The sequence below is a fragment of the Miscanthus floridulus genome, chromosome 13 (assembly GCF_019320115.1).
Source record: "Miscanthus floridulus cultivar M001 chromosome 13, ASM1932011v1, whole genome shotgun sequence".
In the NCBI taxonomy this organism is placed as follows: domain Eukaryota; kingdom Viridiplantae; phylum Streptophyta; class Magnoliopsida; order Poales; family Poaceae; genus Miscanthus; species Miscanthus floridulus.
The window spans coordinates 53,577,862-53,649,950 of record NC_089592.1 but is presented as its reverse complement, the minus strand read 5'-3'; the positions used below and the strand labels follow the sequence as shown (position 1 = coordinate 53,649,950).

The following is a 72,089-nucleotide window of genomic DNA, read 5'->3' as shown; positions in this document are numbered from 1 at the left end:
AAAGGAACATAGTAACACAAGTTAGGGGAGGATATAGGGCAAGAAACTCAGTAGCATGACGGTTATAATAAAGAATTTAAGAAAAAGATTTATTATTCCTAAAAATATTCCATGTTTCCACTTCCTAACCAAAAGTGCAATTTTTGAGATAAAAATGGCCAATATCTTAGCAAGCCGAAACAAAACTGGAAGCACATCCCATTCATTTTTAATCCATCGAGTCCATATCACGAATGGAATAGATAATTAATTAAAATACCTGAAGCAATTCCAGCAGCTGATCCAGCAGCAACAAGAGCAATTCTCCGTTCCCTATTGTTCTCCATCATTTCAGCACACCCATTTGCACACGATTTACCAATATCAACACTGGGTCCTTCTGGCCCCAGTGAACACCCTGTCCCTAAAGTAATTGCGGCTTGGATGGCTTTGATTGTGGGAAAAATCGCAGACATGAAATCAATACCCTCCCTTTGATATGATAACGATTGCTTTATCTGCTCAAAAATCTCCAATAATCCATGCATCATACCCACAACTACTCCACCAGTCACTGGAATTAACAATATCCTATGCCAAGTATCAGCAAGCCTCTGCAGACGAAGCCAAGCAGCACCCTCAGTGGGAGTGCCTGCCCATGCCCATTCATGTATGACATGTACCTGAAAAAGCCAGGCAGGCACTTCTGATTCAGTAACAGACATTTGGGAAGGTTGAAATAAGAACTTTGTGTAAATAAAAAAATGCACATCCAAACACAATTGAATAGCCCTCATACGATGACTATATGTTCTTCCAAAGTAAGATATTCTCCTTTTGATTTGAATAGCTGGCTTAAGTACACAGCACAACTGACGTGCAATGGATTTAGATCTAACCCTGTATTGGAAATTGATTGCCGATTGCCAGTGGTTCAAGATCACAGTAAGAGAGCAAACAGGTGAGTAAAATCACCTTGATTGTATAGAACAATAAATCCACACCAAATGGTATGGAATCACCAAGATATTACTCCAAAGAACAGTGACTCACAAAATTGAGAATCGTGTTAATTAATTCACTGGTAGCACTAATAACTAGTAAAACAACAAATTGAGCCATCTCTAAATTCTGTGTCTGTGAGTGCCTTTTTTTTGCGCATTCTGAGGAAAATAAAATAGTCATCCACCTAATAAATTGATTGAGCCATCTCTAAATTCTGTGTCTGTGTCTTTTTTTTTTGCGCATTTTGAGGAAAGTAAAATAGTCATCCACCTAATAAATTGACTATTACCAAACGCTATCTGATCAATTCACAGCATAAAACAGAAAACAGGAAACCAAGCCGTTCACAAAAACCACCACCAAGAAGACACCAGGCAGTCAGTAGAGCTAAAATTCAACATAATACACTGCCTGCAAACCCTTAGCATCGAACAGCAGAGTCGAAATCGAAATACTGTGAAACATGCTACCATCCCCACGCCATGAAATTACACATTTAGGAGGCACAAAAAAAATACATTGATGTCTCTTAACATATAGCATCCTAAACAGCAAATCACGATCGTAACGGGTAATAAACTAATTAACACTAGCATACCGGTAGAAAATAAAAAAGATGCTACAGATTATTCCGTAAGAAACAACGCGATTCCCCACGAGGAGAGATCTCGGCACTCACCCCGCGATTGAACGCGGCGACGCAGATGCCGGTGGCGAGCCCGAGGAGGCAGCCGACGAGCAGCATCGCCCACTCGGGAGGCGCGCCGTCGCCGAGCTCGTCGCTGTCCTCCTCGCCCCTCCTCCGCGACGCCCCTGCCTCCCCGCCGCCGTGCCCCGCAGCGGCGGCCGCGACCGCGCCCTCGCCGCCGCGGCTCCGGTTGGAGAGCCTGCGGTCCAGGTTGCGCAGCAGGTCCCGCACCCGGCTCCGGCGCGGGGTCGCGGCGGGCGAGTCCGGGTCCGACGAGGACGGCAGCGCCGCCGCGCCCGTGCGCAGCGGCTCGAGGTCGCTCCCCGCCATGGCGACAGCAGCGGCGGGAGGAGGAGGCCCGGGCTTAACGGGATCCCATGAGAGTGCGTACGGCCTCTCCCGGGCCCCGAGATCTCGCCGCCAGATCTGGGGCTCGTTTTCCCGCGCCGGATCTCGTCGGCGGTTGGCGATGGGCGACGCGGGGCGGGGAGGGGCGGAGGCGGAGGAGGGAGGGGAAGCGGACGAGGAAAGCAAAGCTGGGTGGGTGTGGGTGTGGCCGTGTGGGTCGGGCTGGGTGCGCGCGTGTTTTGCAAATAGCCCCCCGTGCGAGCTCGTATTCGCAAGCATACGCCCTCCTCGGCTGATCGTCGTCGGGTGGGTTGGGTTGGGCCGACAACGACAGGCATAGGCCCATTGATCACCAGAGTTGGTTTGGTAGGCCTCCACTCCACTACAGCCCACGCGGAACTGGGAGTGCATCTGTCACTCACCACGGGAATTTTTTATTATTTTTAACACTTTGTGTACACTAATTTTAAATCTAACACTGTTTAATTTTTTTTTTCAAAACTAACGCTTTGGGCCGCGTCTATTTTCCTAGCGCGGCGAAACACCTGTGCCGCATCATGCATAGTGGCGCGGCGAGAGGGATGACGTGGCGACGACCGAGACGCTGAATAGTGACATGGCAGGGTTTGCCGCGCCACCGATCTTGGCGCGGCAATGACGCGCCCTGATCGGTGGCGCGGCAGAGTCGGTTAAAGGCCCGTGGCCCATTCCTCGATCAGGCTGCGACTGCGACTCTGCCGCTCTGCGAGTCGCCAACGGGCAGCGGGTAGTCAGGCAGGCACGGCCGCACGTGAACGAGTGAGACTGAACGTGAATACGTGATCCGCATAGGTACGAATTGCCTTAAAACACGCACCAGCTAGGACTACTACCAGCTTGTTAAGTCAAGTCTATTCATGCAAAAAGACTAGCGTCCTATAGATGAGATGACTATTCTAGCAAGTTGCACCCCACCAGTATATGGATGTGCATGCTCTAGATAAATTTAGTAAAGGAATCTTGATTAATTTATATAACTAGCATGAATCAACAGCCCTAGTTCTTGACGACATCACTATTAATAGTAAAAGATGATGTGTATAAAGAAAAGGGTAACTAATCAAGTAAGTGATATTTAATGGAATAATATTAATTCTCTCATGCATGGTATATATAACGTGAATGGTGCCTAATTAACGTAGTTCTTGTCATCTGTTGTTGAGTAGTAGTAAACCAAAGAGTAGAACATATCACATCCCTAGTTTGCTTGAACGACTATCTCTCTGTATGCATGAACAGTTAGTGCAGCATGAACAGCTACATATATGTGCATGAACAGCTAGTTGAGCCTAGGGTGACAGGTTAGTATGAGAGCTACAAGTACTAGCAGATGGGATATTATCTGCTCCTATCAGTCGTCCGGCTTTCACTTCAGCGAGCCCTGAGAACGAGTACACTATTGCTCAATGTGTGTGTTGCAGGTTCGATCAATGTGTATGTGTGCTGGTTCGCTTGAGATGATTGAGCAAGATTATTTTAAGGCCATGTAACACTCAAAATTTATAACCACATGGTTAAGATCTAATGATCAGAATTAATTCAAAAATAGAACATAAAAAATACTGCACCATGAGTCCATGACTAATAAGTTCAAGTGAATAACGTTGTCCCTTGTCACGATGGATCACTGATAGCATTTGCTCGACGAGACGACGACAACGACGGCGATCGACAGCGGCACCCAAAAAATTAGAGAGTTTCAGATGTTGAAACCAAACTTCATTACCAGATAGCAACGAAATTAGAGAGTTTCAGATGTTCGCAACATCCACCGCATACATGCCACAAAACTTCCACACTCCTGAACAGAGTTCAGAAAGCTGGATAAATTTCAGCGTACCTCCCATCAGAAAAACGACCAGCTATTGAACTTTAACAGAAATCTGGTGCATATATAGAAGTTACCATACTTAAGTAGGCACAACAAGATTTTTTAAGGATAATCATAAGCAGATCACAACATTATTGTTCATAGTAATTACACCAGTCAATAAGCACACGTCTGGTGATCATAAACTAATTGACGGTGTCAAGGACTAAATAAGATACACCTAGTAGCCACAGCTAGTCCTCCTTATCATCCTGATGAACTCCTTATAGGATCTACAGAAAGATAAAGGAGGCCTACAGGGGGGGTGAATAGGTGTAAGAGTCGAGATGGTGGACTAGAGGGGGGGTGAATAGTCATTTCTAAAATTAATTGTGTTGGCTAACCGAAACAAGTGCGAAATTAAGACTATCGGTCTAGCCAAGACTGTACCCCTCTATCTATGTTCTCTAGCACCTTCCAAAGATACTAATTAAGCAACAAAAGTGTCAGACTAACTAGAGCTCACCTAACCAATTCTAGGAGCAAGGTCACACAAACCTATGCCACTAGTATTTCAAGCAAAGAGGGAGCTCCTATATATGCAAGTAAGCAAAAGCACAAAGACAACTAAGCTCACTAGCAATGCTTAATAACAAGGCAACCAATGCCAAATTAGAGAGCGCAAATACTTAGCTACACAAACTAAGCAAAGTGACTAACAAGGTTACACAAACCAAATTAGCCACGCAAGGGAGCTACTTCTATGCTACACAAGCAAGAAGGTAACTAGTGAGCTTACACAAGACAACTAATTACAAGAGCAACTACACAAGCACAATGTATATAAAAGTAATCACAAGCTTGTGTAAGGGGATTGCAAACCAACGGGAAGAACTAGGTTGACACAGTGATTTTCTTCCGAGGTTTACGTGCTTGCCAACACGCTACGTCCCCGTTGTGTCGACCGCTCACTTGGTGATTCGATGGCTAATTGGCATCACCCGCCAAGCCCGCACGTCGGGCACCGCAAGAACCTACCCTGAAGTGAAGGTAGCTCAATGACACGCTCAACTAGAGTTGCTCTTCGTGGCTCCCGCGGGGCGAGCACAATGCCCCTCACAAAGCTCTTCTCCGGAGCACCGCACAAGCTTCTTGCAGGCTTCGACGGAGACCACCACCAAGCCGTCTAGGAGGTGGCAACCTCTAAGAGTAACAAGCACCACTGGCTTGCAACTCGATCACCTAGTGTCACTCGATGCAACCTCATAATGCAATCGCACTAGAATCGCTCTCTCACACAATCGAATGATCACTATCAAGTATATGTGAGATGGAGGGCTCCCAAGCACTACTACACAAGCCACCAAGGCTCTAGTGTGCTCCTCTACCGGGCCAAGGCCGACCATGGCTTCTATTTATAACCCCATGAACAAATAGAGCCGTTACTCCTTCACTGGGCAAAAGTCAGGACGACCGGACGCTCCGGTCTGATCGACCGGACGCTGGACCTCAGCGTCCGGTCGTGCGATGCATACCACGTGTCCCCTACTTCAAATACTGTTCACCTGATCTCAACGGTCATCTGTCGACCAGACGCAGCAGCTTAAACTGACTAGACACAGCAACCCCAATGTTCGATCATTTCTAGTAAGGTACCAGACATGACCGGACGCGTCCGGTCGGTCGCGATCGGACGTAGCACCAGCGTCCGGTCACTTCCAGCTTCTCTGCTCTGCCTGCATCATCACACGTCACCCTGACCGGACACACACAGTCAGCGTCCAGTCGATGACCGACGCCTGCTCACTGACAGCCACTATTGACTGAATGCTGGAACCCAGCGTCTGGTCACTACGTGACCAGTGTTCGGTCTACTCTGTGAGACCCTATCTTTTTGGAATAGGGTGCCGGTGGCACCGTCGGACTATCCACACTTTACGGGTGGACACTCCGCCGGTGGAGTTTTGAATCCTTCTCACCTCTGTTCCATCGCCGAGTTGATCCACATCAACTCCAACTTTATCTCCTTTGTAAATGTGCCAACACCACCAAGTGTACACCACCATGTGTAAGTGTGTTAGCATTTTCACAATCATTTTTCAAAGGATTAGTCACTCAACTTGCCACGCCACTCAATCCTAGCGATGATGTAAAGTTAGATCACTCGAGTGGCACTTAAATGACCGATATGCAAATAAGTTTGCCCCTCTTGATAGTACGACCATCTATCCTAAACCCGGTCATCAACTTCTCTACACACCTATGACCGGTGAAATGAAATACCCTAGGTTATACCTTTGCCTTGCGTATTCCATTCCATCTTCTCCAATGTTGATGCAACACATGCACCATCATGATCAACAATGATATGATCCACTTCATATCATCACGTGATCATATTGGTTCATCGATCTTGACATCACTTGCTTTTCACCGTTGCCTTCGTCCATCGGCGCCAAGTCTTGCTTAAGCTTCACCGCCACGCGGTCCATCGCTCCAAAGTCTCTGACTTGCCCTTCACGCTTACAACCAGTCCATCAAGCCAAGTCATGTCTTGATCTTCTCCACCTTGATCACATGACTCAATGTCATGTCTCATGTGCAATGAGCTCCTTCATCATCACATGTGTGAGCTTTGTAACATCTCCAAGCTATTTTCACCTTCATGGCATATGTTGCTCACACATATGTACCTGTGGACTAATCACCTGTGTATCTCACATAAACACAATTAGTCCACCTAGGTTGTCACTCAATTACCAAAACCACACAAGGACCTTTCAATGGGCCTGTAAAAATTCAACTCAAAACTCTAATGAACCTGACACCATTAGCTGCTTAATCCTGCAATAGAAAGATAAGATCCACTTCAAAGACTGAATACCACAGAAACTCCACACAAGAGTGGATCGAGCAACCAAACCCTAACACCAGCTACGAAAGAGCTAAACCAGCAAGTATACAAGATGAAGCACGCGAGACACAAGATTTATCCCGTGGTTCAGCTCACCACAAAAGTTTGCCTAAGTCCATGTTGTTGAGGAAGCCACAAAATGCTTACCTTACCCTCATTCTCAAATTAAGAGGATGAACTCTTAAAGTGAGAGGTGATTTCTTAGCTTTTTGAATGAGGTTACAAACCTCCCAAGACTTCCACACGAGTTGTCAAGCTCAAGGGCGACGCCTAGCCAGCTAAGAGCAAGCTCCAAGAGTAACAAACTCTAGAACCGCTGGCCAAACGTGAACCAAATGCTCTTAGACTTTGGGAATCAGTGGATCTTCTCTCCAATCGAGTTTTGCTGCCTTTTCTCTTAAGTTTTGATGGTTGAAATTAAGGATTTGCTTGAGGGATGAAGGAGCAACAATGGAGGAGAGAGGTGAGTTTTGGTTCTGTTCTGTTTCGAGCAGAATGACTGAGTGAAGAAGATGACCATTGTGGGCTAGGCCTGAAGGGTATAAATACCCCTTGGGTCCAACGGTTAGTTAAGGGCGACACTGTCGCTCTTAATAGGGCGGCACTGCCGCTCTAGCCAAAATAGGTAAGTTGAGGTGAAATTTGGCTGGCTGTTTTGACTAGGTGAGAGGATGTAAATATGAGAATTTGAGCATCTGGTTCAACAGTTGACTAACTGTCCTAAAATTCCTCTTAATAGTATAGCTCAATTTCAAAACATAAAAGAATTTTAACCTCCTTTGAGCTAGGTCTAGCCACCTTTTGTAATTAGGACACCTGCAACCTGTACATCATCCTCATTTTTCGATTTCCTGCTTGTCATCTCGATAAATCTCATTAGTCCTCTAATTTAGTGGTCATCAATGCCAAAACCCATAATAGGACTTGATTGCACTTATAATCTCTCCTTTTTTGTGATTGATGACAACCCAATTAGAGCTTACAAAAGATATAAAATCTAAACTGAGATTTTTGAACTATGGATGTAGGAGCCTCCCCCTAAATATGTGAATAGAGATTTGAATTCTCAATTTGGCATGAAAGACCATGATTCACATTTTAGGTGTGATGGGAACCTCCCCCTACATTTATGCCTGCTGTGGGGGTGCTGAACAAAGTGTCACAGGAATAAACGTGATGCATGTGACAGGTTATATCAGTTCAAGCACACAAGACCCTGGCTAATACAGCACAGGGCGGCACTACCGGCCTCAGAGGGCGGCACTGCCAGCCTCAGAGGGCGGCACTGCCGGCCTGACTATATCGGTCAGGTAGCAATCAGGTTCCTACAACAGATCATATAAATATAAAACAATCTAAACTTAGAATATGACAAGCTAAAACAGTAACCATGAATACATATCCATATCCAAAGCAAATTAAGTCACAAAGTAGCTAATTTCATAAAATAGAGTTTTGAACGACTTTCAAACTCACAACCTACTCTCAAAGGATCTGGACATAAAGCGCAGCTACAGAGAACTCTTGGCGTCGAAAATCTGTTGACCCCTCTAATTTTCTCCCCCTTTGGCTTCAAGTACCAAAAAGAGAAGAAAAAAGAAGAAAAGTCACTCGTCACTGTCGGAGTCAACACGGGCACGTCCAACGACGTGGGTGTGTGAAGTGAAGCGTGCTAAACATCGTGGAGGAGATGCCCCAGCAGAGGTAGAAGGACCTGGTTGATCCGTCGAAGGACGTGGTCTCCTGGAATATGTGCGAAACAAAGCTGCCTGAACCTGTGGATCGACCTCTGTGGAGTGAATCTCTGCACCAAGGTCCTACTGCCTTGGGGCTGCTAAAAATGCCCCCCTATGGGTACCCGTAGTACTGACTAAATGGCTCATATGAGTGCCCATACTGCTAATCATCTGGCTGTTCATAATGGTGCTCATGTGGCTGATCCTGCTCTTCGTCAGAAGAAGAAAGGCGAGGTAAGTTAGAAAACTACGGTGGTGACTGCACTGGTGGAAGAGGTGGTAGCCTTGCCATCTCCCTAGCATGCCTCACTGCTTCCCTGTTTTCCATTCTATCCTAACAAGCAGTCTGTGAAGCATATGCACAATGAGCAAAGATTGCCTTCATCCATGCACTCATCTTCCCCCACTTTGACTTCTTCTTTTGTTCCTTAGCCCTGGACGGCTCAGGAATATCTCTGTGTAGCTCTAGAAGAGTGAAAGCCTGCTGCCCCACTATCTCCATGTCCTCTAGAACAAGTGCGCTGAGTAGCTGACCCAAGTCCTCCTAAGCCACCATGGGTCTTTTTGATCTTGTAAACAGTGTGCTCACAATCCTTAGGGAACCACATGCCAACCACTCTCTCAATCATAAACACGAGGTAAGGAGCATAGGGAAAAGATCTCCTCCCATCATCCATGGCATATGCTAGCTCAACCCAAATAAACCTTGGAACATTAAACTTTTCACTACTGGGAAACCTTGACAACACATTGAAAGTGCATCTAGCCCTTTAGTGGGTTTTGGATGATTGAATGACAACGTGATTAAAGAACTAACATGCTTGCTAAGTGTTAGACAGGAAATTGATTTTCTCACAGATGCTTGATGAAATTGTATAAAGCCAAAATGATGTATTGTTGTATAAATAATCTAGTTCAAGCACAAGACAACAATGCAAATGGAATTCATGCAAAGGCTTATTTATTGTGGGATTTCAATGATCTATGTGAAAGCAAGCACGATAAGAGTTAATTAATGGGACATGAGGGATTGCATATGGAATGGTCTCATATTTGAAGCTTGCTAAATTAAAATGAAAAAGATGACAATATATGAATGGATGATTCAACACAAGATGTGACCTGATGGCTTGAGATGGTGAAGATAGCAAGGAAAGGCTTCGAGGTACTAAGCAAGGGTGAAGGGCAAGCGATGGCTTGGCGGCCGAAGAACCTAGCTAGGGTGAAGAAGGAAGTACTTGCATTTAGTTGAGGTACTAATCAAGCTATGATGGCCACATTTTTGTGGAGGATCAAATCACTATTGGAGTGTTTGATGGAAGTGACTTGATGCATTTGGAGTTATTCATATTTGATGAATGGAATCAAGTCACGTGCTCAAGATGGCTATGCTCAAGTGACAAGATCAATATTGACATGTTGGCACCCTCACTTGATGAAGATTGAAAGACACAGCATCAATTTTAAAGAAGATCAACTCAAAAGGTTTAATTTCGTTTTTCTTTTGATCTTGAGTTAATCGGTATGCCGTACTATTAAGAGGGATGCAAGTTTAGGTGGTCTGAGGAAGATAGAGTGCTCAAGCATAATAATTAAATCAAAAGAGAGACACTCTAGCACTTCACGAGCACATAGAATAATTTTCTTTGACTATCGGTGTCGGAAGTCCCAACGTAAGCCGGAACTCCCGACAGTCGGAAGTCATGACTCTTGCCGGAAGTGCTGACTCCCAGTCATAGCCTGCGTGGCGACTGTGGACGTCGGAAGTCCCGACGTGAGTCGGAACTCCCGACAGTCGGAAGTCCCGACCCAAGCCGGAAGTCCCGGCATCGATGATTCTACTGACCTACTGACTGTGCCCGTCGAAAGTCCCGACGTTTGTCGGAAGTTCCAACCGTCGGAAGTCCCGACGTTCATCGGAAGTTCCAACGTTGGCTGTCTCGAGTGGACTTTGACCTCGCATGAATAGTGTTTTCTTCATACGTCGGAAGTCCCGAGATCTGCGTCGGAACTCCCGACGTAGATCTGAACAGTTAGATTTTACCTTGGAGTATATATACCCGTCTCCTCCATTCTAACCGTTGCCCACTCATTTTATTGCAACAAACACTCGGCCAAAACAGCCCCCAAGCATTCTAGACTCGCCACTCTTCTCTCCTTTGCCTCCAACTTCAATTCCTAAAGGGTTTGAGTGATTGGAGAGTGGATTGAGTGAGAAAAACACTTTGAGCAAGCTTGAGCACTTGATTTCTTCGTCAAGCCAGTTTGATTTGCATTTGTTACTCTTGGGGATTTTCCCCTAGCCGGCGAGGCGTCACCCAAGAGCTTCCATCTTGTGGAAGAGCCTTAGGAAGTTTGTATTACCCTTGTTTTCTAGTGAAGAAACTCAAGTGACCTTTGTGGTATCCTTGAGTGAGGCAAGGAGGTGGAAGAGACTCCGACCAAAGTGGTCACCTCAACAACGAGGACGTAGGAGCTCCTTTGTGGGGCTGCCGAACCTCGAGATAAATTCTTGTCTCCCGTGTGCTTGTTGTTGTTGTGATTTGCTCGAATTTACATGTATTTGGTTATCTTCCTCTCTCTAGCTATTTCTTAGGGTTTGGGCCTCGATCTACGGAGTGGTGGCTTATCAACATCAAGAGAGTGACCCAACACCTTACCTTACCACTAGGAAGTGGGTTTGTAAGTCATCGGCATCACAAAGTTCATTTTAGCACTTGTAGTTCATTTCCCGTAGGGGTCGGAAGTGCTGACAGTTTGCGTTGGAAGTTCTGACCCAAACTGTCGGGACTTCTGACACGTCAGAAGTTCTGACCCAAACGTCGGGACTTCTGACACGTCGAAAGTTCTGACCCAAACTATCGGGGCTTCCGACATTAACTGACTAGTGCATTTTGATTCAACTCTTTGGTTGCCGCTGTTTGGCTCCCTAGGTTTATCTAGTATCTTTTATATACTTTGTGGCTAACTTGTGAGGGGTGGTATTACTTTGGTTTGGAGTTTCCATTTTGGAAACTCCTATTTCTAATCGTTTCCGCTTTTAAAGGTGTTGATTTTTCAGAAACGCCTATTCACCCCCCTCTAGGCGGCATCCTAGGTCCTTTCACACATTAGTGATATAGCCATTCAAATCTGTTGCATTGTCTTTGGGGTTAAGAGTGATCCTGAAAAGATTGTTCATGATGTAATAGAAGCTCTTGAGCTTGGTCCTTGACCAATTAGGAACTGCAAGATTTTGATTCTCCCACATGAAGCTTACTTCCATTGGCTCAAGACGATGTTCATTATGAATCCTCTCGTATCCCCTGTGGATGTGTCCAAAGCCAAGAATACGACAGAAGGTGACAAAATCAATGCGATAATGTCACCCATCAGTCATCCAATGAAGCTCATCCACTTCCCTATTCTAATAGTAAGTGGCATGGAATTGTGCAAGAATCTCCCTGTTCTAATCATGCCTGAAACTCATGATATCTGTCATCTCAAAGCGGTCATAGGTCTTGATGGATGCAGCAAACTCATGACCATCCCTGCTCTCCAAGTCACCAAAATCAATGTACTGCATCTTGCTTATCTTGCCCTTTGGCTTAGATAGGATGGCTGTGGCATAAAAATCAGATTAAAAAGCATTCCAAAATCTATAATCAATGCCACTGGACTTGTTAGAGGAGTAGGGATAAATCTCTCTAGCTTCACCTATCTTCTTCCAACTCATGGAATAATCATGAACTATATGATCGTCACTGTTTTGGGGAGGAATGAGGTTGAACCCATCAGTGTTTTCTCTCATGTAGCTGCTATCAGACTCTGAAATGTGCAGAGGAGAATCAGGCCACACATGAATGGTCATTCCCATCTTCTGAATTCTTTCTTCTTCAGCAAGGTCTTCATCAAGATTTCTGTCACTGGGAATATAGCTTGCCTATCCCCTGCCTCTCTTGACCTTTTGCTTAGTTGACATCACCTTCCTTTTTCCTCGGTCCATCTATTCAATTAAATAAGACTTGATAAGAAACTGCATAAGATAATAAGTTAGAAACTCTGCAAGCAGGTTTTAACAAGAAAAAGAATTTTGAAAATGACACAGGAAGCTTTGCTGGATTTGGAATCAGCATGGTAGGGCGGCACTGCCGCCCCCTGAGGCCGGCACTGCCGCCCTCAGTTGCTTCTCTAGTTCATTTTCAACTTTCTCGTTCTGGTTAAATTCTACTTCCAACAATGTCTAGCCATCATCACAATTTTATAATCACAGTCTAAACAAAAAATATATGAAACCCTAGCCATGGATTTGAAAGATTGAGTATGAAAAACTTTAGAAACAATTTTTGATAAATGAATCCAATCCATTCTAAACTTCATCAGATTAATGAGATTGAGTATAGCAGTTAGAATCTGCTAGGGGTGCCATTAATGGTCCCATGGGCAGTATTGCCGCTCTCCCCAAAATCATCCAACCGGTGAAATTCAAAATCATTTTGATTTACTCATCAAAAACCTTTCTAAACCCTTCATACTCCCCCTAGAAACAGAAATCCATGACTAAAACTTTCACATTGCATAGATCGAATGGGGTTAGGGTTTCACCTTGCTTCCAAAACGATGGAGTGGAGGGAGAAGAGGAGAAAGGGCTTGGCTAGGAGCTTCCTGTGGGGGGCCAGCGATGAGAAGACTTGGCCGGCTGTAGGGGCGGCACTGCCAGGGTGGCAGACTGCAAGGAATGGCGATGAAGCGTGCTTGAGAGAGAGAGAGAGGAGCACGGGCATTGGCGTCGATTGAGAGAGAAGGAAAGAGTTGGGTCAGGGGCCAGAGAATGGAATAGATAGAAGAAAACGAGGCCCACAACCTAGTCAAAATTGGTAGAAAACGGCCTAGTTTTCAGAGGGCGGCACTGCCGGCCATTATGAGCAGCACTACCGCCCTGCCAATTTTATAGGGATTACACTAAAACTTTATGACCTCCTTTACCTCAGATATGGACATATATTATCTAAATATCATGACCAGTAAGCAATCAACAATACAGACAATGGTCATGACACTTAGTTGGCCTTTTGAAATGGTTTTGAAACACAATATAATATCCTTTTAAATCATTTTCCTATGTCACTAGGTTGTCAAACTGAGGTGTGCCATATTTCAAACCATGTTACGAGAATCAAGTATATTTAGCTCACTACGTAAAGCACAAAACCTTGACTCATCAAGAGGCTTAGTGAAGATATCGGCTAGTTGTTTTTCGGTGCTCACATGACGAATTTCGATATCTCCTTTGATTTCGTGGTCTCTCAGAAAGTGATGTCGGATGTCTATATGTTTGGTTCTTGAGTGGCTTACGGGATTGTTTGCAAGTTTTATGGCACTTTCATTGTCACACAAGAGTGGGATTTTGGTGAATTGACATCCAAAATCATGAAGGGTTTGCCTCGTCCAAAGTAGTTGAGCACAACATGCACTGGCTACAACATACTTGGCCTCGGCCGTGGAAAGGGCTACACAATTTTGCTTCTTTGAACTCCAAGACACTAGGGACCGTCCAAGGAATTAACATGTCCTAGAAGTGTTTTTTCTATCTACCTTGCAACCGGCATAATCGAAATCCGAATAGCCAAGTAGATTGAACTTGGAGCCCTTGTGATACCACAAGCCAAGGTTAGGAGTGTGTACTAAATATCTCAAGATTGTTTTAATAGCCACTAAATGACACTCTTTCGGGTTGGCTTGAAATCTAGCCCACATGCACACACTAAGCATTATGTCCGGCCTAGATGCACATAAGTAAAGTAGAGAGCTGATCATGGAGCAATATACCTTGATGTCCATGGCCTTCCCTTCTTCATTTAGATCAAGATATCCATTGGTTGGCATGGGAGTTTTGATAGGCTTGGCATTCACCATGTCGAACTTTTTAAGCATATCATGGGTGTACTTGGTTTGGCTAATGAACGTCCCTTCCTTCATTTGCTTGATTTGAAATCCAAGGAAGTATGCCTACAACACAAGTTTAGTTCCTAGTTTTAGGTCCCTAAATATTCTTGGGGCCTTGCATGTTAGTCACAAGAACTTTAGGAACCCAAATGAAAGCATTATTATAAACATTTCGACCATTGCCAACAAACTTGGCAAACACTTCCCCCTTGCTGTTGTGCTGTAAAACAAAGTTAGAATTCAAACATTGTTGAGACGTTTTTGCCTTTGGTTGATAAGCATATCTATTTAGAGTGACCCAGATAGATTTCTTTGGTTTTTGGACAACCTGCTCAGGATGAGACACCTTCTTCTTGGGCTTGACATGAGCAGATGAGGAGGAGGTGGTCTTCCCTTTTCTATGGGGAGCGACACTGCCGCCCATAGGCTGTGGTGCTGCTTTGGGCTGGCCTTGTGCCACCATTTGTGCAGACCTATCTATACTTTCCTGCCCTTTGCTCATGAACTGAACACACTCATATCCATTGATTACCTTTCTCCCATTGGTTTTACCTCCATGAGTGTGCCCAAGCCCATCCTTGATGTGTGGATTTCTTCCATCTTTGTATTGCGGCCTCTTTGGTTGTTCAACTTTGCCACCAGCAGATTTCTTGCCTTCCATGCTCCTTTTGCCTAACATAGCATTGAGTCTAGCAATCTCCTTTTTCATAACCTCTATATTTGCAAGGTTAGTGGAATAAACATTTAAGTTAAGATTATAGCATTTTCCACACCCTTGGCTAGTAGAGGGAATAGAAGTGTCATTTGTGTTAGAGGGTAGTGGGGTGCTCTCGCATAAAAGATTATATTGCTCCTCAAGTTTGTTGTGCTTTTCAACTAAGATACAATACTTGTCATTGAGTGCAATACTTGCCTTATTTGTGAGAGCATGTTCTCTTTGTTCTTCGGCCAAGGCCTTGTTCAAAGAGTCCACCTCACTTCTTTCTAACTCAAGAGCTTCCTTGCAGCCAATATACATCTTTTCGGTTTTCTCAAGATTTTCATCTCTATCAGCTAGCTCGGCTTTGACACTTTCTAATTCCTCCATTAGATTTATGATGAAGAGCTTAGTCTTAGGATCCAAACTTTTAGTCAATTTAACATATTTCTCAGTATCACTAGTTTCATCATCACTAGAATCACTAAGTTCACTACTAGAGATGTCACTAGGAGGTGGAGGAGATTTGGCTTTTCGTTTTACCTTCTCACCCTTTGCCATAAGACAAATGTGAGTGGAGTGGTGGTCATCATCATCGGACATGTTGTTGAAGAGCCTTGGTGTAGAGGATGGCTTTTGAATGGCCACGGTTGCAACCTTCACATCCTCATCACTTGACCCCTTAGTTGAGTCCCACTCATGCCCAATGTGTGCCTCTCCCATTTGCTTGTATCTCTTTTTGTGTTCATGCTTGCCTTCATTGTTGTTAAGGATGGCAACAGATCGGGTTTGGGGCGGATATCCACGGGTTTTGAGTTCTGCGGGTTCGGGTTTGGGGATGGTTTTTCACCCACGGTTTTTGGGTTCGGGGCCCCGAAACCAATCGGGTTCAGTTTCGGGTTTGGTTTTCCACCCATGGATACCCAATGGATATCCGAAATAAATCATTTGGAATTAAAACTCATATTTTATAATATACTAATAATAATTTATTTACTTAGATTATTAAATTTATTTAAAGTAGACTCATGAAAATATTTATTATTTGTTGCCTCTTGTTTATACATGTGAATATGTGTATATATATCCACGGGTTTCAGGTATCCATTCGGGTTTCGGGTATCCGTTCAGGTTTCGGGTATCTGCGGGTTTGGTTTTGGTGATGGATTTCCACCCGAATCGGTTTTCGGGACGGATTCGGATTTCGATTTTGGGTTTCGGTTTTGGGTGCACGGAGACTCCACCCGATCCGAACCCAACCCGTTGCCATCCTTAATTGTTGTCCCTCTTGTATTTGTTGTCTTTCTTCTCATAGGGACACTTAGCAATGAAATGCTTGGTGCTGCCACAATTGTAGCAAACCCTCTTCGTCTTGTTTGGGAACCTTCTTTGCACTATTTTATACCCATTCCTTTTCAGCCCCTTGTGATAGCTCTTCATGAACAAAGCCATGTCATCAATCTTCATGTAATCAGCCCCATCATCTTCATCTTCACTTGAGGATGAACTTGGATCATCATTTTGTGGAGTTGACTTGATTTCCTTGGGCTGACTTGTTGATGCTTGCTTGCTGCCCTTCGCCTTGTTGGAGGTGCCTTGATTGCTTGATTTATTGGCCTTGAGAGCTACTTCCTTGATTTTCATGCCTTCTAGCTTGGCTTGCAACTCACCAAGTCTTCTCCTCTCATTGGCTTCTTCTCTTTGCATGTCAAATGTCAACAATCTTCCAAGCACATCATTTGGTGTGAAGTGCTCAAACTTCTTCTTATCTCTAATCAAGGTAACTACGGTCTCATTTCTTGGTGAGTAGGCTTCCAACATAACCTTCACCACCTTGTGATCATCAAGCTCATCACATCCATAGCCTCTAATCTTGCCCACCAAGGTCATCAATCTATCAAACATCTCTTGTGGCCCCTCTCCATCAACAATCATGAACCTATCGAGCTTAGCCATCAACAAATCAATCTTTGCTTTCCTCACTTTATCAACACCTTCATGTGCTAGATGCAAAATATCCCAAATCTGTTTTGCAACATTGACATTCATCACTCGGTTGTACTTATTTCCATCCAAGGCACTAAGAAGAATGCTTGTGGCTTGGCCATTGAGATGGACAGTAGCTAACTCCTCATTTGTTGGCACTTTGGGATCTTCCGGTGGCTGCAATCCATTCACCACAATCTCCCAAAGACCGGGGTGAAGACCTACAAGATAGGCACTCATCAAGTGCTTCCACTTGGCAAAGTTTGTCCCATCAAAATGAGGCAACTTGCCCACGGGTACATTGATAAAGGACCTTTTGTTATGGTTAGACAAATAAGAATAATTAAAGGATACGGCAGCATATTTGTTCTTGTTGTTGTTGCTGCCCTTGCCATCGCCATCCTTCTTCTTGTCCTTGCTCTTCACCTTGTTGCTATCTTTTGAAGCATGGTATGACACATCATCATCTCCATCATCCGAGCTACTAGAGAGCTCACTAGATGATGCATCATACTCGTTCTTCTCTTGCTCTTGAGCTCTTGCTGCCCTTCTCTTGGCTCTTGCCTCTCTTGTAATTCTTCTAGCTTCTTTTCTCTTCTTCTTGTCTTTGAGCTGCTGCTCTTCCTTCTTCTTTTCTCTTGCTTCTCTTGTTGCGATCTTGGCGGCTTTTCTTTCTTTTCTTGCCTTTCTTCTTTCGGCATCGGTGGTCTTGGGTTCTTTGATGGTGGCATCACTTGCTATCGACATGGATAGCTTGCTGCTGCTGCCGACATCCTCGACGTGCACACCACTTGCGTTCGCATCGCGAACGGTCCTCAAACCTCCTCCTTCTTCCATACTTTACGTGGTGAAGCGTATACGAAGCAACCTTGCTCTGATACCACTTGTAGGATCTACAGGAAGATAAAGGAGGCCTAGAGGGGGGGTGAATAGGCCTGTAAAAATTCAACTCAAAACTCTGTCAGAACAGAGGGCGGCACTGTCGGCCTATAGGGCAGCACTGCCGCTCTACGAAAATAAATCTAACACAGCTGAGATTTTATAGAGATGAACCTGACACCATTAGCTGCTTAATCCTATAATAGAAAGATAAGATCCAGTTTGAAGACTGAATACCACAGAAACTCCACACAAGAGTGGATCGAGCAACCAAACCCTAACACTAGCTATGAAAGAGCTAAACCAGCAAGTATACAAGATGAAGCACGCGAGACACAAGATTTATCCTGTGGTTCAGCTCACCACAAAGGTTTGCCTAAGTCCACATTGTTGAGAAAGCCATAAAAGGCTTGAGCTTGCCACAAAGGCTTGCCTTACCCTCGTTCTCAAATTAAGAGGATGAACTCTTAAAGTGAGAGGTGATTTCTTAGCTTTTTGAATGGGGTTACAAACCTCCCAAGGCTGCCACATGAGTTGGCAAGCTTAAGGGCGATGCCTAGCTAGCTAGGAGCAAGCTCCAAGAGTAACAAACCCTAGAACCGCTGGCCAAACGTGAACCAAATGCTCTTAGACTTTGGGAATCAGTGGATCTTCTCTCCAATCGAGTTTTGCTGCCTTTTCTCTCAAGTTTTGATGGTTAGAATCAAGGATTTGCTTGAGGAATGAAGGAGCAACAATGGAGGAGAGAGGTGAGCTTTGGTTCTGTTCTATTTCGAGCAGAATGACTGAGTGAAGAAGATGACCGTTGTGGGCTGGGCCTGAAGGGTATAAATACCCCTTGGGTCCGTCGGTCAGTTAAGGGCGGCACTGCCGCCCTAGCCAATACAGGTAAGTTGAGGTAAAATTTGGCTGGCTATTTTGACTAGGTGAGAGGATGCAAATCTGAGAATTTGAGTATCTGGTTCAATAGTTGACCAACTGTCCTAAAATCCCTCTTAATAGTATGGCTTTTCCTAAACTCAATTTCAAAACATAAAAGAATTTAAACCTCCTTTGAGCTAGGTCTAGCCACCTTTTGTAATTAGGACACCTGCAACCTGTACATCATCCTCATTTTTCGATTCCCTGCTTGTCATCTTGATAAATCTCATTAGTTCTCTAATTTAATGGTCATCAATGCCAAAACCCACAATAGGACTTGATTGCACTTACACTCCTCAAAGTCTATCTCACCGTCACCTGTGACTAACCAGAAATCAAGATAAATTACAGCTAGTAACTTAAAAAATGAGGATCTTTCTAATTTGCATAAACAAAGAAAGATGGCAGAGCACAACTAACCATTTCTGTTCGTCTCTTGCACCATGCCTAATTTGCTGCATTATCCAGAAGATGAGTAGTGTTATTTTAAGGAACTTTCCACAGCACATGGATGTGGTTCCATACTTGCATGGGCTCAAACACAGAAAAGAAAATATGAAATAATATTGTGGCTCTTATTTTCACGAGGGGCATAATATATCATGGACAGGATGAACCGATGAACTCATCTCATCAACGAGCTAACTTCTTAAGAAATATGAAAGATAGGGACACTAAAAGATATGCTCAAAAGGAAACAGTCACTGCAACAGGAACAGAAGGAATTGCTTAGCGCAACAATATCAGCAGGAACTCTCTCACTTCTTAATATTGCGCTTATTCTAGGACTGCTTATGCAAGATTACAATATCAATTCACCTAACATAAATGGAAGCTATAGCATTCTTTGTCGTAGAACTGTCGAGGAACAAGACAACTACAACGCACTTTCTAGAGAATGTTGCCTTACCTCATGGCAACATTCAGCTCTTTTGCATCAATGGTTCCTGTGAGATAAGTATGCTAGTAAGATATCAACAGTTCCAACATCAGGAAAGCAATTGCGTCTTTTCCTGCCGCGGCGTCGGAGTGGAAAGTCGAGCAGCCCTTCACTGTCAGACAATTAATAATACTCTATTAAATATCACTTACCTGATTAGTTACCTTTTCTTTATACACGTCATCTTTTACTATTAACAGTGATGTCATCAAGAACTAGGGTTGTTGATCCATGCTAGTTATATAAATTAATCAAGATTCCTTTACTAAATTTATATAGAGCATACACATCCATACACCGGTGGGGTGCTGCACGTCTGCACCTTGCTAGAATAGTCATCTCATCTATAGGACGCTAGTCCTTTTGCATGAATAGACTTGACTCAACTAGCCGGTAGTAGTCCTAGCTGGTGCGTGTTTTAAGGCAATTCGTACCTATATGGATCACGTATTCACGTTCAGTCTCACTCGTTCACGTGCGGCCGTGCCTGCCTAACTACCCGCCGCCGGCTAGCGACTCGCAGAGCGGCAGAGTCGCAGTCGCAGCCTGATCGAGGAATGGGCCGCGGGCCTTTAGCCGGCTCTGCCGCGCCACCGATCAGGGCGCGTCACTGCCGCGCAAAGATCGGTGGCGTGGCAAACCCTGCCACGTCACCGGTCAGCTCTCCGATCGTCGCCACGTCATCCCTCTCGCCGCGCCACCATGCATGGCGTGGCACAGACGTTTCACCGCGCCAGAAAAATAGGTGCGGCCAAAAGTGTTAGTTTTGAAAAAAAAAATTAAACAATGTTAGATTTAAAATTAGTGTACAAAAAGTGTTAAAAATAAAAAAAATCCACCACGGCAGTGGCTGATCGCCAACGCCATTGTCGTCGTCGTCAAAGTGCGTGGAGCAGACATGTCGTCCTGCTGTCCATGTAGATGAAGCTCAAAGAACAGCTAGCACAGGGTTCAGGGAGCATGGAAAGATCTTTTGGACGAACAAAATGGCGGCGCCTGTTGCGGCTAGCCTCCCTCTACTACTGCTTCCTTTCAGTGAAAAAAAACCATAGCTGTCAAGGTCGTTGAATCCTCGACTAGCTGCACCGTGGCTACGGAGTTCGTAGCCGTCGGCCGTCTTCTCCGGTGAGGTTATACCCCTCTACCGTAGGCTTATGAGAGATATAGATGGGAGTAGGATAATAATCTTGCTTGATCCTCAAGTGTTCCGATTACAACATATAAATATGGCCTGAGGCCTCACACGTAAGGAAAACTAACTGATCCTATAATTAAGGACTAAAAACAGAAACCAACTAAACTGAAAATAGAAACCAACTAAACTACGTATCCAACTCAGCCGCCACCCGTCGAGGCCGAGCCGTTCGCTGCGCCGCGCGCGCCCAACGCGCCCTCCGCACGTTCTACTGCCGCTACGCCGCGCGTGCCCAACACGCCCTCCGCACGTTCTGCTGCCCTGCGTACGTCTCGCTTCCTCCTGCGCCAGCTATACGTACGGCCCCACATGACATCTCCCCCCCCTCAAGACCCAGCTCGTCCTCGAGCTGAAAGGTGGGGTACTTGGCGTGGAAGGAGTCTATGTCCTCCCACGTCGCAGAAGCTGATGACTCCCCTGTCCACTGAATCAAAACCTGACGAATGCCGCGCGCCAGGCGAAACCGAACAGCGCGCTCTGGCTCCGGAACGATGGCACCGTGATGGAGAGGAGGTAGCGCCTAAAGTGCAGTCGGTGGAGGACCGTTGAACTTCTTGAGCAAACCAATGTGGAACACATCATGGATTCGGGCGCGGGGAGGCAGCTCAAGACGAACGGCCACGTCGTTGATCAACTCCACGACGCGGTACGGCCCGTAGAAGCGGGGCTTCAGCTTGCCCGAAACGGCCTGAGGAAGAGACGAGGCCGCACGATGGCGCAGGCGGAGCAGAGCCCAATCGCCCACCTGATAGGTAACGTGGCGATGGTGCTTGTCATAGTGCAACTTCTGAACGGCCTGAGCCTGCTCCAGCTGGTAGCGGATGTCTGCGAGAAACTCCGCCCGCTCCTCCATGCTTTTGGCGACGGCAGCAACGCGAGTGTCCCCAGGTTCGTAGGACCGGATGGAGGGCGGATCCCGGCCATAGACGACGCGGAACGGGGTGTCCCGTAGCGAAGACTGGTACGCCGTGTTGAAGATGAACTCCGCCCATGGAAGCCAACGAAGCCATTGTCGCGGACGGTCCCCTGTCAAGCAACGCAGATACATAATAATCACCCGGTTAGCGGACTCGGACTGCCCATCCGACTGTGGGTGGAATGCCGTCGTCATCTGCAACTTGGTGCCCATTAGCCTCATGAGTTCACGCCAGAACGTCGAGGTGAAGACGGGGTCACGGTCCGACACCATGGACTACGGAACACCGTGCAGCGGGACAATGTCGGTGAAGAACGCCTGAGCGACGGACTCAGTCGAGTATGGGTGCGACAGAGGGATGAAGTGGCAGTATTTGCTGAACCTGTCCACCACCGTCAAGATGACGGACTTGCCGCACACACGGGGCAGCGCCTCGATGAAGTCCAGAGCGATGTCCGTCACACCCCTTGGGGTATCGGCAGGGGTAGCAGGAGGCCGGCTGGGTTCAAGTGCTCGGATTTATAGCGTTGGCACACCACGCAGTCACGCACCCAATCCTGGACGAGCTGCTTCATGTTGGGGATGTGGAAGTCGCGCCAGAGGCGGTGTAGCGTGCGCTGGACACCCTCGTGCCCATCCTCGTGAGTCGCCTCAATGATCTCCCGCGCCAATGGTGAGGACGGCGAGATGTACAGCCTGCCGTTGTACTGCAGCAGGTCATCAACCAGTGCCCAGGGACCCCCGCGTGTACCAGCGCCTATCTCGTCACGGATGGTGATTAGCGCTGGATCCTGTCGCTGGGCTTCGTGCAGCTTGCTAACGAAATCGAAGCGGGGCGCTGACAGCGCCAAGACGGCGCCTTCCTCCGTATCGCGACGGGACAGAGCGTCGGCGACGGCATTCGCGGCGCCTGGCTTGTACTCCATGGCGAAATCAAAACCCAGTAGCTTGCCCACCCAATGGTGTTGGGGGATGGTGGCTAGCCGCTGGTCCAACAAGTACTTGAGGGAGTAGTGGTCGGTCTTGACGACGAAGCGCCGGCCCCATAAGTATGGCCTCCAATGGCGGACGGCGCGAACCAAGCCAATTAGTTCACATTCATAGGCGGCGAGGGCGCGGTGACGCGGGGCGACGGGGCGACTGAAGTAGGCGACGGGGTGGCCCTGTTGGACCAGAACGGCGCTGAAACCATGCGTGGATGCGTCGCACTCGACGGTGAATGGCTTGGCGAAGTCTGGCATGGCGAGGACGGGCGCCGATGTCACCGCGGCCTTGAGGGCGTCGAAGGCTGCGGCGGTCTCCGCTGTCCAGGAGAACCCGTCCTTCTTGGTGAGGGCCGTTAACGGGGCGGCGATGGTACCGTAGTTGTGGACGAACTTGCGGTAGTATCCCGCGAGGCCGAGGAAGCTGCGCACCGCCCGCGCCGATCGAGGGACCGGCCACTCATGGATGGCCTGCACCTTGGCTGGGTCCATGGTGACGCCCGCCTCGGAGATGACATGGCCGAGGTAGGCCACCGAGGAGACTCCGAAAGCGCACTTGGCGCGCTTGACGAAGAGCTGGTGCTGGCGGAGCATGGAGAGGACGGTGCGCAGATGTCGTAGATGGTCCGCCCTGGTCACGCTGTAAATTAGAATGTCATCAAAGAAGACAAGGACAAACCGTCGAAGGAACGGCCGGAGCACGTCGTTCATCAGCGCCTGGAACGTCGCCGGAGCGTTGCACAATCCGAACGGTATGACGAGGAACTCGTAGAGCCCATCATGAGTTCGGAAAGCTATCTTGTGGATGTCCTCTGGCCGCATCCGCACTTGATGATACCCCGACCGCAGGTCGAGCTTGGTGAAGAAACGGGCACCGTGTAGCTCGTCGAGCAGCTCGTCGACGACGGGGATCGAGAACGCGTCCTTGATGGTAAGGGCGTTGAGGGCGCGGTAGTCGACGCAGAAACGCCATGACCCGTCGGCTTTCTTGACGAGCAGGACCGGGGAGGAGAATGGCGAGTCGCTGCGGCGGACGACGCCCTGCTCGATCATCGCTGCGCATTGGCGTTCCAGCTCATCTTTGTGCACCGCTGGGTAGCGGTATGGTCGGACAGCAACGGGGGCGGAGCCAGGCTTGAGGATGATGGCGTGATCGCGGCTCCGCGGCAGAGGAAGGCCCTGCGGCTCGCTGAAGACGTCCTCGTAGGCGACTAGGAGCTCGTCCAGGAGCGTCCCACTAGCCGTGGCAAGGGTGAGCAGCTGCGCTGTAGGAGCCGAGGCGACCCCCGTCCAGGAGAAAGGCCGACCGCCGTACTGGAACGCCATCGAGCGAGTGGCGAAATCCCACACAATGGGCCCCAGGGTGCCAAGCCACTGTGTCCCTAGCACCATGTCGTAACCTGCGAGAGGCATGACAAAGAGGTCTGTATGGAATGTGGTGTCAGCGATGGTGAATGGCGCGTTCTGGATGACCCCAGGGTAGGCCATGCGTTCTCCGTTGGCGACAGTTGCCGTCATGCGCGGCTTGGGCTGGATGGGCAAGCCCGCACGCCGTGCTGCGTCCTCGCCGATGAAGCTGTGCGTCGAGCCGCTGTCGAGCAGGGCGAGGAGGGGGGCGGCGCCGACCGCCGTCTGGACTTGGATTGTGTCAGCAATGGGCACGCCCGCCACGGCGTGGAGGGAGAAAACGGGAGCCTCAGTCTCCCCGGTAGTAGCTGCTACCTCGGCGACGTCGGCGGCCTCATCAATCTCCACGCCCTCGAGAAAGAAAAGGCGTCGGCAGAACCTGTTGTGGCCCCGAGAGTACTTCTCGTTACAGTTGAAACAAAGGCCTTGACGGCGTCGTTCCGCCATCTCCTCTGGGGTGAGGCGCCGCTGGTTGGTCTCGCCACGACCCTGCTGGGGGGCAGCCAACGGCTGAGGAGGCACCGGCAGGACTGGCCGCGACGGGAGAGCAGGGTGGGGCGCGCGCTGGAGCGCCCACGGGGGTAGCGGCGCCGGCCGGTCAGCTTCCATCAACTCCACCTGATGTGCTAAACTCATGGCAGCCGCAAGCGTCCCCGGGTAGTGAATGCGGACAGCGTGGCTGAGTGGCGGTAGAAGGCCGCCTGTGAAGAGTTGTACGTGTTGAGCCTCGTCGAGGCGACCCGCGCGAGGCAGGAGAGCCTGGAAGCGATTGGCGTACTCCTCCACCGTCCCCGTGCGCCGACATTCAGCAAGCTCGAACATCGGGGCTGAGCGTAGGGGAGGCCCAAATCGTAGGTTTAGGAGGTCCTTGAAGTGCCCCCACGTCGGTGTGCCCTCGTCTTCCTGGAGTTGATTATACCATAGCTGCGCGACGTCGTCCAGATGGTACGAAGCGCGTCCCACGCGTTCCTCCGCCATGGTGCGGTGCTGCCGGAAGTATGCCTCGCACTTGTTGAGGAAGAGCATCGGGTCTGTCGTGCCGTCGAAGCGGGGAAAGTCCCACTTTTTGTGCTGTGGAGGATGATCCGGCGCACGCGGTCCCTCGGATCGATGGTCACCGCCGGAGCCGGCAGACGACTCGGCTTTGTCCTTCATGGTCGCCATGTCGGACTTGAGGGTCTTCATCTCCGCATTCATAGCCTTCAGCATGTCCATGACCTCGGCAAGAGTAGGTTCAGACATGGTGGTTGGGCTGGTCGTGGAAGTGGCGGAGGCTGACGGCGATGGCGGCGGGCTAGGGTTTGGAGCGGCGGCTGTGGAGGGTTGGGTGGAGCGGGTGGGTGAAGATCGACGTGACCGTGATACCAGGTTGTCAAGGTCATTGAATCCTCGACTAGCTGCACCGCGGCTACGGAGTTCGTAGCCGTCGGCCGTCTTCTCCGGTGAGGTTATACCCCTCTACCGTAGGCTTATGAGAGATATAGATGGAAGTAGGATAATAATCTTGCTTGATCCTCAAGTGTTCCGATTACAGCATATAAATATGGCCTGAGGCCTCACACGTAAGGAAAACTAACTGATCCTATAATTAAGGACTAAAAACAGAAACCAACTAAACTGAAAATAGAAACCAACTAAACTACGTATCCAACTCAGCCGCCACCCGTCGAGGCCGAGCCGTTCGCTGCGCCGCACGCGCCCAACGCGCCCTCCGCGCGTTCTGCTGCCGCTGCGCCGCGCGTGCCCAACGCGCCCTCCGCGCGTTCTGCTGCCCTGCGTACGTCTCGCTTCCTCCTGCGCCGGCTATACATACGGCCCCACATGACAATAGCCTTTTTCTTTCTGCTTCGTATTGCTTTCGGCGAAAGAATCGTTTCGTTGGGTGAAATGTCCGCGAGATCAGATTCAGACGTCGCAGTTTTCCCCGACAAACCTTGCATCAAAAGCTGAGCTTGTAAACACAGCGAGAGTTTGCGTATCAGGCAACAAGCAACAGGACTGTTGATAGCTGTTACTCCCTCCGTCCCAGAATATCTGTCGTTCTCGCTTCCCGAGAAACAACTTTAACAAAATATATATTAAAAATATTATTATTTATGGTACATAATTAACATCATTGGAAAGATCTTTGAATCTAGTTTTTTAACAAATTTATTTGGAGACACAAATGTTGCACATATTTTGTACAAATTGAGTCAAAGTCGTGGCACGAACACCGAAAACGACAGATAAATTGGGACGGAGGGAGTACCAGTTTACCACCCACCTGGGCCCAGTTTAGTTCACAAAATTTTTTGGCCAAAAGCAAAAAATTTGGCGTTTTGATATTTGGGAACTAAACAGGCCCGAAAAATTTCGGGCCAAAAAATTTTGCGAATTCGGCCAGCTATGGCCTTGGCCTGCGTGCCCAACCCTATCCCTCCGTCCCGCGGCCGACGCCGAACCCTATCCATTCAGCTTGCTCTCCCAACCCTATCCGCGCCTCTCTCGCCGTCTCCATCGCAACGCCGCCGCTCTCTTCCTCGCCATCCCAGCGCCGCCGCACTCGCTCCATTCCACCGCCGGCATTCAAATCCAGCACCTCCACCTGTAGATCTACCTCGGCATCGTCTGGATCCACAAGTTCCTTTGCGCAGATTCGATGGCAGGACATGGCGACGACTTCAATGACGAGCCCGCCGCATACGGGGACGCCGACGCCGGCTTTACCCTGGATTTTTTGGGTAATGTCGGAGCCAGCCTTGTCTACAACGACGCTCCGGGTTCCAGCACGTCACATGCCGCCGTCGGGTCCAGCAGCCACCACAACCCCAACGAGCAGATGGGCCGGCTTGACCTAAACGGCGGCCTCTCCGGCGTTTACCAGCAGTACGCGGAGCACATTCAAGGAGGCCAGGACGTCTTGCCTCCCGTTCGCGTTCCGAGGGGCGGCGTGTCTCGGAGCCTCAGTTTCCGGGCACCTAGCCACGTCGGAGTAGGTGGAGCTGCAGAAGGTGCTGCCTTCGACGGTCCGTTCGCATCCGTCGGAGGTGCCTTCGTCTCTCCTCTGCCGTGTCCAGGAAGCGGTTCATTCCGTCGGTGGTCCGGCCACCCGCGTGCACGGGGGCCGGGGCCAGCCATCCACGGCGACAATTTCGACGGCTCCTACGCTGTCCCTAACCAGGCAAGCACCTTCTCTGATGCATGTCTATTGTTCAAGTATGATGATGTGTGTTGATGTGTTACAAGCTCAGTTAGATGCATGTGTATTGTTTAAGTACGTTGATGTATGTTCATCTGTTAGAATCTCAGTTTACGAATTGTTCATGTATGCTGATGTGTTAGAATCTCAGTTTATGAATTTTTCATGTATGCTGATGTGTTAGAAGCTAAGTTTTTGAATTGTTCTTGTATGCTCGTTAGTGTTACCTGCATGTGTATTGTTCAAGTATGTTCATGTATGTTGATCTGTTAGAAGCTCAGTTTATCAATTGTTCTTGTATGCTTGTTAGTGTTAGCTGCAGGTCTATTGTTATAGCTTGTCAGTGTTTATTGTTCAATATTACTGTCCCTCTTCACCGTTTAGGTTCAGAAGCATAAAGCAAATTGGTAGCCAGACAACATAGAGAAGTTTTGTGACTCCTACCTTGCCGAGATACATGCTGGGAACTGTCCAGGAGGACAGATGAACAAATTTGGGTGAAAGAACGTCGCTCGGAGGTACTATTTAGCATCAGGCTTGATGCATGATAGAGAACAGCTTCAAGGCAAGCTGAGGACACTGAGGAAAATATGGACATTGTGTGACAAAGCACAAAACCACACTGGCTTAGGTATAGATGCAGATGGAAAGATTCATGCTTCTGACCAATGGTGGAATGACAATGTTTAGGTAATTTGTTATATAGGTTGCTCTGTTATTAACAAATATTAATTCCCTAATTGCTTGACAACTACATCGGTCTATATTGTACAGGGTGACACTGATTTGCTGAAGATTAGAAGGGATGGTGTGCCTGCATACTTGGACCAGCTGCATGGCATGTTCAAAGGAAACACAGTTGATGGGACAACCTCCTTTGTTCCTGCTGCAAGAGAGACCACTGACTTGAATGATGACGATTCTGATGAAGAAGCAGGACAATAGCAGGAAGATGAACTGACCCCTATGAGTGTTGGAAACAAGAGGACCAGCAGTACAAGCACAACTGCATCCAGCCCCAGCAAGAGGTCAAAGAGCCCAGCAGTGAGGGCAATGACCATCCAAATAACCACACACAATGACTTAAGCAGAGAGAGGCTACATTTCTTCAAGGATAGAGAGAGCAGAAGGGAGGAAGTGCTACAGAGATTAGTTAAGGACAAGTCCTGAAAGATAACAGAGTGCACCAGGATAGCTCTACAAGAGCTGGGCATCAGTAGTACAACGAAGACTTTGTTTTCTGGGTTGCACAAGCTAGTGCAATCAAAAACTGAAATGGACTTCTTCCTTGCCCAAGACACTAAGGAAGGGAAGATGCACGTCATCGAGCTGAATATCCCGCAGCCTGGCCCGGTGGACAACTAGAAAACTTAGCCTTATTTGCATGTAGGGCATTTGGTGGAGGGCGTAGGAACTTGTTGTGTCCTGTTGTGATGTGTCAGTTAAATTTGAACTTGTTATGCAGTACGATGGGTTTATTTGATGTTTTCGTATATTAACTTGTGGAATGGATATATGTGCTGTTTTGAAACTTGATCATGTGGGATGGCAGGGAGTGATGCATGGGATTCATGGACTGTTTGATCAAATGACTGACTTACTCTTGTCTCTGTCCATGACAGGTTGGTGATGATGATCAAGATACAAGAAGACAACAATTGCTGCAGATGATATTGGATGATGATGATGATGAGTTGATGGAAGAACTAATGAATGATGACGAGGATGATGAGTTTCTCCATGGTATGTACCAGTTTGTTATGCACATTGACAAGTATATGAATAGGGCTCAGTATAGGACTCCAAGAGTGAGTGGTTTCCAGTGGGTGCATGATAAGCTTGACAACATTAATTCTTGTTACAACATGTTTAGAATGACCCAACAATGTTCCATAGCCTTCATAACTTGTTAGTTGACAAATATGGGCTCAAGTCTACCACTAAGTCCTCATCTGTTGAGGCTTTAGGGATGTTTCTTTGGATGGTAGGAGCACCACAGTCTGTTAGGCAAGCAGAGGACAGGTTTGAGAGGTCATTGGGCACTGTTTCAACAATGTTTACCAAAGTTTTGAGGTGTCTGGTCAGGCTTGCTGCAGACAATATTAAGCCAATAGATCCACAGTTCAGAACATTGCATCCTACACTAAGAAGTAGTAGATTTTATCCCTACTTCAAGAACTGCATAGGGGCTATAGATGGGACTCATATCCCTTGTGTCGTGCCAAACCATTTGTTTATTCAGCACTTGTGCCGCAAGAGCATCACTACACAAAATGTAATGGCCTGTTGTGACTTCGACATGAGGTTTACATTTGTTAATGCTGGCTGGCCTGGATCTGTTCATGACATGAGAGTGTTCAATGATTCTACAACAACATACTCCGTAGTTTTTCCACATCCACCTAATGGTACGTAGGTACACATGAGTGCAATTGTTCCTTGTTGGTTATGTACCTGTTGCTCGTAATTTGTTTGCTGCTGTAGGCAAATACTATCTAGTGGACTCCGGGTATCCTAACTGGCTGGGTTATCTTGCTCCATACAAGGGAAACAAGTACCATCTCCAGGACTTCCGCGACGCGCCCGAGCCATAGGGTAAAGAAGAGCTCTTCAATTACACACACTCTTCTCTTAGGAATGTTATTGAGAGGTCATTCGGGGTACTTAAAATGAAGTGGCGGATCTTGCAAAAGATCCCTCCTTATTCACCTGAGAAGCAAGCCCAAATCATTTGTGCATGTATGGCTCTTCATAATTTTGTGAGGAATAGTGGCTTAGCAGATAAGCATTTCGGTAGGTGTGACCGAAATGAGAACTTTGTGCCGAGACAAGCTTATCAAAATCAACCTGAACCCGAGGTAGTGGAGGATGAGGAGTGGTCATGCATGAATGCCATCCGTGATTCGCTTGCTAATGCTCTGATGGATCGTAATTGACAGTTTTGTGTGGTTCATTACATGTTTCTATAGTACATTGTGTTACGGCTTCTGTGAATGCTTGAGCAGTATGTGATGTAATAGGGATGAATAATTGTTGTAAATGTTGCATGAGAAAAGTCTGTTCATTATGTGTTTGAATAATTGATGAATGAGAAAATTCTTTTCAAAAATCTGCATGAAAAAGTCTGCACCAGCAGTTTGCATGGAACACATTCAATGCAACTGAAATCTACTATTCAATGCTGATTTCGATGCAAAATTCTTGGCAAGTAAACAGCAAAATGCAAAAACTTTTGGTGTCAACATTTTGGTGTGCTGCTACCCCATTTTGGATTTCATGTATTTGGCAAAATATTTGGGGAACTAAACTGGCCCCTGGTGATGGTGCGGTGACAAAGAAGACATTTCAGAAAGACTAGATTCTTGCTGTTTGGCATCAGATTTGACCATAGATGCATGTTTTTTTCGGAGGAAACATAGCACTTTCCAGCAACTTTATGGTATGATGCGGCCCTTTGCTCACCAAATCTGAACTCTAGATGATAAAAGGAAGAACATCTTCATTTCTGAAAGTTCAGCCAGGGAAGCTCAATGGTAAGACGAAAATGAAGTTCTACCAAATAGCAGATAGACTGTACTGTACATAACACCTCCAGTTTCACATGGCATCATGGACCTTGGCTTGTATACTTATGATCGCTAACAAAACTGTAGCTGGTGGTATAACAGATTCAGAAAAAAAATGTGGGGCGTGAAAACTTCTGAACCGTTGCATATCGGGCAACAAGCAACAGGACTGTTCAAAGCAAACATTTCAGATTTGACCCACCTGATGATGGTGTGGTGACAACGAAAACATTTCAGAAAGACTACAGATTCTTGCTGTTTGGCATTCAGATTTGACCATAGATGCATGTTTTTTTGGAGAAAACATAGCACTTTCCAGCAACTTTAAGGTATGATGCAGCTCTTTGCTCACCAAATCTGAACTCGAGATGCTAAAAGGAAGAACATCTTCATTTCTGAAAGTTCAGCCTGGGAAGCTCAAGGTAGTAAGACGAAAATGAAGTTCTACCAAATAGCAGATGGACTGTACTGTACATAACACCTCCACTTACATATGGCCCCAACCTGCGCTAAAATAAGTTACACATGGCATCATGGACCTCGGCTAGTATACTGATGGTCGCTAACAAAACTGTAGCTGGTGGTATGACAGATTCAGAAAAAAAATGGGGCATGAAAACTTCTGAACCCTTTGTAATACAGCAGAGGGATGTCACATTATACAAGGAGCTTGCGAGGGTCTTGGACATCACCTCATCTCAGATCTTACTCCTGTACCTAACCAGCTTCGCCAGTGTCTCCTGAGCAGCCAGCGTCTGGGCATGTCCGTGGCCGAGCATGACGGTCCGGATGCTGATGCAGGTCCTGCACAGCTCCTCGCCGGTGTCGAACAGCCCGCCGTGGAGCAGCAGCTTCGCCCTCGTCTCCAGCAGCGTCGCCTTGAGCAGCGTCACCTCCTGCCAGACGAACTCGTCGACGGGGTGGTTCGGCTGCAGCTTCTTCCTCCAGCACAGCGACCCACGGTTCCAGTCCTGCATCCGCGATGCGTACGACTTCTCCACCTCCTCGAGGACGTTGGTGCACACCTTGAGCAGCTCCAGAGCTGAGCCGCACCGCGAGAACGACATGAAGGAGTCGATTGCCAGGGGCAGCGCCGTCTTCTTGATGAAGAGGACCATGTCGACTGCTTTAAGCTGGACGGCGGGTGGCTCGGACTAGAAACCAAACACGAGGAACGCGCTAGCCCATAAGTGGTCAGAGTATACCGAGGGGTTTCTGGCCCTCATCACTCCATTCACTGCTGCAGTCGTGGGTGCCAAACCTCCCCTGATCTTGCCAAAGAGCTGCGTGATAGGATGGAATTGGATCCAGCAACCAGGATGTCGATTTGCCTTTCTTGCCAACCCAAGATTAACAAGAAAGAGCGCTGACTCCACCTCAGCCTTCCGCCCATTTGGAGCTAGGAAACAATGTGTGCCACATAGAAATGCAGTCTTGAGTGATTCACCAAACAGGTGCATACCACTGCCTTTCATCGGTAGCTTGCTCGCTGTTGCAGCTAATAGTGTGGATGATACAGGAGCGGGAGCTAACCAAGAACCAGCAATGACCATTCTTGACGTAAGACTTCCTCCTTTTGCTCGGTCCATCAAAGCAAAACAGAAGACCAAGACCTTTATCAAGAAAGAATTGTTACGGCAGAAGCCATCGTCATTGGCGCCAATGGGGAACAAATTCTCGCTCAGTGATATTCTATCAACAGCCTCAAACAGAGTGGAAGGAGCAATCATGAGCTCTGACAGCAGCGAACCGACGACCCACAGGCCAAAGCTCAGCCTGCCTAACCGCTCATCAAACTTTCTGAGAACTTCGGTTTCCTCAGGCGGATAGTCCTTCTTTCTTTTCCCCTGTATCAATGCCATCGCATCAATGTATGAGAGCTGTGGCAGTTGCATCAGTTCAAGATTCATCACGCGTGGCAAACGTGTGGTCACGATGACATGTGTTGCTCCAGTGTTCCTTGGCATGAAGTCATGGAGATCCTTGCTTTCCCACCAATCCCTCTCGCTCTCAAGATTGTCAATTATGACCAAATAGGGCACATCACGGAACAGCTCCCGCTTCACCCGCTGGAATGCATCAAACTCTTGCTCCTCAAAGCTCCTAATCCTACCCCTCTCCTTCTCAGCCTCAGCACTGATATCCAGTCCCAAATTCATGGATACATTGAGTATGTTTTGCCTCAAATACCGAGCTTCGCCTCCAATCCACAGTACCATCTTGTACCTCTGTGAGTACCTGTAAGCAAACTCCAATGCCAGTTCGGTCTTGTCAATGCCTGAAGAACCATTGATGCAGATTACATTGGCACCGCTATAGCCCTTGCTGTTGCACCGAAACCTTGACCTCCTGTGCCTTGATCTCTGCTTCTGCAGGCTTCTGCTTTTACCAGATGATAACTCAATCACTGGGTCAATCCAAGCCTCCAGTGTCGGTTCCTTGCACTTGCGCATCTCCAAGCTGATGTACCTGGCATTGGATTTCCTTGCAGTATCACTATCCTCATCGGCAAATCCATCAGACACACCGCTTGATCTCTCATTTGTACTGGAAGCCCTCGGGCAATCCACTTCTTGGATATCCACAGTCGAACCAAAGAGCATGCCTTCAATCTCGCTCAGCTCCTTCTCCCTTCCCACGAAATGTCGGTTGCGCGGAAAAGGCAGGCCCTCAGAAGCTTCGCTCTCCTTCTCGGCGATATTCTTCCGTCCAAGCTTGGAACGAAGCAGCGTAACCGTCCTCGACACACAGCTTCTCGAATTGCTCTCATTCGCCTCAAGCTTGAATTCATGGCATCGCATCAGCCCTTCAAACGCTTCCTTCCCTTCCTTATCCTCCAATTTACCATCGAAAAGCCCGGCGATCTCTGCTGGCTCGGTGTCGAACAGTATAGGCACCAGGTTCTTCTTCTGAGCAAAGAATCTGATCTCCTCAAGGCTAAACGGACTGAGGAAACTAGACATGGTGACCACCACGACGCCGAACGCGACGGAGCAAATAATCCGGTCGGCAATCTCGTGGCTCTGCGAATCCGAGTACTTGGCGCGGTCGGCGACGAACGAGGCGATGCCCTGCAGCTCGAGCTCCGACTTGAGCCACTTGCAGAACCTGGAGAGGCCGCCGTGCCGTGGTAGCCAATGTACACGTCGCAGCTCCGGAGCTTGGCGTTGGAGGACGGCGACGCGACGGAGCCCCTGGTGAAGGACACCCGCGGCACGGGGAACGAAAACGACACGCGCGGCGGCAGGGAGCCCGCGCCGCCGCCGCCACCGCCGCCGTCGGAAATCTTGGCCGCGTCGATGCCGCTGGAGTCGTAGCGCTCGGACGGCGGCGTGCGGGACGCGCTGGGCGCGTCGATATCGGACCCGTTGGAGCACGACGTCGGCGATGGCGCCGCGGTGGTGGTGACGCTGGCGCCGGCGCCGGCGGCCTTGGTTTCCTGCCGCAGCTGAGGCTCCGGCGCCGCCGCCGGCGGAGGAGGCGGCGGGTCGACAACCCGAGGCGAGATGTACGGGGACTGCAGCGCGGAGACGAACGCGGACGACGGCGGCGACGGCGAGTAGAGGTGCGGCGTGATGGAGATGCCCGGCGAGTTGGGGCAGGATCGGTCGGAGCCGCCGCATCCGGATGCGGCGGCGCTGGTCCGGATGGTGAGAGGCTTGGTGGTGGCAATGGGGATATCCTTGGGCACATCAAGAAAGCTCGGAGCTTTTCGGTCGTCCTCCATGGCTACCACCGAATCACAAAGCTTCGGAAGCTTGCTGGAAAGTGCCGCACGATCTGGCGCACCTCATTTCCTTCCTTCCCTATCAAACATTGGGAGCGAAAGGGGAAGAAAATAACGGAGCTTTATTAGAATCCAAAAAAATATTCACAGAAACAAAGAATATACTGCATCTCATTCAGAAAACTAGTGGCAGCACAAACGAGTATAGCAATAACCCGCGGCAATCTGAAGATGCTGTTCTTGACTCGAACTCACTGGGGCGAAACGAAGGCAGCGAGCGGGCTTCAAGAATCCAGCCACATCAGAAGCGGGCGAGGGTGCTTGTGGTTCCCCTGATTGATGCTTCAAGAACAGCACAGGAACGGCAGGAGCCTGGAGGTGGATTTGGATTTTAAAAACGGGCTCGCTGCCTGCCTTTGCCAATCGCATGGCTGGTTCGTATGGTTGCAGGTTTATTTAATCAAGAGATTTGATTTGTTGTGAAATCTGTCAGTTAAGTAAACTAATAATATTAAGAACTAGATCATCTAACGCCATTGAAAAATGAAATTGGATTTTCGGGGGAATTTTGGAATAAAAGATAAATAAAGAATTTAATTTGAAAAAAGAAATTCTTTCTATTTCGGATTATTTCTTTTTTAATAGGATGGATTTCATCCTCTTTTTGGAGCAAACGGTCGAATATTCCCCTATTCCTTCTTATTTTAACTCATTGTATTCCATATGGAATAAGAGGAGAAGAAAAGCATTCCACGACCCCCGAGGGGCCCCCTCAAAAAGGGAACTATTCCTTGAATTTACTTTTTTTTTATTTATTTTTATTCGTTTTTTGAACCCCAACAAAAGTTGATTCGAAGTTACTTCAATTATCCTTTTCTTTTAAGTTGAAAAATACTCGCGTGAACAGTGTTTTACTGAGAGGGCTGGCCGGCCAGCCCAGCCAGCGGCTCCCAGCCGATCAGGCTGATTGCAATGGATGGGTGGAACTACCCCTTCCTGTTCCCTCCGGCTCCTGCGGCTGCGGCTGCGAGGGTGAGTGACTGTGACCTTGTCCTAGGAGGGAGGAAATGAAGGGTGGAGTGGAGCCCCATTCATGCCCAGCAAAGTACAGGGTCAGTTCAAGGTCCCTCTCTCTCTCCTCTTCCCTCGAGATGACCAGCAGCCACCAGCCCCAGGCAGCGGGCAGCTCCTTAATAAAAAATCATTATCAGGCAAAATACCCTGCTGTACTCCTATCGGAAAGACGGAAACCATGGCCTCGTTCACTTTGTAAAAAAAATGAACCCGATAAATAGTATCACTTTTGTTTTATTTAGCAAATATTATCCAATCGTGGACCAACTAGCCTTAAAAGATTCATCTCGTAATTTCTAACTAAATCGTGTAATTAGTTATTTTTTTATCTACATTTAATACTCTATACAAACGGCTAAAAATTGATGTGATGAAGAAAGTGAAAAAACTTAGAATTTAGATAGCAAGACCCATATGTGAGTGGCATCAAAAGGTGCAAGGAAAATGTGTGAAGCTACGATGGAGTCTCCAATCCTGCTAGGGGCTGCTAGGGCTAGCTAGTTCCACTTCCACCCACGCCACTGCGAGAAGAGAAGACCAGCAGCATTCCCAATGGAGGCGAGCAGGGAAAGGCCAAAATCTGCACAGCAACAGTAGTAGGGCCTGCCGATGCCCAAGCAGTCAAGCACCATCATGTACGTGCGATGCTGGAGCTTGAACTGCTTGCTGTTCGTGGAATCAAAAAAAAAGTTGAACTCATTTGGAACGGTCTCGTCTCTGCGTTCCGAATCCCGCGTTTGGGCTAGTTTAGCTTATAAGTTATGGTTGAAAGTACTATTAATTGGTTTGGTGTGAGAGAAAAATACTATTCGTTGATGATAAACATAGCTTATAAGCCAAATACGACCTACAGGCCGCTTGATGCGGCTGGGTGTGATTCTCATTTGGAACAGTGCCTGCTGGAAAGCGCGGGTAAACGCCCTTGATTGAATAATTTAACGGTATCGTCTAATGGATGGAGGCATGGAGCACTTGTTTTATGTGCCCTGGCCTCTGGGTCACTGTTTCCTCAAGTATAGTAATTTACAGTGCCCTAAGCTTAGCCAATGGAGCAGTACTAAACTACTACTGCTGCTAGTGCAGTGGCTTGGAAAGAACCCTAGGCTACCAGTGGGACACCGCGGTTTTTGTAGTTGTAGGGCATGCAAATTGCAAGAAACACCGATGGCCAAATTGCAGGCAGGGATTACTGTAGACCGGACGGAAGAGGACACGAGATACTACCACCAGGCACCAGTAGCAGTAATAATGCTGGTGCTGAGGGGCGCCGGCAGTCGGCAGAGCATTGCATCGGAATCCGTTCACCGGGGAGGTGGGGGTGGTAGACCCGTCCGGACGGTCCAACTGCGGCGGCCTGCGCTGCGCTACATGCTGCTCTCTCGCCTCTGCGCTTGCATTCAAATCCAATGCCGCATGTCGGTGGAGTACTGCGTTGCTTCTCCGAGCAATTATAATGATAGGATGTAAGGCCCGGTTTAGATTTCAAAAATTTCACGTCAAAATGTCACATCAAAACTGTATTAAATTTAGACGAAAAATAAAACTAATTGCACAGATGAGAAATCGCGAGATGAAACTTTCAAACCTAATTAGTCCATAATTAGACACTAATTACCAAATACAAACGAAAGTGCTACAGTAGCCAAAACCAAAATTTTTTGCCAACTAAACGTGCCCTAAGTTGTTGGACGAGAGAGAAAAGGAGGGAGAGGAGAAGCGGCGTAAGTTTATAGCTGGCTTAGTCGTAAGAGCTAAAAAAATCGTGAGAGAGGTAGGTGGGTTATATATTAACAGTGAAGAGCTAACTATTATATGGGTAGACTGGGAGAAGGCTATCAACAGCCCTATTAAAATTTAGTATATATCACATCGAATGTTTGGACACATGAATAGAGTATTAAATATAGACTAATTATAAAACTAATTACATAAATTGAGACTAATTTATGAGACGAATCTATTAAGCCTAATTAGACTCATATTTAATCTTTCTAATTAGTATTAAATACCCGATGTGATATCTATTAAACTTTAGTCCCTAGATCCAAACACCAAAAAAAAAAAACTTCTCTCACAATACATAGGTGACACGGTATCTCTCGCCTTGTTCGTTTGGGCTTGTTTGGCTTATAAGCCGTACTTTTTCAGCCAACGAATAATATTTTTCTCTCACAACAAATCAGCCAATAATACTTTCAGCCATGGCTTATGAGCCAAATAAGCCCAAACGAACAGAGCGTCTATCTGTACCCTCCACTGATTCTCTCTCTAGCACATGTTGCACAGCAGACGTTGTAGAGATGGGTGGAGAGACATTTATGATTTTGAGTGGATTCTCTTGTGGTCTTTCTTGGGTGAGGATGACTTAGGCCTTCTTTACCTCCTTTAAAATTTGGGAAAACGGTGTTTGGCTCTGTCTAGAAGTTCAATTGTGATTTTACCCTTATTTTTTCAACTTTATAATTTTACCCCTGCTATTTTGAAACGAAGGAGCCGTTTGCCCTTGGTTTGGATGTCCGTTATTTAGAGGCTGATTAAACGATTTAAAAAAACAAAACACAAAAAATCAGATGCGAAATGACTGAAATGCCCCTTTCTCTTCATTCTTATCCGCTCGTTCTCTTCACTGCTATCTGCTCGTGACTAACGCGAAAGCTCCGTGCGAACATAAGACCAGCGACCGCGCCCCGGCGGCCGAGCACCGTCGCTGCCGCGCGCCCTTGCGCCCACCGGCCATGGCGCTCCGGCAACCCCGCGCCCGTGCGACGGCGGCCCTCAGCGACCTCGTCCGCCGGTCATGGCGCTCCGGCAACCCCGCATCGGCGCGACGGTGGCCCTCGCGACCCCGCGCTCGCAAATACCAATGGGGGCAAATCCGCCCTATTGGGTAGGGTGTGCGACATCGATGGGGGAGGCACGGTCGGTGGGCTCGCGGCGCGACGGGTGCTACGGTGGGTGTGGCGGCCGCGTCGGGGGCGCGGCTGGGCGGGCGCTGCGGCCGTGCGAGCTCGCGGCGCGGCGGGTGCCGCTGGGCGGGCGCGCTGCGCTGCGGGTGCGCAGGCGCGTAGCTGGGTAGACGTCGCGGCATCGGCAGCGGGCGAGCGGTCGAGCGGCCGCGTGCAAGGAGGGCGCCGCGGTCTCGTGCGGGGCTGGACACGACTCCCGGTGGCGCCTGGCAGCGGGTCTCCACGCCGCCTCCTCCCCTCCTTCCTCCGCTCCTCCTCCCCACGTAGGCTCCCGTGCCCAGACCGCAGAAGCAGAGGAAGGTGGAGGCGTCATGTTCGAACGGCGCCGCGCGACTCGGCGGTCGTGCTTGTGCTGCCTACGACCCGGAGCCGTCGCCCTCCTGCGCCCGCGCACGCACCGACGGTGAGGAGCCACCACGCGGCCGACCTGCCGGCTCGTGCACGCGGCTGCGAGCCTGCTCCGGCGAGCTGTGCCCCCTTGCCTTCCCCGCGGCTGTGCCAGTGCCCTGGACCGCCGTCATTTTTCTTGATGCCGTGGACCGCCGCCGTTGCCAACTTCCCGCCGCCAAGAACCGGCCAACCGAGTTCGCGACGTCGCCCTAGTGCTGTAGAGCCGCCCTGCTCACGCTTTCGTGGATCAGAGCACGAGATCGAGAGCTGCCCGTGCGCTATCCACGCGCCTCCCCCGGCGGCGTTCTCGTCCTCGGCACGACGCACAGGCGGCCCGACCTCACTCCCTACGCGCCCTGTCCCCGTACCCCCAGCGGCCATAGCCTGACCTTGCACCCCGGCGGCTAGGCCCCAACACCGCATCTTCGGTGGCCGCGCTATGGCCGGACGGTCGACCCCGCGCCGCGCGCAACCGAGACTCGGCCAGACAGGGGCAAAATCGCAATTAGGCATAACAAACAGGGGCAAAATCGCATGGACATTCATGTCCTTTTGTACAAAGTTTAACACCGTTAGGGGTGGATGACGGAGCAGAGGCAAACTAGTGCTTCGTTTTGAAATCATAGGGGTAAATTCACAAAGTCAAAAAAATAGGAGCAAATTCACAATTTCGACACAAAACAAGGGTACAAACGAAAGAGTCCATTAAAATTTACTCCATATTCTATCGAATGTTTGGATACATGTATAGAGTATTAAATATAGACTAAAAAATAACTAGTTACACAGTTTGCGACTAATTTACGAAACAAATTTTTTTAAGCCTAATTAATCCATGATTTGACAATCTGGTGCTACAATAACACATGTGCTAATGATAGATTAATTAGGCTTAATAAATTCATCTTACGGATTACTGACAGATTCTGTAATTTATTTTTTTATTAGTATCCAAACACTCCATGTAACACCCTCATATGACATCTGTTTGACCATGGGCACATGACGTGAGAGGGACAGTGAGAGTTATGAGGAAGGGATACATATATCTTACCTAGAAAATATATTTCTGACTTCAAATCAATATAATATAAAAAAATATATACTCTTTACGTCGCAAAATCTTTGCACATCCACTTTGCGAGAAATCAAATTTTAAAATTTTAACTAAATTTATAGAAAATAGTATTCATATTGCATTTCTCAATATATTCTACTGTTAATTAGTTGATATTTATTACACATCGTAAATGTAAGAGCTCGTTTAGCGCCTAGGTTAATGCCTAAGAGAAATTAGCAAAACAAGTTTTTAGGTTTAAAAGTTTAAAACACACATGGAATAACGAGCGAGTCTTATGTGGTTCACTTTGTTAGACTGAACTAAATATCTGAGTTAATTCACTTAGTGCGTAAAAGTATTTAAAATGTCTGATAACGATTCTAGCAAGTAAATGGCGAATGGCTTGTTCTGTTGGATTGAGTATGAAAGCATTTTTTATAAATAAAATAAAATATAGTTTGTATTTAGTATTTGAATAAATCTGGAGCGCAAGTTTAATAGATGAAAATGCAACTCTTGTTTTGGTAAGTAAAAGTTATTCAATAGTATATATGATAGCTCAGAAATCGAATCCGAGATTTAAACTAGAACTTTTCGTGAGTCGGCGAGAAATAGGATTTATGTTCAAAAGGTCAATTTTGGCAAATTATGTTAAGTAAAATAGTTCAATAGTGCTTAAGTATTTCGCTCCTATGGGTTAGTATGCAGTATGGCTAGGTCATGATATACTTGTTAGTTGATATTGACAGGATTTAAATCTTTTGGTTTGTCGACGACGTATCGCTGTTCACATCCACGCCGCATCGTCTCACGCGTAGGTAGGCAGCCAGCAGAGCCACACGACGCCCATGTGTTCAACTATCGGTCGTGGTTTAGTTATTGACTAGCGAGCGGACTGATCCACAGCGAGGACGGAATGTCTCCCTGCCCTGCTCTGCCGCTAGCTGCCGCCGCTCGGACCCAGCTGCTCCTCTTCCTAGTGCGTAGCAGGACCCCGTGGTGCGTCCCCCTGCTCTGAATCAGTCATTTGATTTATTGCGTCACGTTGCTCCTGCTGGCCACGTTGTGCCAGGTCGCGATGTCCCTGTGTTAATGAAAGTTGGCCGAACCCTCGCGCTCCTTTCCTCCTCCCTTTTCTATTTCTGCTGCCGAAGGGAGGCCCCAGTTCCTGCCGCCCGTCGCCATGCTCACCCACTCTCCCGATCTCTGCCTCTGTTTCCTTGCCTTGCTCGTCTCTGCCTGCCTTGATTGCTTCTATCTGTCTCTGCCGAGCCGAGCAACCACCGTGGTCACGCGCCGCCGCGCCGCGCCTTCCGTCACCGTCACCGGTCCTTCCGCCGTCGTCGCCGGTCCCTCCCTCTACTGGCCTTGCCGAGCCCTTGCGCACCTCACTTCCCCCGATGCCGCACGACCTGTGGCCTCGCGCTGCGTCCTTTCTCTCCCCACGCCATCGCTCTTCTCCCTCTCAGAGAGGCCCACGCGCGGCTCCGCCTCGCCTCCTCTCCTGCCCGCGAGCACACGTGAGTCTCTCGACCCCACACTGGACCTGCTGCTCCACGGTGCTCCACCTCTAGAGCCTGCTCCTTCGCCCTCTGCCTCCATGACCCGCCCCGACCGGAGGTCCACTAGTGATGACTCCGCTTATCGCGCTCTACTGCTGCAAAGTCCATGGCCGCGCGCCGTCGCCGTGAGTTCGCGCGAACCTCGCGTGCCTCTCCATCGTCCCTGGCCGGCCATCACACCCCGCAACATCCTTGCCGTCGTCCACGCCATGACCGTCCTCCCTTCCAATCCAAAATTTGTCGTACACAAGGTATATCCCTCTAATTCCTTGAATCCCTAGCACCATGAGAAAGTTATAGAGAGCTTCGAAGTGGATCGAAAGCCATTAGTTCTACGGTGTGCATGTGCATGCCATTTTCATCGCTGACCGCCATGGGTGTGTCCATGACTAGCTCGGCTCAGAGCACCCCAAGCCTAACACGACTAGTAACGGCTCCGCCTCGACCTCCTGTGCCACGCGCGTACGCTGTTGGGGTGGAACCAGGCCCAATGCCTTACCGTCGCGCGCGTTGTTCGCCATCGCCCCTACACACCTCTACCGGCCATGGCCGAGTCGAAACGGGGCTTCTCTGGTGGCGCTGTTTGCGCCCACCGGTGCGGCGCGACCCCACAAAGCCCCCGCACCACCATCTCACCGTAGTGCCTTTCTCGGCCGAGCTTGGCTGTCGAGCAGCCGCCGCACGCTGGTGTACTCTGCTCTGGTGATGCTCGGGGACTAGGGAACGGTGAAGATAGGAAAATATAGGGTACTAGGTGAAGAACAGATAACTCATTTGAATAGTGAGCTAGATCATAGGTTTATTAGTTAAAAATTGGGGGTCCTTTTGCAAAATGGACAGCGCGTCCTGGGCTTTCCTAGCTGGGGCGGCCTTGTGCCGCCCGCGCCTGGGCCACCCGCGTTGTTGCCGCGCACCTCGCTGGGCCAGCCGTCGCCGTAGCGCCTGGGCTGTTCGCGCCCACGCGCTGGGCCGACCTAGCGCCCGCCCGCCTGGGCCGCCACGCCCTTTACCACGCCGCTGGGCCATGTCTGGCCAGTAGACTACGTGTGTTTGCAGGCCGAGCCAAGCCGCTGGCCCTTTTAGTTTTCTAAAGCAATTGTTAATTTAGTTTTAGAAATAAACTTGTAAAATCAATATAAATTTGTGTAGTTGTCCAAAAATGATAAAAACCAATTTTGTTAGGCTTCTAAAATCATGATCTATCTAATAGTATATTTTGTTCGCATAGATTCGGTATGTTTTTAGGGTTGCTCTAATTATTTTAACATGCTTAATATTGTTGAAAGGTGAATTGTAGGAATTCCCGTGAGAAATCGGTGATAGTGTTGACTCTGAAAATTTTATAGTAAACTACTAATATTATTAGTTGCTCACTGTAATTTTTGTAGCTCTAGAATAATTAGTTTGCTAGATAGATAATGATGCCCTATTTTGAATAATGATTAAATCAATAGAATGGAATAAAAAAACACCTTGGGATTGTATAACTAAAACATTCATTGGGAAATAATGCCTTATTCGACAACATGGATATGTAGCCTAAGTACGTTCGTCGTTAGAACTTGCTCGTTAGCTTCAGTGGCATAAATCATATTTTATGAGTCACGATTGCAGTCAATTAATTACGTCTTTGCATTGCATCGCATTGCATATCATAATAGGGACGTCGATGGATCATAGAGTCATCGGGAGTTGCTGGAGAAATGATGCTTTGGAGATCGTGTTGCCATGATGGAAAGCTAACTTCTGATTAAATCTTACCCAGGCGAGCCCTGGTGCATAACCCCTACTTTTCTGCACTTTAAATTATATTTGTGCATTAAGTTTTAAAGAGTTGAATGAAACCCACTTGCATATATATATATATATATATATATATATATGTATCCTATGAGTCTTACTAGTATGATAGGATCATGTAGATTGCTATGCTATAGGACTTCGGTAGAAGTCGAGTGATTGCCTATCACTCGCGAGAGATAGGAAATATATTACTGTATTATTATCACTTGGAAAATATAAATGGTGGAAAGGAAAAATAGTGACCGTGCAGGGATATGGTTTGGGTATTGGTCGGATGTAAGAGGTTGTGTCCTACGGCCACGGGGCATGGCTTGGTTACACTATTTTCCCTGTCTACGTCGGTTAAGGACCGACCATTGCATTGGACTCTAGGCAAGTCACAGACTTATTATCCCAAGCACATACTTGGATATGGGTGCTGAGAAGACTTGTTACTCTCTTGTCATGGGCTCTGACTCTTTCCGGACCGACTGTCAGGGTGGTTTTTGGGTAGGAGGTTCTTGCACCGCACTAAGTCTAGGACTCAGGGGTGGAGGCTTGGAGTCCCAGTTTGGATGGGGACCTAGACCCCGTGATAGGAGGGTAGTGGGTTGGTCCCGCTTGTGCCTAGGGCGCAAGCGGGGCATGTGTTTCGGGGTACCCAGTTGGGCACATTGATTCGTGAATCATCGGGCAATCCGGTACGGCTTGTCTACGGTCTAGCACCGTAGTAAGAACTAAAAGATGAAAGATGAAAAAATGAACTCTGATTGCTTACCACCTGCTTGAAAGTAGTACAGGTGCTTACATAGAATGGTTAGTTAAAGAACTAATGCGACTGCTAATAAAAAACGAATATAAGGACGCACGCTTAGTAATGCTTCCTTCATATGCAATAAACCCACAAGCCAGATAGCCTTGCATATCCTTGGAGTCTTTTCTTTCCTCCTGTCGGGTAAGTCTTGTTGAGTACAATTGAGTACTCAGGGTTTTATTTTCCCCTGTTGTAGGTGACAGGTGGAGACTAGAACTGACCTTTGTGTGTGGATTCCTCCTGGTGAGCTTAGGGAGGATTTCCTTTACACTGCGACCATAATCTTTATTTATAACTCTTACTAAATGTTTTTATAAATGAAAGTTTATAATCTGTTGTCATAGTTTATATATATCAATACTTCATCATGTCATGATTAGATATTTATTTCCGCTGTAATTCTGATCACATGTTTATATTCTGCTGTTAAATTAAATTGTTCATAACTCTGATAATATGATTAGATTTCGCTGTTATAACAATAAATATTATACTCTGATGTTGTATTAAAAGTGATGTAATAAATGGTTAATAATGATGTAAGTTTATCATCTCATTTGTGATCCTGATGGAAAAATATGGATTTTTAGGCTCTCCCTTGGGGTGTGCCCGACAGAACCATATAATTTGGTGTCCTCCCTTGAGTACTTAGTGTCTAATGGAAGACGAGTACTCTTGGGAGGCATTAGATTAGGCGGTTCTGCCATAGTAAACATTTGTATTTTTATATATTTGATCAAACTATGAGTTTTTTTCTTTGTTAAAAATTACTGTGAGCCAAAAGGGACTTGTGTAAGTGGTTGGAGAATTACTTGTTCCATCCTAAAATATAGTGTATCGTGTCTTTTATATTTGGTTGTAATATATTTTATGTGATGCTAAAAGGTTCTAATATGGCTAGAGGAGGATGAATAGCCTATTTAAAATCTATAAATCAATTAGAGCAATTGATTAGTACAACAATGGCGTAATACAATTTTGCTCTAACTCTATAAGGGTTGCAAGCCACCTATTTCAACAATTCTAGTTGCTATGATCACTAGGCACGCAAGAGCTAAGTTGCTACTCACTAAGAGCTCTTAAACTTGCTACACTAAAGAGCTCCACTAGATGAACTTAAGCTACTAAGGAAGCTCTCAATTCTAGCTACACTAAAGAGCTTACAACAACTAGTTTGCGGGAAAATAACGGAGAGAGTGAGGTGATCATACCGCCGCGTCGAGAGATGAACTAATCACAATATGAATACCAATCAATCACCGGGCGAATATTAAAGGGCAAAAGACAATCAATTTTCTCCCAAGGTTCACGTGCTTGCTAGCACGCTAGTCCCCTTTGTGTCGACCAACACTTGGTGGTTCGGCGGCTAAGAGGTTGCACGAACCTCGTCCACACAATTGGACATCGCAAGAACCTACCCACAAGTGAGGTAACTCAATGACAAGAGCAATCCACTAGAGTTACCTTTCGGCTCTCCGCCGGGGAAGGTACAAGACCCCTCACAAACACCGGAGTTGGCCACGAACAATCACTAACTCATGCCGAAGCTCCTCCGCTGCTCCAAGGCATATAGGTGGCGGCAACCACCAAGAGAAACAAGAAATCCATAGCCACAACGATCCCCAAGTGCCACTAGATGTAATCACTCAAGCAAATGCACTTGGAATCACTCCCAATCTCACTACGATGATGAGTCAATAATAGAGATGAGTAGGAGGTGTTTCCTTAGGCTCACAAGGATGTTAGGAATGTCAAAGTGCCAAGCGAGTGAGCCCCAAACTGGTACCTTCCTATTTATAGAGCCCCAAGACTCAAAGAGCCGTTGGGCACTCTTGGAGTGACCGAATGCACTGACCGGACGCAGCCTAGCGTCCGGTTAGCCATCATCCAGTCGCTCCGATGGCCGTCACGTGTGCCCATTTAAACATCAGCCATTGGATGCCAATGGTCACTTAACGTTCAATGCGTAGTCAAACAACCGACCGGACGTGCTGCTCTAACGCACCTATCACCGAGCCACGCCGCGTCCGTTCGCTTCCACTAAGAGTCTAGAGATGTTTTTCGTCGACCAGACGCATCAGGTCATGAGTGACATGATGCGCCTGGGACTCCGATCAGCTCCCCATGTCTCTGCCTACGAGAACCCTATCGACATCAGCGTACGTCAGCCATGACCTGATGCAGCCACTGCGCGTCCAGTCGTGCGTAGACCCCTGCGTCCGCTTACCTAAAGGAGTGACCTGATGCGTCGATGGCAGTGCCCAGTCGCTCCTCGCCCTTCTCGGCTGTAGCACCCCACTTTGCTATAATTGATCAGACACGCCGGGGTGAGTTCGGTCACCCCACGGCTAGCGTCCGGTCGTGGACTATCTCCTCCTTTTCTTTTTCTAAGTCCACAACCACTTAGCCCTTGCTTCTAACTTGCTAACCACAAAGTGTAAAACTTGTGTGCACATGTGTTAGCATTTTTCAAAGCATTTTACAAGGGTCAAAGTTAGCACACTAAGTTCCTAAATGCATATGCAAGAATCATGTCATCTAGTGGCACTCGATAAACCGTTTAGCCAAAGATCACCCTTCTTTATAGTACGGCTATCGATCCTAAGTCACTCACACCCTCTATGATGTCTTAAAAGCAAAACAAAAACCTATATCATACCATTACCTTGATCTTCTCGGTTTTTGTTTTTCTCTTTCTTCTTTTCTAAGTTGAAGCTTGATCATCTTCATTTCATGTCCGCCTTCATCACCATGGACCTCTCACTTGCTTCACCACTTGGATTGAACCACCTTATCTAATTCATATACTTAGATCAAAGGTTAGTCCTAGGTTTCATTAATTATCTAAAACCAAACTAGGGCTTTTAGATGCTCATACTTAGCTTAACAAAGTTTGTTAGAAAGAAAATTATAATTTGAGGAGAAACTTCTTGATTGGGTTCAACACTGTAACACCCTCGGTGTTACACTGTATAGTCTTTTGCTAAAACACTGCATAAGCATCATACTTATGTGTAAATGTATGAAATATAATGTCTAAATCAATTTCTATGACTCGAAACGTTCATCGAAAACGCAGAACGAATGTTATAGTTCATGTCGCGTTATGTCACTTAGGGTTCTAAATGAATTTTTATTGAACGAGAATGCTATAGAACGCATATACGAAACTTTAATAAAGTTTGTAGTGTAAGTTTCATAGGTGGTGGTGAAATACTTGTGGTCGAGAACGAGATTCGTTAGATATCTTACTTAATAGCGTGGAAATCACATTCGACACGAAACTGTTTAAGACTTAGCCGAAATTCTTAAGTCGGACAACGCTTTGACGAGGCTAGGTTTGGGAATTTTTGCAGGCAAATTGGATTAAGAAGTAGTGTAATTTCATGGTTGGTTTTAGTAGTTGGACATACCATCTCGAGCGTAAAATAGGTGGTTTAGCAATTGGATCATCGGGTTGAAATTTTGGGGCGCTTTAAAAACCGTGCATGGCATGTTCCCATCGGTTGCTGCGTTTGGACGTGGTCACCCTCTGCTTTGGCTGGGTGCGCTGTGCTGGTTCACCAATGTGCACGCGCAAGCACGCTGCACGCGTGCCACCGCGCTGGCCGGGCATGCTGCTGGCTTCGCGCTGCGGTCCAGTACCCCCCCGATGCCACGCCCTGGTACGTGCTCACGCTCACGCTCACGCACTCACGTGTGCCGCGCCGGCGGGCCTGGCCACCCTGCCACCACTGTCGTGTTCGCTTGACTGACTTGCCACCATCGTCACGTCCGCCTGGCCGCTCTATCTTCGCTGCCGACGTCGCCCGCACTCGTGCGTGCCTCTCCATCGTGTTATCACATCATTGGCGTCGCGATGTCGCTACCGATGCTGTGCGCGCCCGCTGCGCCATCGTGTGGCATGGCCACCGTCGTCTTGCGAGTCATGGCGCTGCGGTCGCACATCGTCGTGTCGGACTCGTACACGCACGTGGAGCCTTCACCCATCATGCTGCCATCCTCTCCCTTTTAGTGACCACGCCACGCCACGCTCACCGTCATGTCGCCTTGAATGACGTCATGCCAGCCGATCGAGCCACGCCAAGGCCAACCCATAGAGATGGCCCCATCCTTGTAATTGCGCACGTCTGGAGGTAGAGTTGGAGTCCAGCTTCGCGCCAAGCTTGCCACTGTTGCAGCCGTACGGTGTCGGGGCTTCAATTGGAGTTTTCCTCTGCCATCGACCCCCTTAAGTCTGAATGTCGTCGTCTATCTAATTGGCCTTGCATAGTCCACCTCTATCCAATTAACCATGCGCCCAACTAGCCCTGGTAGTTAGCTCGCTATTGGAGTCGACCCGATGAGCTTTCATCCTCCAATGAGGTAATGCGGGGCATTCTCCTCGTGGCGGTCCACCATGGCCATCGAGGCGGGTGCTAGGCCAGGGTGTTGCTCCTTGATCCTTTGTCTCAATTGAGTGGTGCAATTGCGTCTCCTTGACTTGGTTGACTCGTCCATGCAGCGGTTTCGCCGACGGAGTAGCAGGTCGCCGAGAACGCCTTTACCGTAGTCTCCTTAGACGAATTCGTTGACACCAGTGTTGTCGCGGCCAGACCCCGCCGCGATGCATGGCCACATCTACACACTACACCATTTTTAGTGTTTGATACCTCGATCGATTGCGCTTCGCTTGTAGAGTGCTAGGGAGGTGGTGGTTGAGGCCGGGGAGGTCTGTGCTCGCCGGTGTTAGGCCGAAGGGGCCGCGGCCTATGTTAAGTTCCAGCCAGGGACTTTGAAACGTGAATTCAAAGCAAGCCGAGGAGGTTAGTGAGAGCGTCAGTGAGAGAGGGAAATAGTTGAAGGGACTATGGGTTCATTTAGTTGAAAGCTGGGGTCTCTTTTGCATAATCACCGGCGCACGCGTGGGTCTCCTCGTGTTGGGCCACTGTCGCGCATGGGCCACGCTGGTGTGCTACGCGTGCGTGCGCGTGGGGCGCTGGGGTGGGCCGAGCCGCTCGCTCGTGGGCCATGCTGAGGAATTTGGTTTTTCAGTATCCAGTGAAATTAGGAATGTTTATTCAATTTAGTTTTGAGCTGAATTTTGAAAAATAATAGTAAATTCTATAGATGTCCAAAAATAGTGAAACAAAATTTGTTAGGTTCATAAAAATGCCATCTATCTATTGGTGTAGTTAGTTTACAGTTATCAGTGATGGCAATAGATTCATAAATTCAATTTAGAAAGCTTAGTATTAGTTAGCTTAATATTTGTAGTAATTTTTGTGGCAAATCGATGATAGCTTTAGTCATAAAATTTTTATAGTAGGCTCATTAGATTATTATGCACTCACTATAATTTTTGTAGCCCTAGAGTAGGTTGATAAATAGAGTAGCTAGTACTCCCTGTTGAATCATATATAGAGTAAATCGGTATTAAAAGTAAGAATATATTTAGTTGCTAAGATAATATATGCTATGCTTCATGCTTGTTAGTGGTAACAGTAGGTAGCTTAGCATCTTAGTCAGTAGAGCTAGTTTAGTAGCTTGACAGATGTATTTTTATTTTAAGAGTTGCTGTTGCCGTATTACTAAGTGTTGCATCATCATTTCATGCATGTAGATCACGAGTTGGTAGAGTTCGTGCCTGCGGACGAATAGGACTACGAGGAGGTCATTGAGGAGTATGAGGAGGAGATTCTCATACAGGAGGGAGCCTCGGAGCTGTTCGGTGCTGACTTTGTTGACCCACCGCCTGCCCAAGGCAAGCCCCAGTGCATAACTCCTATTTTTGAATGATTAATGAATGTACATATGATGTGCATTTACGTTACATGCATTTTATGGAAACTACATGCATAAAAATATCTACCTATGAGTCCTACTAGTGTAGGTCGAGTAGCTGCTATGCTCAGGATTTTGGTAGCGTGAGTAACCTGCCGTTACTCATAATAGGTGATAATTATGATTACTCATGATAAAATGGTGTAAAGAAAACTAGTGACCGAACATGGATATGGTTTGGGTATTAGTGGGTGTAAGAGGTTATGTCCTGTGGCCAACAGGGCATAGCTTAGTTACACTTTTTTCCTGTCTGTGTTGGTTAAGGATCGGTCATTGCATAAGTCTCTAGGCAAGTCATAGATTTATTATCCCGTTCACATACTTGGGTATGGGCGTAGGAAAGACTTGTTGCTCTCTTGTCGTGGGTTTTGGCTCTTTCCAGACTGACTGATTGGAGACGGAGATGGTGGAGGTCCTTGCACCGCACTAAGTCCGGGACTTAGGAGTGGGGGCTTAGAGTCCAAGTTTAGACGGGGACCTGGACCCCATGACAAGAGGGTGATGGGTTGGTCCTGCTTATGCCTGGGGTACAAGCGGGGCGTGTGTTTTTGGGGTATCCAACTGGGGGCATTGATTCGCGAATCGCCGGGCGATCCGGTACGGCTTGTTTGGGGTCTAGCACCATAGTAAGAACTAAAAGATGAAAGATGAGGAAATGGAACTGATTGCTTAACTCTTGCTTGAAAGTAGAACATGTGCTTACATAGAATGGTTAGAAAATAAATTAATCATGGCTGCTAATAATAACATAAATAAGGACTCAATATTAGTATTGCTTTCTGCAAAAAGGAAACCAAGCAGCCCATAAAGCTCATCATATTCTTTGGAGTCGGGGAATTATTCCCACTAGTCGGATAAGTCTTGCGAGTACATTGTGTACTCAGGGTTTATTTACCCCTATTGCAGGTAATGCTTGAGGAGTATCGTTGTGTGAAGGATTTTTTTGGTGGGCACAGACGGATCCTTGTTTATTATCGATAGATGTTTATTTTTAATTCCGCTATTTAATATTCTGCACTCTGACTTTAGAAATGTAATAATGTAATTTTTAAGAACTCTGGATGTAAGTAATGGATCAAGTATTGTAACTCGTTCTCATTATTGGATCATTGGGAAAAAATGTGGATCTTTCGGGCTCTCACTTGGGGTGTGCCCAACGGAAACCGCCGTTGTAGCTTGCTTACGGGGTGCTTAGTGTCTGGTGAAAGACGAGCGTCTCCGTAAGTGTGTTATTTTGGACGGTTCTGCCACAAACACATGGGTATATTCATCATTTGAGTATTTGTGTAAGTGGCTAGAGAATTACTCCATCTGTCCTAAAATACAGTGCATTATGACTTTTAAAATTTTGTTATAATATAATATATTTATGTGATGCTCATGATCAGTTTAACAAAGTACATTACAACAACAACAACAACAAAGCCTTTAAGTCTTAAATAAGTTAGGGTAGGCTAGAGTTGAAACCCAACAGAAGCAATCAAGGTTCAGGCACGTGAATAGCTGTCTTCCAAGCACTCCTATCTAAGGCTAAGTCTTTGGGTATATTCCATCCTTTCAAGTCTCCTTTTATTGCCTCTACCCAAGTCAATTTCGGTCTTCCTCTGCCTCTCTTCACGTTACTATCCTGACTTAGGATTCCACTACGCACCGGTGCATCTGGAGGTCTCCATTGCACATGTCCAAACCATCTCAACCGGTGTTGGACAAGCTTTTCTTCAATTGGCGCTACCCCTAATCTCTCACGTATATCATCGTTCCGAACTCGATCCCTTCTTGTATGACCGCAAATCCAACGCAACATACGCATTTCCGCGATACTTAGCTGTTGAATATGTCGTCTTTTCGTAGGCCAACATTCTGCACCATACAACATAGCAGGTCTAATCGCCGTCCTATAAAACTTGCCTTTTATCTTCTGTGGTACCCTTTTGTCACATAGGACACCAGACGCTTGCCGCCACTTCATCCACCCTGCTTTGATTCTATGGCTAACATCTTCATCAATATTCCCGTCCCTCTGTAGCATTGATCCTAAATATCGAAAGGTATCCTTCCTAGGCACTACTTGACTTTCCAAACTAACATCTTCCTCCTCCCGAGTAGTAGTACCGAAGTCACATCTCATATACTCAGTTTTAGTTTTACTAAGTCTAAAACCTTTGGACTCCAAAGTCTCCCGCCATAACTCCAGTTTCTGATTCACTCCTGTCCGGCTTTCATCAACTAGCACTACATCTTCCGCGAAAAGCATACACCAAGGGATGTCCCCTTGTATGTCCCTTGTGACCTCATCCATCACTAAAGCAAACAAATAAGGGCTCAAAGCTGAAAACCATACAACAAAGTACATTGAAAAAGAAAATCATAATTTGAGAAGAAACTTTTTAATTGGGTTTAACACATGGTACATTCATCATTTGAGTATTCCATTAACTCGTCTTAATTTTTTTGAATTTTATTATATTACGGAGGGAACACTATGAGATTCCATTTCTTGTGTTCAAAATTACTATGAGATAATAGGCACTTGTAATAGAAACCTAACATGCAATACTTTTGGTGTGCAAACCAAATTTAACGGCAGGAGCACTCTCGTGTTGTCAATGCTTTTGGTGTGCAACACTCAAACGCCTCTTTTTTTAAGGGAATTCGTATATATTTCAGAGTTGGATAGTTATGGCATTTGGTTCTTGCATTTCTCTTTTCACTCTGCCCAAATGTTTTTCGTTTTTGAAGTCCGTACGTGTGCTTAGCTCTGCATGGTGTAGGACGTGCACAATTGCACATGCAGTATAATCGTTACATATATCGTTACATATATGCATGTGCAAGTAAACTTTTTTGTATTCAAATTTACGTCCGGCATGATTATTAACTAACCTATAAATTGTTTCCGTGTACAAAACAGTACCACCAATAAGAACAGCCAAGAACTGACAAAGAGTAGATACAATCAAGGACAGGGGACATGTTTCTGTACGTCTTACATTATAAATTAACCATTAACTCTAGTAAAGCAATTTCAAATTACGGTTAGTACATCCTGTTCGAGCACTGTAGCACCATAAAAGCTTTTCTGTGCAAGTATTTCAAAGGAAAAAGCAAAAGGTAATGTGTTTATTGAAAAAGTAATTCCTGCCTAACGGAAACATTAATTTCAACATTTACTGGTCGGGCTTGTTTGAATTGTATTTATTTTTTATATATCGTTATCAAAAAACTGTTCAACACATTTTCATGAACATGATGCGATACTAAAGGCCTGTTTGGCAGGGCTCTTCCTCAGCTCCAGCTCCGACTCCTCCAGAGGAGCCCTGCCGAGCATTTTCATTGGAGGAGCCCTGTTTTTCTAGGGAAAAACAGAGGAGCCGGAGCCGTTTTGAAGGAGCCATAATCTGTGGCTCTTCAAAAATGGCTCTGGCTTTTCTGGAGGAGCCCTTTGAGAGGAGGCCTTCCGCTTTGGCTTGGGCCTATAAATCAAACTTCAACTTGGATAGAGTTTTCAGAGAAATGCAGCAACATCTAGGTACAAACTAGTGTCCGTAACATACATATTTGAAGATGTAAATGTTTCTTTTTCTAAAAAACTCGATCATCAAAATTAAAAAGGGAGAATTGTGTTCTTGCCCTTGTTCAGTACTCCAATTGTGATTTTGCCCCTATTTTTTTAACTTTGTGTTTTTGCCCTTGTTATTTTGAACTGAAGTGTCCGTCTGCCCCTGCTTTGGACGTCCGTCAGATGGCCATCGAATAGATGAATTAAAAAAATTCCAAACCTAAAAAGGAAAGTCCAAATGCCAAGACTGCCCCTTATCCTTTCTGGCTGTTTCTCGACTCCATCGGACCGCATCGGAGAGGGAGGGAGCGGGCGGCGCGGTTCCAGGCGACGGAGCGTGCGGCGTGGGTGCGGCGGCACGAAGCAGCGTCGGCATCAGGGCGGGCAGAGCAGGTGCGGCATCGGGGCGACGTGGGCGCGGAGCGGGCCGGGGCGCAGGGGCGGGCGGAGCGGCATCAGGGCGGGCGGAGCGGGTGGATCCGGTTCCTGGACGCAGCTCCCGACGACGCCTGGCCACGGATCTCCGCGGCGCCCATCTCCGGCTCCCGACGGGTGAGCGACCGCGCCCGCCTTGAATTGAATCCTTCCTTATTCGTGCTCCCCTTGCTTCCGACGGAATCTCGATTCGTATCCTCACAAGTACTAACTTTTGCCCTGTTATCCCACCTGAGCTCTGGTGCCAAACTGACCACCAGGGTACATAAGATTGATGTTATTGCTGCCAACAAAATTTTGAGCCATTCCAATAAATAAACCCTAGATAATCTGTAATGCAAGGAAAGGTAAACAACAGACGCACCTTAGCTTCCTTAACAAAATTCCTCTTGAATGAGCAAAACAGAATCTTCCTCTGACCTGGTTTAAGGCCATCAACCATTGAAGGTATTGATCGCTGCAGGTCCGCCATGGAGAAGAGTATCAGCTCTTTGTTGATGAAATCACTATACTTGACTTTTTTCTCTTGTTGGTCAATATACGTTCCAGGCTAAAAATCAGTTTGCAGATTTAGTGTTGATCCAGCATAAACAAACCTTGTAGTATTTTATAGTCCATGAACTTGCACTTGCTCCTAAATTCGTTCTCCATTCTTCATACTCTGGCATTGTGTAAAATGATTTCGTAGTTTTACCTCTGGTTGCCTGGACAAGTGAGTCCAACGGCGGATTGGCAGTTCTGTGATCCTCAGTGTAGTGTTGTCAACAACTTCAATTATTCTGGTGATGGTATACGTGGAACCAGCTACCTTTGTATGTTCCAATTGTTGTTGTCAGCTTAAACTTCTTCACTAGTCCTTCCTTAGCTATATTCATATTTCCCTCACTTAATTGGAGCTCAATGTAAATGTCTTCATTATCACCTTGCGTTGTGAAATCCTGTAAAATAGTCTTAGATATTGACTATGTTCATTTTGGTGCGAGATAGGCGTGTGGCTCATTTCTGCTACGTGGATGGCGCCGACGACAGCTTAACGCACGAGATCTGTCAAATCGACCAACATGGAAGAGCAAAGGTGGTTTCAACAAACCCTAACCATTATCTACTGTTGGGTTTTTTTTGCCAGAGAGTGCATTGTTGATGGTTTGAGTTGGATAAACTAACCGCATACTACTTCTGTGGTTTGTAGGCCAAATCACAGGGGTATACGAGTTGTAGTTAGAATTCGATCTTTTTTCAGCTTGCCAGACAATGGTCCAAAGTCATGGCAGCAGGGTAAAACTTTGCCAACTAAAGTTGTTGATGACATACATAGCTTTGGGTTGCTGCAGTTGGTTGATTTCGTAGCTGAGCATTGCATGTGGGGGTCTAAGCAATACATAACCTTATGGCGTGATTTGGAAAATGATTCATTTGAGATGAAAACTGATGAACATCTTTTAGAGTGGTTTGTACTCAATGTAGACAAGGGGGTAGCTTGCATCAATGCCCAGATAAATGATTTTGAAGGGCCACTGCAGTTTTCACCAACCAAATGTAGGTGTCATCCTAATGTGAGGAGTAGAATACACCTAATTGAGGGGAGCACAAATGAGGGAGCCACCACAAATGAGGGAGCAACAAATGATGATGATGATGATGATGAGGGGGTAGGCGATGATGATGAGGGGGTAGGAGATGAGGAGGAGGTTGGAGATGATGATAAGGGGGTAGGAAATGAGGAGGAGGTTGGAGCTGATGATAAGGGCATATTCTCTGACAGCAGCTATGACACTGATTTAGGAGCATCTTCCGCTCTGATGATGATTGCTCTGATCCAGAGTTTGATCCTGATGGTGAAATACTTGATGATGTAGATGAGTATGATGCTCCCATGTTTTCGTATGATCCTGATGATCCATGCATTGATGTAGATGTGGTGTTTCCAGATGTTGATCAGTGCAAGTCTGCAGTTACACATCATGCTATCTTGCATGACCATGCTTTTAAGGTTGTCAAAAAAGATCAAGAAAGATTCAGAGCCATATGCAAGAGAGCTGATGAGGGTTGTAAGTGGTCTTTTTTCGCGTCTACAAGCAAGAAGTACGTTGGATGCAAGGTAATTTGGTCCTCTTTCCATAATGTAGTGTATTGACTTGAGATGTAATTTGCTAACAAAATGTTGGATTGTCATTATTATGTTGTAGGTGAAGACAAGTGGACCAAAGCACACTTGTGGTTCTTTCAACAAGTGTGGTCAGTCCATGGCCTCAAATAGATGGGTTTGTGATAGAGTTGTGGACTTACTGCGGGATGACCCTGAAATGGGTGCAAAGGGATTGCAAGATGAGTTAAAGAAGAAGTACTCAGTGGATGTTCCATATGATAGAGTCTATAGAGGAAAGATGAGAGCACTTGATATCATATATGGGAAGTGGGAAGATTCTTATGACTTGATTCCTACTTATCAAGCTGAGCTTCTGAGGTCAGTGCCTGGCAGTGTGGTTGAAATGGAGACTGAGGAGCACAATGGCCATGTATGTTTCATGAGATTCTTTGTTGCTCTAAAGCCATGCATTGATGGGTTTTTACAAGGATGCAGACCATACATTGCCATGGATGCAACTCACTTGACAGGCAGGTCAAGAGGTCAGTTAGCAGCAGCTGTTGCAGTAGATGGTCACAATCGGTTATTCCCAGTGGCATATGGGGTGATTGAGACCGAGTCTAAGGAAAGTTGGACTTGGTTCGTCCAAAACTTGAAAAAAGCAATTGGTACTCCTCCAGGTGTGTACCTATGACTGCTATTTGTCTGTTTTCCTTCAAGTTTAAATTGTTGTTACCTAACATATGTCAATTATGTCACACAGGTTTGGTCATCAGTACAGATGCAGGCAAGGGAATTGAAGTTGCTGTTGAAGATGTCTATCCAGGAATTGAGCATAGAGAGTGTATGAGGCATTTGTGGAAGAACATGAAGAAAAGTTACAGTGGCACTCTTTATGGGAAGAATATGTGGGCAGCTGCCAAGAGCTTCACAACTGCCAAGTTCAACTTCTTCATGAGGAATATAGAAGAGAAGGATCCTAAGGCACTTGAATGGTTGGATGAGAACCATCCATACATATGGAGTAGAAGCAAATTCTTAGAAGATTGCAAGGTAGATTACATCAACAATAATCTTTCTGAGAGTTTCAATAGTTGGGTGTCAAAAACAAAGGAACATCATATTGTGGAAATGCATGACAAGATAAGACAAATGGTCATTGAGAAATTTGTCTTGAGATCAAAGAATGCTAGAAAGATGTCTGGAAAAATAATCCCAGATATCATCAAAGATCTGAATGCTAAATCGAAGGCCATTAAGGACCATGATGTCTTAATTTGTGGGCCTGGAAAAGCAGAAGTGACAGTCAACAGATTTAGGCATGCAGTTAACTTGGAATTAAAGACATGTACCTGTAGGGCTTGGCAAGTGACTGGAAAGCCTTGCAGCCATGCTCTAGCTTTCATTGCAAAGCTTAGTAGAGAGGTTCAAATGGATGACTTTGTCCATGAATACTTCTCTATTGAAAGGTTGAGAAAGGCATATGCAGGTACTTTCAGTCCAATGACATCCAAAGATCTTTGGCCACGTGTTGACTTAGGCTACAAAATCCATAAGCCTAAATTGAGAAGGAAACCTGGGAGACCTAAAAAGTCTAGGTTCAAGGCATATGATGAGGTCAGCAGTAGCAAGAAAAGAAGATTGTGTTCTGAGTGCCATGAACCAGGGCATTTAGCCAAGACTTGCCAAGGAGGTCTCACTGCTAGTCAAAAGAGAAGGCTCAATTCTTCACAACATGGATCACAAGAGGACAACGATGACCCAATGTAAGTCATGGTTCTATTGGTGCTCACTTCTACTCGTGGCATAATCTGATAATATTGAAATCATGTTTCCTCTCTTTTTAGTGCAAGTGCTACTGGGAGGGGAAGGGGAAGAGGAAGAGGAAGGGGAAGGGGAAGGGGAAGAGGAAGAGAATCAGGAGAGGGCAGCAGTGAGCCAATGTAAGTCATGGTTCTATTGGTGCTCACTTCTACTCGTGGCATAATCTGATAATATTGAAATCATGTTTCCTCTCTTTTTAGTGCAAGTGCTACTGGGAGGGGAAGGGGAAGAGGAAGAGGAAGGGGAAGGGGAAGAGGAAGAGAATCAGGAGAGGGCAGCAATGAGCCAATGTAAGTCATGGTGCAGTTGCTACTATTATGTAAGTAGAAGATTGTAGAAAGTATCTAAATTAACATGACATCAAGTGATTTGGACTCCTCTTTGATTCTATAAACTCTGCTGGTGCAATATCCTGTAGATCTGTACTCCAAATAGCGTATAGTTGAGATAGCAGTGTAGGCACTAGTGTTTAGTAGGTCCTGCTAGCATTGAAGAGCAGTCCTTTGTAAGCTTTGGCAATTTGAAATGTGCCCTTCGCTCTATAAAGTCTGGTGGTCGCTGGTATACAACTGAAGCAGCATGGATCAAGATGCGGGCAGTCAGACCCTAGATTAAGTACTTCTGGATTCCTTTCTCATAAGTGAAGTAATGAACTGTGAATGCCTGGCCCATCTTCTCTCGCTCCTCGGATGTCATGTTCTCATCCTGTGCCATTCATAGCCAATTGGCCATGGGATAAATGGATCTAAGGTTCAAATGAAAATGACACAGACCTTTTGGTATTTGCAATTGTTAGTTCTGCCTGTCAACCTATCATAGTTTGCTATTCTCTACAGTAATATAGTTACACACTATCATGATCCATGCACTTATTTGTTGATGTAATCATTACTAACCAACCTGTTCAATGCTTTTCAGAGGGAGGGGAAGAGGAGGGCGAACAGGAGGAAGGCTAGCTAGTTTGTTAGGTCTCTAGGTGGTCCTTGAATGAGATGGATGTAGCTTTTGTGCACATGTTTACATGGTGCAGACTTGTTTCTTTTGTGGATATGTTAACATGGTGCAGTTGCTTTTGTGGACATGTGACATGGTGTAGACCTGTAGCTTTTGTGGACATGTTTTTTTTTCACAACTTTTGTGGACATGTTGACATGTTGTATGGTAGACTTTGAAATGTTGTGGTTCTCCATGATTTTTCTTATGTGTTTTATATGTGCTTTATATTGTTGTCATGATGCTAGCAAAATATAGCAAAGGTGCTGCCAAAATTTTGAATATTTATCAATATTAAATCTGAGTTCAAATAATTGCAATATGGCATACAATAAAAAAGTCTCATTCCAAATCAGGGTAAAATTACAATTAGGCATAACAAACAGGGGTAAAATCGCATGGGCATTTATGTCCTTTGTACAAAGTTTAACACCGTTAGGGGTGGATGACGGAGCAGGGGCAAACTGGTGCTTCGTGAATGAAACAGTAGGGGTAAATTCACAAAGTCAAAAAAATAGGGGTAAAATCACAATTTCGATACAAAACAAGGGTACAAACGCAAGAGCCCAATTAAAAAAGGTTTGACTTTTATGACACAGCTGCAATTTGGAAAGGAGTTATATATTATTGTTACATTCCACAAAGAAGAATCTGAAACCTATTCTGTTTCTCGTCACTATTCTTCTTGAGACTGTTCGGATATGTCAGCTCCTTATCTGAATAAATAAAAACAGTCATGCCATTGTTTAAAATAGTGGGTTATGATTTCTGAAAGTACAAGGTGTCATGCTCTTCGTCTGAAAGGGGTACAGTACTAGTCTAGTATCTCGTGTGGTCATCACTTCTCTTGCTCTTGCAGCTCTGTTTGGCTGCCATTATAAGCCGGCTTATTAGTCATTGTACAATATTTTTCTTTCTTAATAAATCAGCCGTATAAATAAGCACGAACGATTGACCAGCCGAACAGAGCCACGTAACAATAATAGAGGCAGAACAGTGTGGGAGCACACCATGTGTGCATGGTCATAGGGTGGTTTTCATAGTGCTGCTGGCTGCTTCTTCAGTGAGTGGCTCTTTGAGGCATCACTTCTAGTATAGGCCGGGTTTTCTTGGATTCTGATTGTATAATCCTTCTGAAAGTGAACTAATGAAACTACAGATCAATGGTTTTTGTTTAACAGCAATCAATGGAAAACCAAACAATATTTTCGTACTCTGAATAAAGAAGTTGTAGTAAGAAACTAACCAATCAAGCCAATTTTGTTTTGGAAGGAATTGAGCATGCATGCATGCATCCAAATTCAAGCCCTTCATCAAACTTTTAAAATGAAAACTAATCAGTCAATTACTCAATTACGTACACCGGTCGATTTTGTGGTCCAACCAAAAAAAAGTCACATCTGATCACTGATCAATTGTTCCATTCTCCTAATAACGGTCAACATCTCTACTGATTGGACCTGCCATTTTTTGTGTTTTGATTTTTTTTTCTCTGTCACAATGTTAAGGTCTTGTTCAACCATATTTTCAAGCAACTGCAATACTAATGCATCACTTCTTAAACAAGAACTGGAAGGGATATGAAAATACATTGCCTGCTACAGCGCGTGATGCTTGTGGTTGACATCGCCTCTAGTAGTAGCTTGCTTTCTGGATTTGAAAACAGAGGCAGGCAGCACAGTGTGGGAGCCACAGCACACCATCAGCATGTGTGTACGTACATGGCCATCAGCCCATCAGGCCATGCTGACATATCCGATTGCAGGAGCATACGGATTCTAGCAGACGGGCCAATTATTTGTTCAGTCCAAGAGAGTAGGCACTGAATGAGGTAGCCGCCGTTGATCTGACTCCCTCCGTCCGTCCGTGAACAGCTTCTCCAGCAGTAGCCGTATTTTACTCTCACGACAAATTAAGATGAGCATCAGCATAAGCTAAATTTCAACGAAACGAACAAGAATGCAACTTCTAAGTTGAGATTGAATAATGCACCTCATAATAAGTTGATGTACAATTAGTAGTAGCCAATAAAAATTGCAGAGTAAAACACATGGAAGGCGATGTCATCTAGATACCAAACTTTTTTTTCCTGAGTCACTGTACTTGTCCCGAGCTTCCGCAGTAGTTCAAATAGGTTTCGACCCGCTCTATATGCTAACGCGGCAATGCTGACTCGGCGTTGATGTGAGCTGATATGTGGGCCCCAGTATCCAAACTTTTACATTGCATAGCGGAAGAAGTACTACCAAAAACAGATCAAAATTATAAGTCGTTTTGACTTTTTTAGCCTATAGAATTTGTTATATATCTAGACATATGCGAAATGCATAGCAAAATGAATATGCCAGAAAAATCAAGACAACTTGCTAAGTAAAAGAAAAGTCAACTAATTTGAAACGTAATAGTACGACGAATAAAAAAGAACAGTAGTATATATAATATTCTGCATGTGTCGTGTCCGACGAGGCCATTAGAGCAGCTAGAAGCTTTGCAAGTGGCCCGTGGTCATCCATGAAAGGTCCAGTCGGGTCTATCGCTCGCAGGTGCCGCCGCCCTTGCTAAAGCTACCCGAAAGCAGCGGTACGGCTGCACATTTGCAACTGCAATCACTGTGCTCGATCGGACTGCAAGAGTAGGAGGCCAGATGACCGGATCCTCTTCCAACTTCCAACTCCATTCCTTCGCTTTCAGGTACTCTACTCTCGTCATCATCAGATCAGGATCCAGGAGAGCACGGAGAGATCCAGCGGCCGCCGGTCGGGCCGCGGCCACACTAAGGATGACAACGGGGTGGGTTCGGATCGGGTGGAGTGCCTGGACATCCGAAACCGAAACCCGAACCAAAAATCCGAATCCGACCCGAAAACCGATTCGGGTGAAAATCCATCCCCGAAACCGAAACCCGCGGGTACCCGAAACCCGACGAATTAACCGAAACCCGAACATGAACAACACAGTGCACAGTATACCAGTCTTAATCAATACAGTAACAGTACAATACAGCAACAATTTCACTAACAATTTCAGCAACAATACCAGGCGAGTACAGTAATAATACAAGTCTTAAACACCAAGTTCAGGGGCAATACAACAACAATTTCAGGGAGAAGCTCACATCAACCCTTCTGCTTGTGAAAATTAAGAGAAACCAATAAGCTCCGCGGGTTCCTAATGGGCCTTTAGTAGGCCAAATTATTTCGGATACCCGATGGAGCTCCGTGGGTTATTTCTCAAACCCGCCCCAAACCCGCGGTATTTCGGGTATCCGAACCCGAAAAACCGTGGGCGAAAACCACGAATCGAAACCGAAACCCTGCGAACCCAAACCCGCGGATATCCGATCCGAAACCGAACCGCTGCCATCCTTAGGCCACAGCCAGGCAGCTGGCGCCCGGCCCGCTACGGATGCTGAGGAATCCTGTCGAGAGCGGGGTAGATCTTTGGCCGGAGGCCCAGTGTGACTGGATGGGGCGTGATTTGGCTAATAAAGGCACACGTCTAGACGAGTGGAAGCAACACCTCCGACTCCGAGGCATGCAGCGACCTCCTTTCCACGTACGCATTTCGACGCAAACGAGGCTCTTCGAGGTAGGCAAATCTGCCATCTTTTTAACCTCTCGCTATCACCCTTTATGAAAGTACATATTATATATAGGTATCCTGTTTCGTTTTATACCAGGGGAAAAAAGGTTTATAGAATGGCACGGTTACGTTGTAATTTGTATACACGTGCTTTTCTTTAGGGGCCGGGATTAATTAGCTACATGACACGTGCTGGTATTCTGTCTGGTACAGCCCATCGAATCCACTCTGGGCTTGTAGCCCAACTGAGGCCCGTTTTGATCGACGCAATGCAACGAACAGGTCCAGCAAGGGACATGCGCTCTCACACGTATTAATAAGAGTATATATGCCGCGAATCTCCTGCAACTAAAAAGAATAAAGCTGTAGAACATTTTTTATGCGATATTTGTTTTGGTTCGTCCGTTTGCCCACGTCTGCGATCCTACGACATCTCCCTGATTTCCCTGACGATGGAGCGTCCTTTGGTGTGAAAAAAACACGAAAAGTCTTGACCCTGATTTGCATGCGCTACAAATACGGAAAGTCTTGACCCTGATTTGCATGCGCTATAAACACGGAAAGTCTTGACCCTAATTGCCTCAAACAAGGAAAGCGATCACCCAAGTCTCACACTCGATCATACCGTCCCTCGTGCCACAAATATGAAATTCTTGACCCTGATTTGCATGCGCTACAAACACGGAAGACCATCGTCGCTCGTCGCTGCACGATCGAACGCGTCTTCTTGGTAGGACTCAAGCGCGTCACTGGTCGCTGCACGGAGACGATCGTCGTGCGCCCCATTCCTCAAGCCCCTGCACGATCGAGCCACCCCTACTTCTTCCTCGTCGTGTAGTGGAGAAGCAACAACAATGGATCATCACCGTCTGCCTACCAGTGGATGCACCTGTGGCTACATCATCGATCGCCGCAAGGTCGTCGCAAGATCACCTCCCCGTGCGATCTCCCCGTCACGGCCTGCTCCATCGTCTGGTCTATGCGCCCGCGCTGTCATCCTCCCCATGCGCCACGTACACTGCCGCCTCCACGACGTCGCGCCGTCGTCCTCGCCGTTCACCCGCATCGTGCACATGGAAACACCGCCGCCTCCACAACGTCCGCGTCGTAGTCCTCGTCGTTCGGCCGCGCCATGCACCCGAGCCGTCGTCCTCGGCTACCGTGCCGCTACCTCGATGCCACCTGAGTCGTGTACCCGAGCCGTCGTCTTCGCATATGTAGACCGATTGACGTCGCCCATCCTCCATCACTCGCCGTTCATGATGTTACACAACCATAGTTTATGATGCTGCAGACGTTCTTGTTATATAGTTAATCATCTATTTTTTCGATATTGTGTGCCTGCACATTGGATGCCATTGTTTTTAGCATAGTTAGCCCTTTGTCTCTACCAATTTTGTTTCAAGTAGCTCGAGCCTTATTTATTTACTGATAGTCTCAATTCATGAGCTTGGTGTACCAATGTTAGATACTTTACTGATAAAATATATTAGATACTTTTCTCTTGTCAACTTTTTTTATGGCCACTGAATTTTTGGCTTGCTAATTTTTTTAATTACACTGGATGGTATTCATATGTTTGGCATCAGGTCTTTGCACCTCTAGACCTCGCTCGCTGAATTGGTGTTCCTGTAACAGCAACACCAAGCCAGGTCACAAAGTTATCTCTGCACTGCAAAATATCTGTGGATTGATCTTTGTTTATTTTTGAACAATCTGATGTAGGCAGGCAAGAAAAAAGAATGATGATTTCTCACTGAAGTTAAACCTTAAAAAAGTGGAATTTCTCACTGAACTTGCCCTGAATTGTTGCATTTTATTGCCATGGCTTACATTTGTAAACTCTAGAGAATGAGTCAATGGCTGGCATTGATACACTGATGCTTGATGTAGAGCACAATCAGCTGCCATGTTATTGAGCTTAATATAATGATATTGTAACTAAGGTAACTTTTTATGTCTTGGCATGGCCATGTTGAGTCCAGGTTATAAATATGAAGCTCAGATAATTTTACTGACAAAAATAGAAAGATGACAAGCAGTTCAGTTTTCAGGTTATACATGTAAAGCTCAGATAATTTTACTGACAAAAATAGGAAGATGACAACCAGTTCAGTTTTCTGAGAATCAAACACTGCATAAAGTAAGTTTACAGAGCTACATGCTGTCTTGCTGCATTGTCGCAAATATATCCAGCGAGTGAATGACTGCTGGGCATTTCAGACTTGTTTAAACAGAGGTCAGTAGTCTTAGTAACGCTGCACACACGGGTGCGACATTTGTTTTGGTTTGTCCATGTCTGCCTACGTCTGCGATCCCACGATATCTTAATTACTGATTGATCATGTTATTCTCCTTGATTGAATATTGTCTGTCATGTGATAGAGGAATCACGGTAAAATAGAAAGTAGAAAATTATTGTGCTATCCATATACACATTGCAAGTTTGCATGCACTAGCATATATGGCAACTGAGCAAAAGGAAAGAGAATTAACACAGAAGAAAAGAGAATTAAGACAAAATGAACCTCTTTGCATTTCTGAGAACCTTGCCAAATCTGCCTACATTTAATTACTTTCCCTCTTTGTATTTGTAAAAGGGACAACTTTTTCCTCTTTTCATTTGGTTTCACGCTCACGTGTTCCATCGCCCTCGCTTGCTGTTTCTTGCGTGAACCATAGTTGATGTCATCTGTCTTCCATAGCTCAGCCTTCCCAATCCCAAGAGAAGGTCCCTACCTCTCCCTGACTGGAGATCTGGCCTACCAGAGGATCTCCTCGAGTCCATCAGGCAGCGTCTCGCGTCAGGCCACGACGCGACGTCCTTCCGATCCGCTTGCTCCCCATGGCGCGCCGACGTCCCGTTCGCGACCTTCGGGCCGCTCCTGCTGCTCCCGTTTGACCCCGACTCGGACCGCGTCAGCTTCTACTACGTCCTGAAAAAGAAGGTCTTGTCCAAGACTGCTGCTCGACGTGCGCGGCAAGGTGGCGTGCGACTCCTCGTGTGGGTGGCTGGTGCTCATGGACGAGGCGGCGTCCGTGATGCTGCTGAATCCATTCGCCGGTGCCCATGCCCCCCGCGTTGAGCTCCCAGCAGCAGGCGAACACATCGCGACGACGTCCTCATCAGAACGCGTGTCTAGGGTCCACGGCCGGTGGGTCCTCCATCCCACCAACGGCTACGGGGACGAGTATGCCGTAGGCAGAGCCATCAAGCTAGAAGACATGAGGGACGTGTTCTTCCGTGAGATCGTGCTCTCGGTGCCGCCTGACGCCGCCAGCCGCGAGTGCGTGGCCATGGCCATGCTTGGGTGCTCCTACGGAGGTACGCGTTCTACCGGGTTGGAGTCGACAACGCATGGACTGCTGCTCGACACCAAACTAGAGTTCTCCGTGGGGTCCATCGTCCACTGCTAAGACAAGTTCTTGGCTGATCGACTGCACTGGAGAAATCTCCGTCTACAGCAGCAACGCCGTCGGTGCTACTCCAACCACGACGCTGCTGCCATCGCTGTCGCCGCTTGCGGGGCTCTGCCACCGCAGCTACCTGGAATCAAACGGTGAGCTACACATTGTGGGTGCCATGGTGAGCACGTTCCACGAGATATAGAGCTTCACCTACAGCAGCGCGATCTACAAGTGCAACCTCCACGACCGTACACCGGAGTGGTCCAGGGTGAGGGACATCGATGATCAGACACTGTTCGTGTCTAAACATTTCAATGAAAGCTTCGGTGGAACAAGTGTATCCAAGTACAAGGAGAACAAAATCTACATGTCTGAACCATTGTATGAGGATGCATACGACTTGGTCCATCGACTGAAGATCGTTGATATTGCTACCGGCGCATCCGAAGTGAAGCCCGTCTAGGAAAAGATGCAGGGTTCCGAGGCTCTAGGTTGGATTCGACCCAATCTCTGGAAGCTCTAGAGTTTGTGATCCTACGACGCCGCGCACTCCGTGACTGTGTTAAATTCATAAACTTTGCTTTTTGGATTAAATGTCACTTTAATGTTGGTATTTAATTTAACAGTATTATTATCTTATCGTGCGATCCGTGTGTTTTTAGTATAAATTGTTAGTTATCCTATAGCAACGCACGGGGACACGCTACCTAGTACATGTATAATCAAAAACTTCCTCGCATGAAAAAATAGTACCGGAAGGATTATTTAAGAGCGCTTAACTGACATAAAAGGTAGCGCAGGGCCTGTAACCCTAGCTCTAGGGGGCAGGAGTTAGCAGGTTTGGGCCGTTCCGATTTCTCGATGAATGGGCTCTCTCGGCTGTACTAGCACACATCATGTGTGTGGCCTTGGGCCACCGTCCAGATGGGGGGCCCACATCTAGAGAACATGTGGGTTAGGTCGCTCCTGGTCCTCCAAAAGTTGAGGGCTGAGAGAGCTCTCTCGTAAGTCGTTGATAAAAAACCGTCTCCTGTCAACTCCTTTTTTATATTACTATTTTATTATACATTTTATTGACTTTATTATGCTAGGAATGCAAGACAGGTTGCCCTACTCTGTGCTACAGTTGGCTCCTAATTTTATTCTACTTCAGTTGTAACAAGCAAGATACAAACAAATCGTATATGTGTTGTATACGTGAGGAGACAGATAAGCATTGCAAATTGAATTTTGCGCTTTGTTGAGACTAAGAGGAGCAAATATTTATCGCATGGACACCAACCCTTTGGGTCCACATGTCATCCAAGCAACAGCTGCAATCCTTGGCTGTTGTCGACAGCGAGGAAGCATCCGCCGTAGATTATTAGGTGCAGTGCGAGAGAGAATAAGGAATGTGAGAAGAGAAAGGGGATATGGATGACAAGTGGATCACCCCATGGGTTAGTGTCACCGCTACTTTGAAAAATTGTCCAGGGTCGGGACCAACACCCACCCTATCGCACATACATAGTCTTGACGATGCTCCACTAGCGCTTCTCCATAGTCGGGTGTTAAGTAATTTTGTGGTAATTGTGAAGTATTTATATTTGTCCAATTTACATAAAATTAAGGCAACCTTGTCCAAATTTTGTTTTGAATTTAAAAAGTACGTTTTACAATTTTTTCTTTTTCTTACTTCGTGTCCAAGCTCCTAGAATGGCTGATGTGTACAAATTCAAAAAAAAAGAGAATTAGTTCCATTTTACCATTTGCATTTATGAACTATGTTTTCTTTATTGGAATTTTATTGAGTGGCTTCATAGTTTCGTACGCCCAATTTTAAAATCTTGCATCCGCCATCGCGGGAAACAAAGTCGGATTAGTGGATGTTGATCACCCGACTATGTATAACAAAATAATATAAAAATAAAAAGGAGTCAAAATGATAACAATATATATATATATATCTAATATTAAAGAGCAAAAATTTCTTTTTTTTATCTGTATTCCCCTGACTACTAAATAATGGAGAGTTTCCTCTGTCTGAATTTATAAGACCTGTGCTCATAGAGTAAGAACAGCTCGCATCTAACGATGAAGTCTGATTCTCCAAGGCATGTTCAATCGTGCCCTCCGGAACTAGACTCACTAGTCATGTTCATACGTGTTAGATTCTAATATTAAAAAATTAAACAGAGTCCTGTTCCTTTTTTAGCTCTTCCGTACGTGTCTGGGTGGTTATTATGGTTTTGTTTTTGTCTCCACTCGCTACACTCCCTCCGCTCCTATAGTCCCATGGTTTATTGTTTTCAAAAAATAAATGTCATAAAATAATAACCACAGTATAGCATTCATAATAAATAATAGATTTATGTTAAAAAAATAAATACAGTATTACATTCAAAATAAATAATAGATATTTTGGATCCGATTAGGTTCATCCGAATTCTTTTTTGTCTTATGTTCTTTTTTCATCTGATCATAGAGTAAGAATAAACAAGATACGAACTAAAACGGAGAAGATATAGTGAAAAGATTCCTCATCGTATATGTGATTTGAAAATTTCTCTTCTATTTTTTCGTCTCACACCCTCTCCCATTATGCGTGTGTCCCTCCACTCTACAAAGCATAGAGTTATACCGGTTTTACTAAGAGTAATAAAACGTGATGAATTAGAGATTAGCTAGAGTCCTGTTTGGTTTATTGTCCCGTGAACTAAACTTACGACCATGATGAAATAGATATTATAGTTCTAATTTATTTTTGTCCCATTCATGATCCAAACTCACGACACATGATCATACGAGTTTGAATAGTCCACATCTAACCACCTTACTGAGTCTAATTCCAAAACGTGGATTGAGTTCCAAAAACGTAGTAGAATATATGAACTGAATATAAGTTTTGTTGCAACGTACGGACTTATTTGCTAGTAATATTAAAAAAGTAAAAATGATGTGCAACAAAAAAAGTGTTATAAAAAGGAGTAAGTTTCGTTGCAGCACGCAGACTTATTTGCTAGTAATATATAAAAAAAGATGTGCAACAAAAAAAGTGTTATAAAAAGTTGTTGGCAGGCACTCCTCTGTTGTAGGGGGTTGCGTTAGGGCAAATCTTGCCTCAACTTTTGGTTGACACCGTTACAGCGTACTGCATAGTAGCCAACCCGCCCTCAGGACACTTCTCCGAGAGAGCTCGTCATCGGAATCGGGCCGTAAGCCCCTGCCAACTCCTGCCCCCAAGACCCTGGGTTACAAGCCTGCGCTACCAGGCCCAGCGAGAAGAGGGTTTGGGAGTCTTTTTTTTATGCCAGTCGAGCGTTGTTAAAATAATCGCTTTGGTGCTAAAACAAAAAACATTTTTACGCGTGTGGCTTATGAGCGCGTCGGTTGCCACTCCTTCGTTGCATTGACCGAAACGGGCCTCAGCTGGGCTACAAGCCCGTGGAGTGGATCGATGGATGGGTTGTACCAGACAGTCAAGATACCAACCAGCACGTGTCATGTACCGCTAGTTCCGGGCCCGTAAAGAAAAACCCTCGAACATTTGGGAATTGCAACTCTCGTCGCGAGTGGTCAGATTAGGAAACCCAACGTGGACTAGGAAGAGCCTACTACCTCGAAGTGCTCGTTCGCCTCGGAATGCGTGGAAAAGAGGTTGCTGCTGCCCGCTGCATGTGCTTGTTCGTCTAGGTCCAGACGTGGCTTTCCTGTGCTTCGTTGGCTTATTTATTATAGCCAAATGATTAACCTTGTTTAGAGCCAAATGATTGATATATGCATATATGTTTACAGTACATCTCATCTATCAATCTACTAGACTATTAGATCAAACTTTACTATTAATACATACTCTGTTTGTTTCCTTCTTATAGAGTTTCTTTTGAGCTCATTCGACATCCTAAAATCAAACTTACAACGTATTCGTAGTTTCTTTCCTTCTCCCTAAGAAGCTTACTTACATCCTCTCTATTATACTTGCTCTTAGGACAGCTCCAACAATGACTTAATTATGAGCTAGCTTTAAGCATTTTATTTTATATTTTAAAAGAAGAGAGGGCAGAGAGCTATCTCTCGATCGAGAGCTAATCTAGTGCACACATTTTAAGGGGTGTTTGATTTCACCTCCTAAACTTTAGTCGCTGTCCCATCGAATGTTTGGACACATGCACGGAGTATTAAATATAGACTATTTACGAAACTAAATGCACAGATTGTGACTGTTTTGCGGGACGAATTTTTTAAGCCTAGGTCATGATAAAATGAAGAAGCCGATAAAATCTAACGCCTCTCTCTCTCTCATGTCACAAGTATATCATTGGAATTTTTGGTGAATTCAATCCATTCGGGACTCATGTAACAGCCATGTTTGCATAGAAACGAGATGTTGCGAACGTATGTTTTTTGGAAAGTTAAAAACATTTTATAAAAAAATAATAATATTAATAATAATATATATAAAAAGATGTCAGCAGGAGGGGGTATGTTTTCTGTAAAGTTTAAAAAAATTGTATAACAAAATAATAATATATAAAAAAGAAGTTGGCAGGAGAGGGCCATTGTCGGCTGGCTTCCGAGAGAGCTCTCTCGACAATTTCTTGCCTCAACTCTCAGTTGAACCCATATAGCGTTTTGCACGGTAGCCAGTCCAGCCCTCAGGTGACATTTGATCTGTGAGTGTCACATGGGTCACGCCCCCATGGCTGAGAGTAGCCAATCCAGAGCCCTTAGCCGAGAGGGCTCGTCATCGGAAACTCGAAGGCCCAAACCTGCCAACTCCTGCCCCCAAGAGCTGGGTTACAAGCCTGCGCTACAAGGCCCGGCGAGAAGAGGGTTTGGGAGTCTTTTTTTATGCCAGTCGAGCGTTGTTAAAATAATCGCTTTGGCGCTAAAAACAAAAAACATTTTTACGCGTATGGCTTGTGAGCGCGTCGGTGGCCACTCGTTCGTTGCATTGACCGAAGCGGGCCTCAGTTGGGCTACAAGCCCGTGGAGTGGATCGATGGATGGGCTGTACCAGAGAGTCAAGTTACCAACCAGCACGTGTCATGTACCGCTAGTTCCAGGCCCGTAAAGAAAAACCCTCGAACATTTGGGAATTGCAACTCTCGTCTCGAGTGGTCAGATTAGGAAACCCAACGTGGACTAGGAAGAGCCTACTACCTCGAAGTGCTCGTTCGCCTCGGAATGCATGGAAAAGAGGTCACTGCAGCCCGCTGCATGTGCTTGTTCGTCCAGGTCCAGACGTGGCTTTCCTGTGCTTCGTTGGCTTATTTATTATAGCCAAATGATTAACCTTGTTTAGAGCCAAATGATTGATATATGCATATATGTTTACAGTACATCTCATCTATCAATCTACTAGACTATTAGAACAAACTTTACTATTAATACATACTCTGTTTGTTTCCTTCTTATAGAGTTTCTTTTGAGCTCATTCGACATCCTAAAATCAAACTTACAACGTATTCGTCGTTTCTTTCCTTCTCCCTAAGAAGCTTACTTACATCCTCTCTATTATACTTGCTCTTAGGACAGCTTCAACAATGACTTAATTATGAGCTAGCTTTAAGCATTTTATTTTATATTTTAAAAGAAGAGAGGGCAGAGAGCTATCTCTTGATCGAGAGCTAATCTAGTGAACACATTTTAAGGGGTGTTTGGTTCCACCTCCTAAACTTTAGTCGCTGTCCCATCGAATGTTTGGACACATACACGGAGTATTAAATATAGACTATTTACGAAACGAAATGCACAGATTGAGACTGTTTTGCGGGACGAATTTTTTAAGCCTAGGTCATGATAAAATCAAGAAGCCGATAAAATCTAACGCCTCTCTCTCTCTCTCATGTCACAAGTATATCATTGGAATTTTTGGTGAATTCAATCCATTCGGGACTCATGTAACAG

The 72,089-nt window shown here is 46.4% G+C and overlaps 3 protein-coding genes and 1 pseudogene across 5 annotated transcripts in view; 2 read left to right on the top strand and 2 right to left on the bottom strand.

The window, feature by feature from the left end:
• LOC136500517 (chloride channel protein CLC-f-like) overlaps positions 1-2,227 on the bottom strand; it is a 5,857-nt gene extending 3,630 nt beyond the window's left edge. The window contains exons 1-2 of the mRNA XM_066495886.1: positions 1,664-2,227; positions 260-662 (exon numbers count right to left, since the gene is read on the bottom strand). Of these exons, the coding sequence (XP_066351983.1) occupies positions 260-662; positions 1,664-2,002 (742 nt within the window). The 5' untranslated portion in view covers positions 2,003-2,227. The remainder of the gene's footprint in view (positions 1-259; positions 663-1,663) is intronic.
• A 26,989-nt stretch (positions 2,228-29,216) lies between these two features.
• Positions 29,217-30,570, top strand: LOC136499108 (uncharacterized). The gene is given in 3 exon segments (XM_066494805.1): positions 29,217-29,424; positions 29,427-29,957; positions 30,034-30,570. Coding segments are annotated over 3 exon segments (1,191 nt in total). The 3' UTR covers positions 30,486-30,570.
• Positions 30,571-31,530: 960 nt separating this feature from the next.
• On the bottom strand, positions 31,531-35,225 carry LOC136501465 (uncharacterized; annotated as a pseudogene).
• Positions 35,226-56,036: 20,811 nt separating this feature from the next.
• On the top strand, positions 56,037-59,208 carry LOC136501684 (uncharacterized). 3 transcript variants are annotated; one of them, XM_066497207.1, is made up of 7 exons: positions 56,037-56,248; positions 56,284-56,405; positions 56,494-56,604; positions 56,740-57,073; positions 57,157-58,159; positions 58,418-58,507; positions 59,136-59,208. In XM_066497207.1, the coding sequence occupies exons 1-7, from the start codon at positions 56,221-56,223 to the stop codon at positions 59,191-59,193; spliced, it is 1,746 nt and encodes a 581-aa protein (XP_066353304.1). In that variant the 5' UTR covers positions 56,037-56,220; the 3' UTR covers positions 59,194-59,208. The 3 variants fall into 3 exon arrangements, with proteins under 3 accessions (XP_066353304.1, XP_066353301.1, XP_066353303.1); XM_066497204.1 differs by having other exon boundaries at positions 56,494-57,073; XM_066497206.1 differs by lacking the exons at positions 58,418-58,507; positions 59,136-59,208 and adding an exon at positions 58,241-58,410 and having other exon boundaries at positions 56,494-57,073.
• Positions 59,209-72,089: the final 12,881 nt, after the last annotated feature.

Coding starts and splice junctions, on each gene's coding strand:
- LOC136501684 (XM_066497204.1), top strand. CDS start 56,221: ATGTGGTGTTTCCAGATGTTGATCAGTG. Junction 56,249..56,283: donor TTTCCAGATGTTGATCAGTG/CAAGTCTGCAGT, acceptor CTATCTTGCATG/ACCATGCTTTTAAGGTTGTC. Junction 56,406..56,493: donor AGAAGTACGTTGGATGCAAG/GTAATTTGGTCC, acceptor ATTATGTTGTAG/GTGAAGACAAGTGGACCAAA.